The 72,089-nt window shown below is 42.4% G+C and overlaps 4 pseudogenes; 2 read left to right on the forward strand and 2 right to left on the reverse strand.

The window, feature by feature from the left end:
• Nucleotides 1-13,861: 13,861 nt before the first annotated feature.
• LOC142433459 (ATP synthase F(0) complex subunit e, mitochondrial pseudogene) lies at nucleotides 13,862-14,083 on the forward strand (annotated as a pseudogene).
• Nucleotides 14,084-25,113: 11,030 nt separating this feature from the next.
• Nucleotides 25,114-32,089, reverse strand: LOC142433460 (creatine kinase U-type, mitochondrial pseudogene; annotated as a pseudogene).
• Nucleotides 32,090-37,048: 4,959 nt separating this feature from the next.
• Nucleotides 37,049-37,644, reverse strand: LOC142433461 (histone H3.3A-like; annotated as a pseudogene).
• A 13,804-nt stretch (nucleotides 37,645-51,448) lies between these two features.
• Nucleotides 51,449-52,555, forward strand: LOC142434916 (glutamine synthetase pseudogene; annotated as a pseudogene).
• Nucleotides 52,556-72,089: the final 19,534 nt, after the last annotated feature.

A 72,089-nucleotide genomic window follows, 5' to 3' on the forward strand; every position in this document is an offset into this window, starting at 1 on the left:
TCCCTCCCCGCTCCTTCATGAACCCTTGATAATTTATAAATTTTCTTTATTTTGTCATATCTTACACTCTCCGACGTCTCCCTTCACCCACTTTTCTGTTATCCATCCCCCAGGGGGGAAGTTATATGTAGATCCTTGTAATCGGTTCCCCCTTTCCTCCCCATCCTCTCTCTACCCTCCTGGTATCACCACTCTCAGCACTGGTCCTGAAGGGACCACCTGTCCTGGATTCCCTGTGTTTCCAGTTCTTATCTGTACCAGTGTACATTCTCTGGTCTAGCCAGATTTTTAAGGTAGAATTGGGATCATGATAGAGGTGGGGGGTGGGCTTGAAGAAGCATTTAGGAACTAGAGGAAAGTAGTATGTTTCATCATTGCTACATTGCACCCTGACTGGTTCATCTCCTCCCCACAACCCTTCTGTAAGGGTATGTCCAGTTGCCTACAGATGGGACTTGGGTCCCCAATCTGTAGTCCTCCTCATTCAAAATGATTTTTTTTTGTTCCATGATGCCTGTTACCTGGTCCCTTTGACACCTCATGACCATACAGGCTGGTGTGCTTCTTCCATGTGAGCTTTGTTGCTTCTGAGCTAGATGACCACTTGTTTATCTAGAAGCCTTTCAGACCCCCGACACTATATCTTTTGATAGCCGGGCACTATCAACTTTCTTCACCACATTTGCTTATGTACCCATTTGTCTTCAGCAATCATATTGGGAAGGTGAGTACACAATGACATGATTTTTTGTTCTTTGATGCCTGAGAACTGATCCTTTCAGCACCTCATGACACACAGGCTGGGGTGCTTCTGCCATGTGAACTTGGTTGCATCTGAGCAAGATGGCTGTTTTTTTACCTTCAAGTCTTTAAGACCTTAGACACTATATCTTTTGATAGCTGGGCACCACCAGTTTTCTTCACTACATTTTATTATGTACTTACTTTGTCTTCAGTGATTGTGTCAGGAAGGCGATCATCATGGAATGCCAGTTTAATAGAAGAAAGTATTCTTGCATTGAGGGGGTACTTGAGTGGAGACCCAAAGTCCACCTGCTACCTTAATACTAAACCTATAAATATATGCACATAGATCTATTTCCCTATCTTGGTATGTAAATATATTTACATATGTACATGACTTTATTTAGACCTCTATAAATGCCCTTTGCCTCCTATTTCTTTCCTCTATTTTCTTTAACTTTCCTCTTGTCCCACTATCATGCTTAGCCTTCATTTGGGTTTCAATAATTCCTCTTAGTTACATTACCTTTGATCACATCCTACCAGGCCTCCTACACCCTTCTCACCACTGATTTGGATCACTTATTGTTCCCTTGTCCCCGGGTTTGTTAACACCACTTCCTTTCCCCTCACCTCTACCTCTCCCATGTCCCCCCAGAACCATTGGTCCCATTGTTTTCATCCAGCCTTTCTTATTTAGACAGACCTGCAGGGATAATAACATGCACCAAAACAAGACAGAGTAAAACAAAGCAACAAAACAAAACAACAACAACAAAAAGCCAATGACAAAACAACAACAAAGAAAAGCCTGTAGTTAGTTCAAGGACTGTTTGTTGGCTTTTAGGAGTGTTTTCTGGTTGAGTCTGATGGGGTGTCAAGTCCTAGCCCCAAAGTCTACTTTTGGTATTCCCTGGGGACTTCTTTGCCCTGTTCCCCTTGCTGTTCTGTTGCACACCCTTAGTGTATCCACTGCACTAGAGCATCCTTTGTAACTTATACTTTTAGAAATATAAATCTGGGTGGGTCCAGACAAGAAGGTCTCACTCAAACACCCTACATGTCAGAATGTCTCCCTCACCTAAAAGGCATTGCATTTTGGGATATGATGTGTCTGTTGCTAATGCCAGAATCCCATGCCCATTCCCTTAAGCACCACCCATAGAATGGCCAAAAGAGCAGGGCCACTGATCCCCTTTCTATTAGGAATCGGTACACTAGTATGAATTTCTGGGACCGTGGCTGTTCACTGGAGTGGCCTCTTCAGGAAATACAGAAGTTAGCCTATGAACAGCCTATTATCTAAGTTAGATAATTTTACAATTATATGTCTTGGCGTGTTCTTCTTGGTGTTTAGCTTAGCCGGCGTCCTCTCTGCTTCCTGTATGAGAGTCGGATTCTCCTTTGTTAGGTTGGGAAAATTTTCTTCCAGAAATTCCTTTGCTATCTTGGCAGTCGATTTGTGTGTTATGTTGTGTTCTGGTAGACCGATTATTCGAATATTATTCCTCTTCATAGCATCTGTCATTGATCTCAGGCTGTCTTCTGTTTCTTTAATTTTCCTATCTGATTGTTTTTCTCACTTGCTTCGTTTGGTTTGAGCATCCTCGAGTTCACTGATACGGTTCTCAGCCTCCTCAAGCCTAGATGTAGCTTCTGTGACCTTTTGTGTGGCCTCTGCTACCTCGTCTGTTAGTTTCTGCAGTTCCTTTTGGTGGGTAGAATTCATCCCCTGTATTGTGGACATCATCCCCTCTATTGTGCATTTCATCCCCTCTATCGTTGCATCCTTATTTTGGTTTGCTTCTCTTAGCTCCTGTATTACTGCAAGCAGAGTTCTGAAGATTTCCTTTTGTGGCTGATCTATATCTGTTTCTTCTATGAGTGACGTTAGGTCTGTTAAAGTGCCTCATTTCTCTGATTATTTTGTTGGGAGTGATGTGGTCTGTTGATTTTTCCTTGATCCTTTCATAGGCCCCATGCTTCTGGGAGACAGGAGTAACCTTATCTATGTTGTTGTTAAGGATTCTTTCAGGCGATTTCCTATGACCTACTGTAAGGGTGGGTCAGACTGCTGTGTAGACCGAGTTCCCTGACGGGTTGGTGACCCACAGTGCCGAGATGTTTCAGCAGCTGGAGTGGGGGCTGGGGCCTCAGTGAGTGCCCTCAGGCTTCTTTGACCAGGTGGGACAAGGTACCCTTAGCAGCCCCCTTTATGAGGAGGGGGGTTAGTAATAAAAAGGATTTAAAAGGTTAATGGTATAAAAATAGTTTTTAACAGAATATTGGGCAGAGGAAGAAAAATTGGAGGGAGAGGGAAGAGAATCTATAATAGAAGAGGGACAAGCTGTGATACTAGTAGAGGTGGAAGGAGAAGAAAGAAAAGAGAGAGAAGGAGAATCTATAGAAAAGGGGCAGAAGAGAAGTACAAGCATTAATGAAAAAGTAGGAAGGAAGGAGAGAGAGAATACAGCACAGAAAGTAAAAGAAAGGGAAGAAGGAGTAAAAAACAAAAGAAACAAAAATCACAAAAAAGCAAAAAAGAAAAGAAACCAACAAAAAACATACACACAAAAAAACAGAAAAAAACCTATGCTAGATGGAGGATGTGTAGATGTGAATGTCTGAAAATTTCCCCCTTTCCCTCTAAGCGCTGGTGATGCCTAATAGAGCGCAGAGATGGCTGTGTTCATATTGTCCCATGATGTGGTGCTGATCTGTGTGTTGTTGGGAATGCTCTTCAGCTCACCAAGCCCTCCCAGGTCCGGCCGTTCCCCACTGGTGGTCCTCGTGCTCTAGCTGGGAAGTGCTAGAGCAGCTAAGATACTGTGTGGTGGCTCAGGCCACTGTGCCCGTCTCCTGTGGTGGCTGGGGCGGGGTGCGGCAGGGTTAGGGCTGGCACTGGGGACCCCACAGGGCCCCCAGGTGGTGAGAGCCGGCTGGAGCTCACCGACGGCTCCTCAGGGACTGCAAAGCCGAATCCCAGGCTCCGCTGCAGGTGGAATGTTTGATCTGCCGGGGCTGTGAGTGGGCGCGGGGAGGCCCCCTGGACAGCTGTGCAGACAGCGGCGCGAAACTGCAGGGGACAATGGTGCTCAACCTCCGTCCTGCTCTGAGCTCAGAACCCCGCGGACAGTAGCGGCTTGGCGCGAAACCGCAGGGGGCAATGGCGCCCTTCCTCCACTCAGGCTCAGAGCCGTGGCCGCAGGGGTCCCCGCAGCACCCTGGGGAGGGCACCTACTCTTGCGCCTGGCGCCGGGAGGGGCCCATTGGCGGGCAGACTCAGCAGCGCGGGCCGCCGCGCTCCGCGGAAGCGCAGGGTCCGGGACAGGCGCGAGTTGGGCTATGGCTCCCGCCGGCGGGAAGTGCTCAGCGCAGGGTCCCGGCCGGGAGTGGAGCAGGTGCATGGAGGGCAGGTGGAGAGGTCTGAGGCAGCGGTGCGGGTGGATGGTCCCTCGTGGGGGTCGCCAGACAACCCGCGGGTCCGCTCCCAGGAGCTTGGATGAATGGAGGGAGGGACGCGGGCCAGAGGGTATATCTCAGCCCTGCGGGTAGAGGGGAACCTCGGGAGAGGAAAGCTTCTCTCCCAGTGGGGATCCGCGAGTGGGCCGCTGGTGTAGGGGAGCTCGTGACCTGCTGCGCCTGTCTAGGCAGGGCAGGCAAGCGGCTCTGGGCTGGGGTCTGGTTTGGGGATGGAGCCTAGGCCAGTCGCCAGTGAGCTCGCGGCAGCTTAGTGACCAGAGATGTCCCACGAGTCCGGTCCTCTTTCACCTAGACCCCTGCTCAGGACAAATACGTGGGGTGGGACTGGGGTGCTGACCCAGGGGGATATTTCACTCACCAGATTCCTACTATTCAGCTACCTGGTCACCAAACCCGCTTTGTTTGGAGGAGCTCTCAGAGTATGTGGGTGTCCCCGTCAGCCAATCTCCCGGACTTCCATAATTATTTTCTAAGTGTTTACATTCCATTTGAGTCCTTGGTATCAGCTCCTCTTTTTACCCTCCTGCCTTCATGATCCATTGATAAATTATAAATTATTGTTAATTTCAAATCATACACCAACCGCTGTCTCCCTTCCCCTGTGGTTCCCTCCCACCTCCTCTCCCCACCTTCCCCCTACCCTCCTGGTATCACATTTCTTTCATGAGGGGTTTATCTGACCTGGATTCTGTGTGTCCTGAGCTCTTATCTCTACCTGTGTAAATGCTCTGGCCCAGACCACAGTGAAAGGCAGGATTGGGGCCATGATAATGGAAGGTGAGAAGCCTCAAGGAACCAGAGGAATATTGTGTGTTTCATCGGTGGTATACTACACCCTAGTTGACTCATCCCTTCCTTGCAACCCTTGTGAGGGGATGTCTCATTGTCTACACATGGGTTTGGGGACTCTGCTCCAAACCCCCTTGTTCTCAACAAAATGGTTTTTTTGTTGGTTTGTTTTGGGTCTTCTGACGTTTGTTACCTGATCCTGTCAACACCTCGTGATCACCGAGGCTGGTGTGCTTCTTTCGTGTGGGCTTGTTGCTTCTTTGCTGGATAGCCATTTGTTAACCTTCGAGCACTTGAGGCTCCAGACGGTACATCTTTTGATAGGTGGACACCATCAGCTTCTTTACTACATTTAAGTGTGCACTCATTTTGTCTTCAGCAATTGTGCTGGGAGGGTGAGCATTACAGAATGGCAGGTTGTTAGAATTAAGTGTTCTAGTAGTGTTGAGGGAAGGACTTGAGCAGAGACCCAAAGTCCGTCCCCTTCCTGAATACATTGCCCTATAAATATATGTACCTATGCCAATACCTCTACTTTTATTAATTAATATCTTTACATAAGTGCACAGCTCTGTTTATCCATAGCTTTGCTTCCTAGATCTTTCCTGTTTCCTTTTACCTTCCTCGTTTCCCACCACCAGGCTTGCCTTTAGTAACTCCTCTCAGCTAGATTACTGTTGCCCCGAGGATCTCTAGGTTCTCCTCATTGTTGATTTTTTATTTTTTAGTTCAAGGATCATTTGTTGACCTTTACGAGCGTTTTCCAGTCCAGTCTGTTGGGGCACCACGCCCTGCCCCCAAAGTCCACTTTCGGCATTCCCTGGGGACCTTGCTGCTCCATTACCTTGCTGTTCCACTGCATCCCCCCAGTGCTTTGCCTCGGTGTGGCGACATCAGGTTGGGTGCAATTCCCACACTGTGTGTCTGGTGCTGTCCTCTGCAAGGCAATGGGTCAGTGAGGGACGTCATGTCTCATAGTGGGGCTGGCCATGTGGTCCTCTCTGTGGGCTGACTGCTCTAATTCATTGTTGATTTTAATTTCTAATTGTTCCCCTGTCTATGGTGTTGTTTGCTCACTGCTCCCTTCCCCTGCCTCCTCCTTCTGCTCCTGAACCTTAGGTCCCTTTGGAACCTTAGGTCCAATTGCTTTTTCCTCGGGCGTGCATCCCATGTCTATCTTATATAAGTAGGCAAACCAACAATAATGTAGACAATACAAAAAGAAAACAATAAATCGAATAAAATAGAAATATATAAAGAAAAATAATACTAACTAGCAAAAAACCTGAAAAGCATTGATAATTTGAGGTCTATCCGCTGATCTTTATGAATATCTCCCCTCTGGTCCTAGGGGATTCAGGGAACTTCCACTCCTAGCCTGAGTCTAATTTTGGGGCTCTTGAGGGGCTTTGTGGTTTTGCTTTGCTCCCATTGTGGATCTGTTATGTTCTCTCATTTGTTCACCCCGCTTTGGGGGTCTTAGTCCAGACTAATTTCCTGTTGTGTGTCCCCAGGATTGTTCTCTGTTGCAGTATGCTCCAGCGAGGGGACATCATGTCTTGAGCTGTTGTAGCCCTAAAGTCCTCTCTGTGCCTTAGTAGTTCCGTGCAGGGACATCATCCTCAGGGCTTGCTGTACCAGTATGAGGTCTAGACCCTCACTCTCTTTTTTCTTCTTGGTTTACTTCCATGTGGGTGTGGCAGGCCAGCTCCTCTCCCTAAACTGAAGGGTTCGTGTTGTCCTCTATAGTACATGCTTCTAAGGAGTTTGGCTCTGATTGGGTCCTGCCCTATAGCCCACTCTGTTCATGAATTCCTCCATGTGCTTACATTGCCCTTAACATTTGGTGCGCTGTGGTGGCGTCTGCATGCACACTCTCAATTCTGTGAAGGCATAACCAATGCTTTCCCCCTGGGTGGGTTAGTGCCTTGCTCCCCCAATGTCATTGTCTCCCTCGCCACCTCCCTTCTTTTCTCTCCCTTCTTTCCCATTTTTTGTGTTGGACTAACATATACATCCTTGGGTTTGGTTTGTCCCCCACCTGACTGCCTGTGCCTCAACATGTGTAGTGTGAGATGCGTGGCTTTTCTTCTATACCTATTGTGCTGATTATACTTACCTCGGTGGACTCATGTTGTACTTGTCCTTTTGTGATTGGCTAATTTTGCTTAGCATAATTTCCTCCACCTCTTCCCATGAAACCCTGTGCTTCATGGGACCATTAGTACTTTTTAGTGATGTGTAGTACTGCATTGTGTGTATGTGCTAGAGTTTTGTAATCCATTCATTTATCTATGGAAATTTAGTCTGTTTTCAATTCTATGCAATTGTGAATTGCATCACAATAACATTGGAGCGCAGATGACTGGCTGTGGTCTCTTTCTTACCTCTTCTGGATATATGACCACTAGAGGGATAGCTGGGTCATAAGGTAGCCCAATTTCCATTTGCTTTAAATATTGCCAAACCACGTTCCACAGAGGCTGTATGTATCTGCATGACCACCAGCAGTGGAGGAGAGTTCTTATCTTGCCACATCCCCTCCAACATTTGTTGCTCTGATTTGGACTGTCCTCAAGGGTGTTAGGTGGTATCTCATGGTTGTTTTAATTTGCATTTCTCTGATGGATAATGATCAGGAGTATTTTCTCATATGTTTATTGACCATTTGGGTCTCTTCCGCAGTGAAACTCCTTTTCAGGTATTTTTCCCACTTGCTCACAGGGTTAACTGTTTTCTTCTTTTTGCAGGCTGGGAGGGTATTGTAGATTTTAGTAATAAGCCCTTTGTCTGTTGTGTCATTGCTAAAAATCCTCTCCCAGTCTGTGGACTCTCTTGTTACTCTCTTTTTTTCTTTCCTTTTTTACATTTTATTAGGGACTCATACAACTCTTATCACAATCCATACATATACATACATCAATTGTATAAAGCACATCCATACATTCTTGTTACTCTCTTATGACTTCTTTTGACACACAGGCTTGTATCCTTAGTATATTTCACGTAATCAATTTCAGGTTCAACTGTGTGTATGTAAACCCTTCCTTATTGCAGTTAGCCTACGTATGTATTCCCTGAGCCAAGCTTCTTAGGTTTGTCCCCATTCCTTCGTTGATGGTCCTGATAGTTTGGGGTTTTCCTTTTAGGTCTGTGATCCACCTTGAGTTTGTTCTTGTGCATGGGATGAGGTAAGGATCCTGTTTCATTTTACTACCAGCGGTTACTCATTGATTCCAGCACCACTTGTTAAAGAGGGCACACACCTCCCACTTGATACTATTGGGGCCCTTATCGAAGATCTGGTGTCTAAACGCTGATGGCTTTATTTCTGGGTTTTCTGTTTGTTTTTTTTTCCCCCATTGGTTTGTGTATCTGTCATTATTCCAGCACCAGGCTGTTTTGACCACTGTGGCTGGGTAGTAGGTGTTAAAGTCAGGTAAAGCAAGGCCTCTGACTTTGCCCTTTTTCTTGAGGAGTTCTCTGCTAATTCTGGGCTTCTCCCCTCTCCATATGAAATTGGTGGTCAGTTTTCCCAATTATCTGAAGATGGTTGTTGGTATTTGAATCAGGATAGTGTTAAACTTATATAGTGCCTTGGGTAAGATTGAAATCTTTACTACATTGAGTCTTCAAATCCACGAACATGGAATATTCTTCCATTTATGGAGGTCATGTTTGGTTTCCTGTAGTAGAGTCTTGTAGCTTTTCTTGTATGTCTTTTTTTTTTTGGTTGGGTATATCCCTAGATATTTCAGTTTGTTCTTGGCTGTTGTGAATGGTACTGCCTTCTTGATCTCCTCTTCCATGATCTTGTCTGATGTATATAGCAAACCAATAGACTTCTGTTTGTTGATCTTATGTCCTGCCACTCTTCTGTATCTTTCTGTTACTGCCTGTACATACTCTTCTTGTTGTGGTGCTTTCGGGGTTTTCAATGCATAGAATCATGCTGTCTGAAAATATCTCCTCCTCTCCCAGCCGGATACCTTTAATGTCCTTCTTTTGCTTTATGTTGTTAGCTAGGACTTCCAGTACAATATTGAATAGATGTGGGAACAAGGGGCATCCTTCTTTGTTCCCCTTTTTAAGTGGAATGTTTTAATCTTTTCTCCATTGACTATGATGTTGACTGTTGGCTTTTCTTAGATAGCTTATATCTTGACTGGAGGACTTTTCTTTCCATTCATATTCTTGAGTGTCTTAATTAGGAATGGGCGTTGAATGTTGTCCAATACTTTTTCTTCATCTATTGATATTATCATGTGATTCTTATCTTTTTCCTTATCAATGTGGCAAATAATATTTATGGATTTTCAGATGTTGAACTATCCCTGCATCTCTGGAATGAATCTTACCTGTTCATGATGAGTGATATGTTTTATATTCTTTTGTATTCTCTTGGCCAGTATTTTGTTAAGGATTTTTGTCTCTATGTTCATTAGAGATATCGGTCTGTAGTTCTCTATTCCTGTGAGATCCTTGCCCTGTTTGAGTATCAAAGTTATACTGGCTTAGTAGAATGAGTGTGGGAGTTTGCCATCTTTTTCTATGCTCTGAAATAATTTTTTGAGGATCGGCGTCAGCTCTTCCCCGAATGCTTGGTAGAATTCTCCTGTGAAGTTGTCTGGTCTGGGAATGTTTTTTGTTGGCAGTTTCTTGATAATCATATCTACTTCTTCTTTTGCTTTGGTTCTGTTGAGGTTTTTGACCACAATCTGTGATAATCTAAGAGAGATTGTTTTTTCCAAATATTTGTTCATGTCTTCTGCGTTGTTGAATTCATTAGAATACAGACTTTCATAGTACTTTGTGATTATACTTTTAATCTTACTCCAATCCGTTGTAATTTCCCTGTTTTCATCTCTCATCCTGGCTACTGATGATTGCTCCTTCCTTTCTCTGGTTAGGCTTCTCAGTGGTCTGTTGATTCTGTTGATCCTTTAAAAGAGCCAGCTTCGTCCCTCATTGATTTTTTTTGTATTGTTCTCATCTTTCCACTCATTTAACACTTCCCTGATTTTCATTATTTCTTTCTTTTGCTATTGCAGTGGGGAGGTTGTTCTGTTGACTCTGTTCTAGTTACTGGAGGTTTTGTGATACTGTATCAATCATAATTCTCTCTTCCTTTTTGATGTATGTATTAATTGCTACCAAACTTCCTCTGACAACTGCTTTTGCTGTATCTCGTAGGTTTGAGTACGTTGTATTCTCATTTTCATTAGTTTCTAGAAGCTTCCTAATTTCCTCTCTAATTTGGGCCAGTACCTATTCGTGTGGCAGAAGATCATTATGCATCTTCCAATTGTTTGTCCTTGTTTTTCTGGTCATCCTTTTGTTGATCTCCATCTTTATGGTGTGGTGGTCCGAGAGGGACATCTGAGTAATCTGTATGTGTTTGAATTTACTCAGGTTCGACTTGTGTCCCAGCATGTGGTCTATTTTGGGAAATGAGCCATGTGAACATGAAAAGAATGTGAAATTTTTCTGGCATTCGGATGGAAAGCTCTGTAAATATCTATCAGGTCCTGTCACCTAACTGTAGTGGTTAGCTCTGTAGCCTCCTTGCTGAGATTCTTTCCCAGTGATATATCTTTCTCTGATAGTGATGTAATAAAGTCAGCTACTATGACTGTTGAGTCTGTGATTTCTTTCTTCATCTTTTGAATAGTTTGGCAAATTTTGCTGGCTTCTCATTTGGCATGTATATATTTATTATGCTCACTGGTTCCTGGTCTATGGATCCTTTGAGCATTATATAGTGCCCATCCCTGTCTCTTGTTATGGTTTGCAACTTGAGGTCAATTTTGTCAGAGATTAGGATCACAATTCCTGATTTTTTTAATTTGCCAATTGCCTGGTATATTTTTTGCCAGCCTTTTGTTCTTAGACCATTTTTGTGTGTGAGCTTAAACTGTGTGTCCTGCATGCAACAGATTGATAGGTTATGTTTTCTGAACCCGTCTGCTAACCTTTGTCTTTTAATGGGTGAGTTGAGGCCATCAATTTTCAGAATATTTATCACCATCTGTGGATTTATTGCTGTCATCTGGTACCTTTTGTGTTGAGTGTTTTCCTGTCTCCATTCATATAAGTGTGCTGTGTTTTTTGGGGGAGCTTCATTCTTGTCCTTTCCCTCTGAGGCAATGCTATCTTGGTAATTGTTTTCAGTGTGTTGACTTCAGGGTGGAGTTGCCCTATTTGGTGGTAAAGATCCCAGTGACTCTTCAATTGCTGAAAATTATTGTCTAATTATCTATCATTACCCACGCTGGCAGGCATGGAGCTGGGGAGAGGGGAAAAGGGGTCTCTGATTTAGTCACTCCATTCTTGGACAGCAGGACCAGGGAGGATAGCAGAGAGGGGAACTTTGGTGTGAGATTTTGTGGCTAGTTTCAGAGGCTCTCCACAAGACTGGGATTATGACCATTTCTATACAGCAGCATGGGAAAATTATTGCTTGTTGTAGGTCTTGTATTTTGGGTGCAGGAAGGAGTGGTGGATGCCATTCTGTTGGACCTGGCATAGGTTTACTGGAGCCTTCAGAGAGACACAGTGAGCCTAAAGCATTTCAGCAAGTTCTCAAATGGCTTTGTGGGTGAAAATCACAGGAAAGTCTGAACCCTACCCTAGAACACTGAATCTATTTTTAGCACCCAGCCTCACAGTATTGGTCTCCTTGCCTCGTAATTTTCTGGTCTAGCAACAGGAGCGCTTGGTGGGTGACTCTACTTGGACGCCATTTTGACTCCTATTTAAATGGTGCACTTTAAATGTGAAATTTACTTCAATAAATAAAATACAAAGAAAGAGCTTAACAAATAACCTGTTTTCACCTTAAGGAACTAGAGAAAGAAGAGCAAACAAAAGGCAAAGCAAGTAGAAAAAAGGCAATAATAAAGACTAGAGCAGAGATAAATGGAATAGAGAATGCTGCAAAGGATAAATGAAACAAATTTTTTCTTTGTTCTTTAGGTAGACTGACTCTCACCCCAAAGAAAAAGGAGAGATGTCTCCAATTAGCAAAATGAAAAATAAAGAGAACACGACTACACTACAAACTTTACAGAAATAAAAGGAATATGCGATTCCTACGAACACTTGTGTGCCAAAAATGTAGATTAACTTAGATGAAATGAAAAAAATTCCTAGAAACACACAAATTTACAGAAATGATTCAAGAATATAAAATATGAACTGAATGATACAAAGTAAGAAATTAGGTAAGCAAGCGGCCATCTAGCTGAGAAGCAACAAAGCCTATATTGAAGCACGCCAGCCTGTGTGATCACGAGGTGTCGAATGGATCAGGTATCAGGCAGCAAAGAAAACAAAACCATATCATTGAGAATGAGGGACAGTGTGGAGTGGGGAACCAAAGCCCATCTATAGACAACTGGACATTCCCTAACAGAAGAGTCACGGGGAGGAGATTTGCCAGTCAGAGTGAACTGTAGCAATGGTGAAACATACAACTTTCATCTAGTTCTTAAATGCTTCCTCCCCCCCACCCCCACTAACATGATCCCAATTCTACCTTACAAATCCGGGTAGATCAGAGAAGGTACAATGGTACAGATATGAACTAGAAACACAGGGAATCCAGGACAGGGAATTCAGAACCAGTGGTGAGAGTGGCGAATACCCGGAAGGTGGAGGGAAGGTGGGGGAGAAAGGGGTAACTGATTACAAGGATCTACATATAACCCCCTCCCTGGGGGACAGACAACAGAAAAGTGGGTGAAGGGAGACAGCGGTTGGTGTAAGACATGACAAAATAATAGTAATTTATAAATTATCAAGGATGTAAGAGGAAGCGGGGAGCGGGGAGGGAGGTGAAAAAAACGAGGAGCAGATACCAAGGGCTCAAGCAGAAAGCAAATGTTTTGAGAATGATGATGGCAACAAATGTATTAATGTGCTTGACATACAATGTATGTAAATATGGATTATGATAAGAGTTGTATGAGCCCCCAATAAAATGATTTTTAAAAGGTAAATAATTGAATTAATAATCTAAACATTACTTCTCCCATCTACACCTCTCCCCCCAAAATTATAAACCAAATTATTTCACTAGAAAATTTGTCTAAACATTTTTTAAAGAGTTAATACTAATTATTTACAAACTATTTCTAAAAACAAAAGATGAAGGAACCTTTATCAACGCCATATTACCCTGTTACCAAAACCAAACAAAAACATCAGAAGAAATGATAACTCCAGATCAATATAATTATAGGTGAAAAAATCCTAAATAAACTACTATCAAATAAAATATATACCATTTACAAAGGATTAAGAACCACGATCAAGTGAGGTTTATTCAAGGAATATAAGGCTAACATTAAAAAACTTACTAGTGTAATATACCATATGAATAAAGGAAGAACACCTGCAAGATTATCTCAAGAAACAGAAAAATTTTATAGATCACAACATCCTGTGATGATAAAAATGCTTTAATGAGGAGTGAAGGAACGTCCTTAACCTGATGAAGGCCAGTTAAGAAAAACCCAAGGTTAATATAGCTATTGGGAAACATGGATTGCTTTCCCCAAGGCAAGGATGTATGCTGTTTTCATGTCTATCCAACATTTTATTGGGATTCTAGCCAGGACAATTAGACGAAAAACTTAAATAAAAGGTATCTAGATTCATAAGGAAAATATAAAACTACCTTTGTTTGCAGATGAAATTATCTTGTACATACAAAACCATAAAGAATCTATTTAAAAGCATTAAAACTAAAACAGTTAATTCAGCAAGGTTGCTGGAGATGAGGTAAAACAAAAAGTCAATTGTTTTCTATACTCTTAAGAAAACCTAAACACTCAGGGACAAGATGGTGCACCTGGTGTAAGTCTCACCATTCATCAAGCTCACCCGCTACTTCTCCCTGTTCCTGGCAGTGGCCTATGAAGCCAAACACTAAAGTCACCTGAAGCCTCATGCAGAGGAGGAGAAGGAGGATTACGGAGGAGGAGGAGAAGAAAGTAAGCAGGATGAGCTGAAGCTCATTGCCAGGGAACTGGCAGAAGCCCAAGATGACAGCATCTTGACGTGAGTTGCCTGAGGCCGGCGCCCTGAAGCAGCAATGGACAAATAAAGCCTCTTGTGTTGTGGGAAAAAACAAACAAATAAACAAACCTAAACACCCACTGCTTTGGAGTTTATGCTGACTCATCTCAGTCACTACCATAGAGTCAATTCTGATTTATAGCAACCCTATAATATGGTGTAGAATTGCCCCTTTGTGTATCTGAGATTTTAGTTTTCATGGGGGTAGTAAATCTTATCTTTCGCCCACTGAATGGATCATGGTTTCAAGATACTGACCTTGCAGTTAGTCTACTATGCCACTAGGACTCCTTAATAAAGTGCAGAAATTAAAGAAATAGAAAACAGAAAAACAACAGAGAGAATGAACAAGACAAGAAGTGAGTATTTTTTAAAATTTTTTTTGAGTATTTTTCTTTTAGAAGTGAGTTCTTTGAAAGGATTAACAAGTCAAGAAATAGTTGATATATTTTAAAAAGAATAGAAGATGCAAATAATAAAAATACAAAATGAAATGTATGATGTCATAACAGAACAATAATGACAGCAGTACTATGAAGAACTGTACTCCAACCAATCTGAAAATCTAAAACAAATTCGAAAATCTAGAAAAAGTGGACAAACTTCTAGAAACATGCTACATACTTCAACTTCCATGGACTGAAATAGAAAACCTGAATATACCCACAACAAAAGAGGTTGATCAGGTCACTTAACACACTCCCAGCAAAAAAGTCCAAGCTCAACCAGGTTCACTGGTAAATTCTAGCAAATATTTGAAGAAGAGCTGACACCAATTCTACTCAAACTGTTCCAGAGAATACAAAAGGATGAAAAAATACAAATGGATATAAAATTTCTGAATTCATTTTATGAAACAAATAAAACCCTGATGCCAAAACTAGGCAGAGACATCACTAAAAAAATTACTGAGCGCAATATCCCTCATAAACAATATCCCTCAACAAATCCTATCCAAATAGAAACATATATATGCCAAGTGAGCTTCATACCAGGTATGCAAGAAGAGCCCAAAAATATAAAAGCACTCAATGTAATCCATGACATAAATAACAACAAAAAGAGCCACACGATTATATCAATCAATGCAGAAAAGGCATCTGACAAAATCCAACTTGTATTCCTGCGACAAACACACTGCAAAATAAGAATAGAAGAGAAAATCCTCAAAATAACATTGGGCATATATGTAAAGCAGCCAACCTTACTGTCAACCAAGAGAAACTGAAATCATTCCCCTGGCAAATTGGAACCAAATCAACGATGTCCTTTATTGCCATGCCTATTCAACATTGTGCTGGAAATTTTACCCAGAGCTATCAGGCAAGAAAGGGATATTGAAGGCATCCAAATTGACAAAGGAGTAAACCTTTATTTGCAGATGGTATGATCCTATATATTGAAAAGTCCAGACAAGGAAATGTTTGGACCGAATTGAAAGATTCAGCAAAGTGGCAGGGTAATATACTCACATAAATAAGTCAGTTGTATCCATTTATATTAACAAAGTGCTCTGAAAAGGAAATCAAGAAAATTAACAGGCAATGTACAATAGATACCTAAAAATGAAACAATTAGGAATGAATCTAACCACATAAATGAAAGACCTGTAGAAAGAAAACTAAAACACTACTATAAGAAGCCAAGACACCTACATAAATGGAAGAATATACCAGACTCATGGATGGGAAGACTTAACTTTGTGAACATGTAAATACTACCCCAAAACAATCTACATATATGATGTAGTCCTGAACTTTATTTGAACACCATTCTTTAAAGAGATAAAAAACCTAATTCTTTAAAGAGTTAGAAAAACTAATCACTAACTTTAAAGTTTTTTTAAAGTTTTTTTTTGCCATCGTTCTTTTCTAGACATGTTCTTTCTGTTAGCCCTTGGGATCAGCTCCTCTCCCCCCCACCCCCCACCCTTCTCACCCATTTCGTGGCCCCTTGATAGATTATAGATTGTTATGATTTTCATATCTTACACTGACCGCTGTCTCCCTTTCCCTCTGGTTTCTGTTGTTCTCCCCCCTGGAGGGGTGTGTGGTTATGTGCCATTCATTGTGATTGATACACCCTTCCTCCCCACCTCTTTTCCCCCTTCCCCCTACCCTTTTGGTATCGCTAGTCCCATTCCTGTTCCTGGGTTCCGTGTGTTGTGAGCTTTTTTTCTTGCCTATACCTATGTATACACTCTGGTCCAGACCAGAGTGGGAAGCAGCACTGGGGTCATGATAGTGAGGGGTGAGGAAGCCTTAAGGAACCAGAGGTATATTACGTGATCCCTTGGTGCTCTACTTCACCCTGACTGACTCATCTCCTCCCTGTGACCCCTATGTGGGGGATGTTCCATTGTTTACAGATGGGCTTTGGGTCTCTGCTCCAACCCCCTTCATTCTCACCAATGCATTTTTGTTTGCTTGTTTGTTGTTTGTTATGAATCTTCTGATGCCTGTTTCCCAGTCTCGATGACACCTTATGATCACACTGGCTGGTGTGTTTCTTCCCTGTGGGCTTGTTGCTTCACTGTTGGATGGCCACTTGTTAACTTCAAGCCTTTTAGACACCAGAAGTTATAGCTTTTCATAGCTGGGCACCATCCTCTGTCTTCACCACATCTACTTATGCACCCATTTTGTCTTCAGCGATTGCTAATCACTAACTTTATATAGACGGGAAAGAGAACCTGGATAAGCAAATCACTACTAAAGAAGAAGAACATCTCTACGCAAAACAATAACATTAAATTAAAATAGAGAAAAATGACACAGAAAGAGGCCTGCCACTTCCCTATCTCAAAACCTACTACACAGCCATGGTACTTATAATACTCTGGTACTGGTACAATGATAAAATACATGGATCAACCAATGAGATAGAATTGAGAACCCAGAGGTAAGTCCAGGCACCTACAGAAAACTAATCTTTGAAAAAAGCCTGAAACACATCAAATGAGGAAAAGATAATCTCTTTAACAAATGGTGCTTGCAAAGCTGGATATCTATTTTCAGAACAATGAAACAGGATCCATATCTCACAACACAAAGCAAACTCAAGATGGATCCAAGTCATAAATGTAAAAGCTAGAATTATAAATATCATCAATAAAAAATTGACAAACTTAGGGACCTTAATACATGGCATACAAATACACTATCATGCATAATTAAAAACAAACATATGGCAGAAAATAAAATAGATGACTGAGGCCTTCTAAAAATTAGACACTTATGTGCATCAAAAATTTTCACCAAAAGAATAAAAAGAGAATCCACACTGGGGAAAAATGACAATCAGATTATCAGAGAATGGGTTAATCTCTAGAATTTATAGAAAACTTTAACACCTGAACATGTGAAAAACAAATTATGCAATTAAAAAATTGTCAGAAGACATTGACACTTCACCAAAGACATTTGGACGGCCTGTTACATACATAAGAAAAGTGTGTGATGATTAGCTCATAATCATTCAAGAGATGCAAATTAAAAAAGCCATAAGATATCACCTCCTCCACCATTAACAGGAAAGTTATAAAACAAAACAAAACAGAAAACAATAAATGTGGTTGAAGATTTGAAGAGAGTGGAACACTATACAATACAAATGGAACTGTAAAATGGTGCAATCACTGTGGAAAGGGGTACGGTACTTTCTAAAAATATTGGGAATAGAAATGCCATATTACTCAACAATCCCTCTACTTAGTATTTATCTTAGAAAAATAAAAGCAATGGCCTGAATAGATAAATGCATACCCCATGTTCATTCCAGGAAAAATATCCACACTTGAATACCCATCAGTGGAAGAAAGGATAAATAAACATTAACCCATATATACAATGTAAAATTATGCTATGATAAAAGTAAAGATGAATGTGAAAAATAATTCATAACATGGAGCATATTATTATATTAGTCAATCAAAAAAGAACAAATATTGTGTCAGAACACGCTTATAAAAATCAAGATAATGTTTTCACTTTAAAAAGGAATATATATTTGGATGGTTTCCAGGGGAAGTAGTAAAAAGGAGGGAGGGGAAGGAACTAGGTACAGAGTAGATAAATGTTAATTTGAATTATTTGAAAGATACCATATAATAAGAGGGAGATAGTAAAAAACTGATGGAGGCAGAGCAAAGCACCGAGAGGTTTCCAAGAGTTAAAATCAACAAGGCTAATGTTTCTATATATACAATCTTGCAATAGTGGTGACCTACAAATAGTTTCTTAGATAGATGCTCAGGTTAAATAGGTGCCAGAGGGAGTGTGAGGATACACACACACACACACACACACACACACACATCTGACAGAAGATATTTTTTACAGATATATCCAGGAATTGATGTGGTGGAGCATATAGGACCCAAAGTTATGAAAACATCTTAGACATAACCAAACACCTTGAGAGAATGAGTCACTAGGCCTAGGGCTGAGGGCTCTAGTTTCGTAGGGACACCAAGGTCAATTGATATAAAAGCTCACAAAGACAATGTTCTACACCCTAATTTGGTCAGTATCAAAGTGAGCATCAAATGAGGTCTTAAAAGCTGGTGAGCAGGGGAAGGAGGGAGAAAAAGGGGAGCTGATACCAAGGACTCAATAGAAAGTAAATGTCTAGAAAAGAATGATGGCAACATATGTGCAAATATGCTTGACATAAGTGATGTATGGATTGTTATAAGAGTTGTAAGAGTCCCCCATAAAATGATCTTTAAAAAAAAGAAAAAGAAATAAAGCTGGTGGGCAACCACGTAACTACTGATCTCTCCTCATCCAGAGGAAAGAACAATGATGAAAATAAAAGCCATGTGAAAACAGTCCATTTGGCTAATAGATCATGTAAACATCAACTTCCACTATCTAGGGACCAGACAAACCAGCTACCACTAAAAATTGCTCTGAAAATAATTATATTAGAAGGTTCTGGATAAGAATGGGAGAAAAGTTGGGACAACATCTAAAAGAGTAGGATTGATGCTGGTGGAACTACAGCCCTTAGTCACTGTTGAGTTTTGGAACGGAACTAGTCCTTGTTAGAGTAATCAATCATCTAATATCAAAAGGGCAGCACTTACCCAAAAGCAAAGTACAGAGGTAGGGGGGAGGCATGGACGCAGGAAACAAAGGGAAAACTGGGGTATCTCATTATACATTGAGAGAATTGAGACAGGTGACTTGAAATAAAATGTATATAAACTGTCCGGAGCCATGAGGCCCGGCCATTGCTTGGAATATATTAGGACTTGCCGGCCATTACTTGGAATTTATTAGCCTGAGCTCTGGGCATTCTTCTACCCCAGCCTACGTGACAGAGCACTGCAGCTGTAAAGCTTGAGCAAACAAGGGGTGACGCTCTTTAGATAAGCACCTGTGTCCTGCATCCCCTTGATTGGGCAAAAGATCATCTTCCCCTATGCTTGATTTGCATGTACATGCCACTCCTCTGCGTACCTAATTGAAGACTGTAAGCCCTTACTGACTCATGGGCAGGGTACGCTCCCCTGAACTCCCTGATTGGCCTGTTGCCAAGGTAGCCTAATCTGCATGTGCGGCTGAGGCTCACCCCCCTTGCCTGGCCCTTATAAGCTGTGACTCTTTGTTCATTAAAACAGGACTTGATCAGGATATTGTCTTGTCCTCATTTTCCAAGCCTCTTGTACCCCCCCCAATTCCCACTCTCTCCTCCAGGACCCACGGTGAATGTCCCGCGGGAACGGGACAATAAACTGTTCTGTGTGAAATGAATTATCTGCTCTGTAAACCCTCACCTAATTCACAATACAGAGTTCCAAAGAAACTAAATAATGTTAACTATAATTCTGGTTATTTGCAAATCTTATGATCTTATAAATAGACAATTCTAAGAATCCAGCAAGAAAATTACTAGAACTAATTGAAAACTTCAGAAAATGGTAGAGTATAAACTCAACATATGAAATTCAGTTGGGTTTCTTCACACTAACAAAGAGTACTCTGAAAAGGAAATCAGGAAAAGTACTTTACAATGTTTTTAGGTGCCATTGATTCGGTTCTGACCCATTTGTTCAGTTCTGACCCAGCAGAATGAAACACTGTTTGGTCCCGCGCCATTCTCATAATTTTTCCTGTGCTTGAGCTCATTGTGGTGGCCACTATGCCAGTTCATCTTGATGAGGGCCTTTCCCTCCCTTTCACTGCCCCTCCACTTTACCAGCATGATATCCTTCTACAGGGACTGGTCTCTCCTGACAACATGTCTAAAGTATGCAAAACCAAGTCTCATGATCCCTGCCTCTGAGGAGCACTCTGGCAGTACTTCTTTCAAGACAGATCTGTTTGTTCTTTGAGCAGTCAGTCCATCGTGGTATTCTCCATATTCTTTGCCAGAACCATAATATAAACCCATCAATCCTTCACCCTTCACTGGCAGTCTTTCTTATTAAAATATCCAACTTTCACATGCATATGATGCAATGGAGAATACCATGGCTTGGGTCAGGTGCACCTTAGTGCTCAAAGTGACATCCTTGCTCTTCAATACTCTAAAGAGGTCTGTGCAGCAGATTTACCCAATGCACTGTGTCTTTTGTTCTCTTTGCTTCCATGAGCAATGATTGTGGATCATAGCTAGACAAGATTCTTAACAATGTCAATCTTTTCTCCATCATGATGTTACCTATTGGTCCAGTTGTGAGGATTTGGTCTTCATTACATTGAGTTATAATCTATCCTGAAGGTTACAATCCTTGATCTTCATCGGCAAGTGCTGAAAATCTTCCGCACTGTCAGCAAGCAAGGTTGTGTCATCTGCATATCTCATGTTAATAAGCTTTACTCCGATCCTCATTCTGCATTCTTCTTCATAGACTCCAGCTTCTTTGATTATTTGCTCAGTATACAAATTGAATAAGTGTGGCAAGAGTATATAACACTGACACCAATCAAGTGTTCTTGAATTCCTGTTCTTCTCAAGGTTATCCATAGTTTGTATGAGCCCCCCAGTCAAATGCCTAGGCACCATGGAGTCAGTTGCCTCCCATCACAACCTTATGCACAACAAAACGAAACACTGCTGAGTCCTGCACCAACCTCACAACTGTTCCTATGCCTTAGCCCACTGTTGCAGCCCTGGTGTCAATCTATGTCATTGAGGGCCTTCCTCTTTCATTGATGCTCTACTTTACCAAGCATGATATCCTTCTCCAGAGCCTGGTGTATGTACCAAAATTTATTTATACATGGTGTATATCCTAGTGAAATAAGAACCATGACACATATGGATATGTGTACATTCATTGTAGGAGCCCTGATGAGTAGTTCTTACACCTTGGGCTGCTAATGGACAGTTCAGTAGTTTGAAACTACCAACAGCTTCTTGGGAGGAAGACAAGGCTTTCTACTCCCATAAAGAGTTTTAAAATTGTCTTAAATTGGGACACCTGATTTGCAGAAGGCGTTGATGACAGTGGGAACATAAAATCCATTTGCAGGGTCCCTACATGGTTAAGGAGCCCTTATTGATGTAGTAGTTATATGTTGGGCTGTGATCCTCATGGGTCAACTGTTCAAAACCACCAACAGCTCCACGGAAGAAACACTGGGTTTTCTACTCCCATAAAGAGCTACCATCTCAAAACAAAAAAACAAAAAAAAAAAAAAAAAAGAAAGAAAAGAAAAAGAGCTCCCATCTTGGAAACCTACAGGGTGATCACAATGAGTCAGCATTGATTAAATGGCAGTGAGTCTGGTTTATATGGATGAAGCCTCTGATGAATTCCTTCTGATAATAGTTAAGAGACGTGAATAGCTTTGCTATCAGGTAGAGAGTATGGTAAACACAATCATAGCAGATGTAATTAGGTTAAAATGCAATATCTGATCATTTGATCTCTGTTTTGATGCATTTTAAATGTGCTTTAGATTTTAAAACTCCCTACTTTTCTCTCTACTGGTTTTGTCGCCCCCGCCCACCCACCCCCACCCCCCGGCCAATTGATTTTGTTCATTTTGTTGTTCTTTTTTTGGCAATATGTGTGAATGTTTTTTATTATATGAAATCTGGGATGGGTGAAGCTATAAAGACAGTGATTTGGCTTTGGGTTTTATTGGGGCATGGGAGAGGAAGATTGGAGGGGAATGGGGAGCCAATGACAAGTCCAAAAGGGAAGAACATGTTCTGGAGTCGATTGTAGTGACGATTGTACAACTCTTTTAAATAGGATTCAGCTATGGAAGTTTATGATATGTAAACCATATGTCAGTTAATGTTCAAAAATAATTACTATCTTGGAAACTTACAAATGCAGTTATACATTGTCCTGTAGAGTTGCTATGAATCAAAAACAGCTTGATGGCAGTCAGTTTCAGTTTCTGAGTTTGATATATGTTTTAGCACTATTCCCAACAGCAATAAGATGGAAACAACCAAATGGCCATCAGTGGAAGAACAAAAAAATTGGTACATACACACAATGGAATACTGTGCAACATTAAGGAATAATGATTAATGTGCGAAACACCTCATAACATGGTTGAACCTGGAGGACATTATGCTGAGTGAAATTAATCAATCACAAAAGTACAAATATTGTATGATAATGATATTATAAAAAGTCAAGAAAAACATTTTTGGATGGTTACCAGGGATCAGAGGGAGAGAGGAGGGGAACTCACCGAGAAGAAGGTAGACAAGTATCAACCTGGGTGAAAAGGAACAATATGTAATAAGGGGGAGCCTGTTGCCACCCCTAAATGATGGAGACCAGGAAAAGTACTGGAGATTTTGCAAAAATTAAATGCAACAGGGGAAAATACTATTATACATGTAATCCTGAAATAGTAGTGATCTATTAGTAGATGCTTAGATAGACACATGGACTCAACAGGTGTGGAAGAGGGGGTAGGCATATACCCACAAATATATATAGGTTTGACTGAGGATATTTGTATATGTGTATTACACTCAAATATATCCGTGAGTGTGGCAGAGCATACAGGGGGAAAATAGTGCGCATTTCTTATGCATATCCAAAGACTTTGAGAAAAAGTGTCACTGAGCCAGGAGGTTCAGGACCATAGTCTTCAAAGACATCAACATTAATTATCCAAACATAGCTCACAAAGATAATGTTCTCCAAGCTACTTGGGTGAATAGTGACTGGGATCTTATAAGCTTATGAGAAGCCATCAAAGGTTCAACTGTTAGTGACCCCACTTGGAGGAAAGAAGAGTGATAAAAATGGAAAGACATATGGACAGCAGTGGGATTCAAATGATTAAACAATCAGTTTGCTGTCCTAATGACCATTTTAAGTGTAAAAATCTATATACAGAAAGGTAGTTTATTATTTCATACCATTAATATTTAAGAACAATAAAGAGGTACACAAAACTAGACAAGCTATGAGTTTTAAAATATTAGTGAAAATACAAAATAATACCTGACAAAAGCAATAAAGCTGTTAATGAAGATGTTTCCATATTGCTTCTTGATTGGCATTCTCACTTGCAATATTCTTTGTGTTTATCAGAGCATTATTGGCTGTGTGACTTATCCCTACTCATTCTTTCATTGTAGGAGTAGGATCCTATTCCTTTAGAGATAGGCCAAATTAGACAAAAGTCATTGTGTCTAATGTATTAGAAAGAGTTAGGCAACTTCTCTTCTCTGAACATATTAAATTCATCTTTTTAAAAACCCTATCTGCTTCTGCTGAACTTACAGAATTGCTCTGACAATGTTTTCCGCTCTTTGAACACTAGCAGGAATTGCATAATTCACTCACAATATTTTGTGGGAATTTGGGGCATAACACAAAGCTGAAATGAATGACAGCATGACATCCTCTGGTTGTTTGGCACTTTTTGCTTTTATGTTATATTTTTGTTTACTGGAGCAACAAACACAAGGGAATAAAAATTCCATCAAAAGTATAACGGGTTTTATGAATTGAATAAACAAACATCACAAGCATAGTTCCATCTAATTTTTATGCCTTTGCATAGAATGAATATTATTATGAGCCCTTGGAAATACTGTTGTGCAGATGAACGTTAAAAAGACAGAGGAATGTAAATTTGCGATTTCCACATTTGGCACCTGCCCAGCCATGCACCTTAGAGAGGACCCTGATTACAAGTGTCATTTTAACAACTGATTCGTTGAACTCAACAAAACATTAGGTATCAGTTCTCCCTAACTGGTGTGAAAAAGTGGAATACCACCACTGTATATGGAAATAATTAGTTCAATGGAATAGTGGTCCACAGAAATATCAAGTATCCACAACACAATACTGAAACCTGAAGGACTATATGGTTCCTGGCTACCACTACCAACTACTTTGAGAAGAATCACATGAGTTCTGAATTGGCTGGAAAGAAAATAAGAAACAGAATTCAAAATCATAAAAGAGACTATGATTACTGGTCAGCCAGAGGCTGGTATAACCTCCAAGACTACGACCCTTCATCACCCTTTAGATATGCAACTGAACTTACCCTCATGTTAGAATAATCAACGATTTAAGATCAAAAGGGTAACAGTTACCCTGTGACAAATTTCAGAGGGTTAGGGAAACAGGACACACAGAGTGGAAGTACCATATATACGCATGTATAAGCCGAGGTTTTCAGCACATTTTTAATGCAATTTTTGTGGTACAATTAGGTGCCTTGGCTGATATTCAGGTTGGCTAATACTTGAGTATATTCAGTAGTATAAATGAAGGTCCATTGAGGAGAATGCAGTGGATGAGTTAAAACAAGATAAATGAATTGTTGAGTGTCAAACTCATGATCTGTTTTCTAAGTCTTTACTTAATTCATACTAAAAGGTTGTTTTTTTTTATTGCTGCAGGACAATTTGGATAACCATATGCAAAAACATGAAATTTATAAACTCTCATCTCACATCTTCACTCTTGCTTGGAACTTCTTAACATCAATAAGATGTTGGTTTTTCCCCTAGCTAATTTATAACTGCAATGTGTCCCGTGCCCCCCGCCCCCCGCAAATTAAAAGGTTAGTGGGACAGGTGGAAGCTGAAAGGAAATAGAGGGAAAAAATAGGAGGCAAAAGCTATTTATAGAGGCATAGCTATAGAAATGTATATATGTAAATATATTAATTTATAATGAAAGGGCTGGAGGTCAATGTACATATATTTATGTGTTAAGTATTAAGATAGCAGATGGGCTTTCAGCCTTTACTCAAGGCTTCCCTAAGCACAAGAACACTTTGTTCTAATACCCTGGCACTCTTTGATACTCACCTTCCCGACATGAACTCACTGTTCTAACAACTGAACTATTTGTTCTAACAATTGGCATTCTGTGATGCTCAATCTCCCTGCAGGATCACTGAAGACAAAATGGGCACATAGCAAATGTGGTGAAGAAAGCTGATGGTGCTCGGTTATCAAAAGAGATAGTGTCTGGGGTCTTAAAGGCTTGAAGTTCAACAAGCAGCTGTATAGCAGGGAAGTGAATATGGAAGAAGCCCACATGGAAGAAGCACCAGCCTGTGTGATCATGAGGTGTCGACAAGATCAGGTATCTGGTATCAAAAGACCCCAAACAATTGGACATCCCCACACAGAAGGCTTACAAGGAAGGGACGATTCAACCAGGGTGCACTGTAGCACTGACCAAACACATCATTTTTCTAGTTCCTGAATGCAACTACCATGACCCAGTTCTACCTTAGAAATCCAGCTAGACCACAGCACACACATTGGTACTGATAAGAGCTCTCAAGACATGGAATTCAGGAGAGATAAAAACCCTCAGGAACAGTAGTGGGAGTAGTGATGTCATGAGGAAAAGGGGGAACCCATCACGAGGTTAAATATATAGACCCCCCCCCCCCCCGAGGGAGACAAATAGCAGAAATGTGAGTGAAGGAAGACAATGGACAGCAAAAGGCATGAAATAACAATAATATTTCAAAGATTTTAATTGATCAAAGATTTTAAAGGATGGCAGGGTGGGGGAGGGAGGGGAAGAGAGAGGAGCTGGGACCAAGGACTCAAGTAGAAAGAAAATGTTTTAGAAATGTTGATGGTAACATATGTACAAGTGTGCTTGACACAATGGAGGTATGCATGTGGCCATCTAGCTGAGAAGCAACAAAGTCCACATGGAAGAAGCACATCAGCCTGTGTGATCACAAGATGTCGATGGGATCAGGTATCAGGCATCAAAGAACAAAAGATCATATCATTGTGAATTGGGAGGAATGCGGAGTGGGGATCCAAAGCCCATCTGTAGGCAACTGGACATCCCCTTACAGAAGGGTCGCGGGGAAGAGACAAGCCAGTCAGGGTGCAGTATAGTACCAATGAAACATACAACTTTCCTCTAGTTCGTTTCTTTTTTTGTAGCAAGGAGTCTTTACTAGGATAGAAGCAAGTCTGAGACAAATAGGATTGGCCACTATTATAACGTGCAGAAAGAAGTCCCAGGGGTGATCTGTTAGCAAGGAGGAGGTAATGCTTGCTGTGCCCGAGAGGTGGAGGGATGCAGATATCCTGGCCTCTTTCCAGACGTCTCTCACAGTCGATCAAATAGTTTACTCCATCAATGACCGGTTGCACTAGCTCCACCTCTGACTTTCCCAGTCAATCCAAGTTCGAGATGTCAAAGATGCTGCCGGTGGCAGCCGTGTCCACTCCTCCAGTACCCCGCTTTTGGAGTCTTAGGTATCTCCAGGATCATTGGGAAGCGGTTATCTTTGCTTAGCAAGGGCAGCTTGATGTGCACTCCTGCCCGAAGTCCGGTGCCCAGGTTGGAGGGACAAGCCAAGATGTATCCCAAACGCTCGTTCCACATGAACTCCCAGCCACGCTCCTGGATCAGCCGCTCCACCTCCTTGAGGCCCCGGCAGAATCTTTCAAACACTCTCTTCACGTTGCCCCCCATTCTCCATGGAGATGACCCGCATATGATCCTCTTCATTCACCCAGATCAAAAAGCTCTTCTCATTGTTGTGCCAGATTCCACGAGCATCTGGCCAGTCTCGAGCCATTCCTGCTGCGGTCAGCTGTCGCGCACTCAGTCTCACCAGCAAGAAGGACGTGCCACAACAGGATTCTTCCACAGGCGTTTAATGCGGGTTCGATTTGCAGATGCGGAAAAAGACCCCGAAGCCCCAAACTACTGCTGCTTATATGCGCTCTATGGGGACGTGCTGTGCATTGATTGGTGCGTTCGCCAGAACCCTTATTAGCATACTCCAGGGTGGAGTTATGACTACGTCATCTAAGCAGTGCGCATGCTCTAAGTGGTTGTTTACCACTTAACTGGGCCACCGCCCTGACTGCCCGGCGCCATCTTGTAATGGCGGCGAGTGCTGCGGCTTCCCACATCTCCTCCTTTCTTATTTATTTTAGGCCTAATCCATCGATCCATCCCAGAGCCTCCAGCAGCCCCAGGAGATCAAGATGGTTATAAGAACCCAAATCTGGTCACCCTGATGCGTGCAATGAGCAGAGCTCCGCATGGTGCAAGGGCTGGCCAAGATCCAATTTCTGTCACTCTTCCCAGTGCAATGGGGTCTTCCCCTTGGGGTGCGAGAGCTGACAACTTATGGGGGTTAGTTTTATTTTAACAAAGAAAGCCAAAGATCATGGGAACCACCGCGCTCAATCGCTAAGAGCGCCTGCGCAATGATGACCTTGTCACGCCTTTGCTGAGCTTTAAGTTTGCAGAGCAACCATAGCAACAACACTCCTCCACAGCACATTATTGCAGCAAATGTAAACACCCCCACCCACTCCTTAAAGTAGGAAAATGCAGATGAAAGCCAAGAAGAAAAATTTTCAAGGGTAAGGGGTTCCACGTGTGTTCCATTCAATAGGACAACTTGATTCAGGAGGTCTTCTTGCAGCTGGTTCAACTCATTGGTCCATTGTCCTGTGAGATACTGAGAAATATTAGCACTCAATGCACTAAAATTATCATGTAATACTGGAGTGATGCAAAGCGCTGTGGTGGAAGAGACACAGCTTAATTGTACCATAGTGGTAAGCTGGTTGATTTGCTGCTGGAGCAAATCTGTTATTTGATTTAATAATAAAATGCCAGACGTCAGATGGGCATCTACACGCTGACATTGCAGTAACGCTTCAGCGGTTTGAGACACAATACTGTTCTTAATTCCCTGTGCTACCGGGGCCCATATCACCATTAGCGTCAATAGTAGCGCTGGATGGATCGCTGTCCTCTTCATTCTTTCTGCTCCCACGATCTTCATCCTCCTTCTTAATTAGTCTCACCAGTCTCTCTGGCACCCAGATGGGGTTTTCTTCTTCCTGTGGAAAAACACAAATTGCTCCCCTGGACCTGATTAATATGGGTTCCGGGCCATACCATTTGTTGTCTAGGACATTTTTCCACCAGGCCATTTCCTTTGGTGGCTTTGGCCATTGCCCGTGTCTGTCTGCAGCTGATTGGCCTTTCTCATCCAAATTTAAAAAATTTAGGGTGAAAAGGGTTAGAGATAAAGCCATTCTAGGGGTAGTGACCGTCACGGTCTCTATTCCCCCTTTTTGCTTTGATAAATATTGCTTTAGAGTGCGATGACATCGTTCCACAATTCCTTGCCCTTGGGGATTGTATGGCAAACCCGTGAAGTGCTTCACTTGCATTTGCAAGCAAAACTGTCGGAACTTGGTGGAAGTGTATGCAGGCCCATTATCTGTTTTTAACATGGTGGGCTTGCCCCATGCACTCCAGGCTTCTAAGCAGTGTTGAATTACTTGGCTGGATTTTTCCCCCGTTAGGGGTGTTGCATGTACACTGCCAGAACTGGTGTCCACTGACACATGCACGTACTGCAACTTTCAAAAGCAGATACGTGGGTAACGTCCATTTGCCAGATGTCGAGAGGACGGACGCCTCGAGGGTTTACCCCGACCGAGGGTTTGGAAATAAATTCTGCACACTTGGCGCACTGCAACACAATAGTGCGAGCCTCTGCGCGAGTAATTGGAAACTTAATGCGTAGGGTGGCAGCAGGCACATGATACAGCTCATGAAAGTCTTTAGCAAGTTCAAAGTGGGATTTAGTTAACACAGGGAAAGCTCTTGTAGCTTGATCAGCCAAATCATTACCTTTTACCATGGGTCCCGGGAGCAAGCTATGAGCACGTATATGCTGAATATAAAATGGTGTTTTCGTTGCAAAATACATTTTCTAATTTGAGACAAGATGTCTGCTACCTTGCTGGATTGCTTAATGTAGCCAGCAATTTCCAGCTTAGACACCGCGTTGACTACGTAATGGGAGTCAGATATGATGTTAATTGGCTCCGTGAATTTCTTAAAAACTTCTAAGACCACCAAACATTCTACTAATTGGGGTGCATCAGCTAAAAATTGTAATGTAGTCACTTGATCGTTTATTACATAACATCCTTTGCCTGTTTTAGAGCCATCTGTATAAATGTCTAAAACTTCCTTAATGCAGTTGTTAACAGTGACACGGGGAAAAATTACTGGATGAGCAGTCACAAATTGCAACAAGGAATGTTTAGGATAATGGTTGTCTATTAGTCCATTAAAACTGCATTTAAAAATTGCCCACTCATCCGTAGTGGCGCACAGTGTAGAAACTTGCTCACTAGTATATGGGACAATGACGCTGCTAGGCTCTCTTCCAAAATGCATAATAGCTGTCTTAACACCCCTTAGGGCCATTGTGGCTACCATAGAAGGGTAGTGTTCAATAGTTTTGGAAGGTGAGGAGTGGGCATGGATCCACAACAAAGGCCCAGTCTGCCACAAGAATTTCCACTCCAAATACTGTCCTGTTGTCAAGACTGCTTTTGTAACAAAAGTCCAATCAGCAGGTGTCATAGCATTGCCTGTAAGTCTCTCAATCAGGGACTGAGTATAATTTGCATTGACACCATAAGATCTTACTGCTTCAGCTAAGTCCTTCACTTGCTTATGCTCTAAAGGCGTATGATAATGAGCATTATTCTGGTCTTCAAATACTGGGTACATTTGTTGTATTGCTCTGTGGGTACCGGGTAGGCAAAAGGAGTATCCACACCCTTTCTGCCTGTTCTCGCTATAAGGGGGTGGCACAGATGGGCTCACAGCGGTTACTTGAAAAGCATTATACCGTCCCTCCTCGTAGTGAGCGGCTGACTCCTCTAACTGTTCCTCTTCTTCCTCTGATAACTCAAGAAGCTCTAGTTCTCGCCACGGGTACAAGGGCTCCGAATGGCGGGCACAGCTCTTCTTCTGTTGATCAACTTCCTCTTTTAATTTTAACTGGGCAGCCTCCTCATTTTTAACAGCTTTGTGCTGCTTCCTACGAGCTCCTTGTTCTTCCTCCCGCTCTGTTTCTGACATGCTCTCCTGAACATCTTCTAAAGCCTGCTGCCCTTGGCGCAATGGCTGCTCACACTCTTTGTCCTCAATGCATGCTTTCACTGGCTTCCAAATGGGTCTAATCCCCGGCTTCAGCCGTCCGGCTTCAGCAGCTCGGTCTATGTCTCGCCCTAGCTTATTCCAGCTCACGGATGTTAGCGAGCCTGTGGAAACAAACCATAGTGCTATCTCATCTATGTTTTTTACAAATTTACACAAAGTCTGTTCTGAAATTTTTAATCCTCTCTTTCTCAATAGGGCATCGAGAGCCGTAACCATAGTCTTTATTGCCGCGTTCCCCATGTTGCCTGCTTATGTATACAAGGACTTAACACACGGGTGTGCACGGATTTATCTACACCTGATTTATGCGCGATAAAGAAAAGGCGGCTGGCTGTTCGCCATTAAAACCGAAAGCGGAAGTATTCACACGCCGACACTCAAACACCAGCAAGCGGCTTAACAATCATTCAGGCTCATGTCTCTCAGAACTTACCGTTTCTTCCCACGCTGTGCGGTTCTGAATCCTCCCTGATGACAGGGGGTCTCCGCTCGTGCCGGAGGTGGTCGTTCCCGGGATTCGGCACCACTTGTCGCGCGCTCAGTCTCGCCAGCAAGAAGGACGCGCCACAACAGGATTCTTCCACAGGCGTTTAATGCGGGTTCGATTTGCAGATGCGGAAAAAGACCCGAAGCCCCAAACTACTGCTGCTTATATGCGCTCTATGGGGACGTGCTGTGCATTGATTGGTGCGTTCACCAGAACCCTTATTAGCATACTCCAGGGTGGAGTTATGACTACGTCATCTAAGCAGTGCGCATGCTCTAAGGGGTTGTTTACCACTTAACTGGGCCACCGCCCTGACTGCCTGGCGCCATCTTGTAATGGCGGTGAGAGCTGCGGCTTCCCACAGTCAGCAAGGGGGACACGGGCTTACCGAACAGAAAGTGGTCATCAGGGTGCTGCTGCTGCTCAGCCTCGGTCACCTCCCTGAGCCGATAGTAACGTCCAGTCAGATCTCCTCTCAGGCCACTCAGTGCGTCGACCACAACACATTCCACTTCCCGCCACTCAGCCCGAGTGCAGGCTGGAGGCAGGCTAAGTCCTTGGATACTCCGGCCCGTTCTGACTCTCGAGGACAGGATGTACCTCTCATCAAAGTTGCCGGAACGAATCTTGCTGGCATCCAGGTCTGTAGGGTACTTCATTGTCCGGGGGTTATACCCTTTGTGTCGTTCTTCGATTACAGGGTCAAACAGCTCAGCAAATATCTCATAGGTCTCCTCATCTCCAGCCACCATGCCCACAGTCTTGATGAAGGGGTGGCCAGGGTTGTCCACGCCAGTCTGGATACACTGATCTAGCGTCCAACCAGCGGGTGTGGTCTTGTCGCTGAGCTGGGCATAGACTGCTGGGGTCAGGTGACTGGCCATGCAGTTGTTGTGCTTTCGAAGATCTGGGTACTCAGCGCTCGGAGGATAGAGCATCCTTCGTTCACCAGCAGCTCGCATAGGTTCGGGGCGAAGCAGAAACCCGGGGGCTAGAGATCCAGCTCTGGCCAAAGCCACGAACACGAGCCCTGGGTGGGCAGACAGCAGGCGGGAGAAGGGACCAGCCATGCCTGGAGGGACTAAAAGCATCTCTTAAGACACGTGGGACTCTGGTTAAAAAGAAAGATTTGGTAAAGTTTTTTCTTTTGCTGGAAGATGTGTGTCCTTGGTTCCCCAGGAAGGAACCATCGACGAGAAACGTTGGTTACGGGTAGGGGATTATTTAAAAGATTATTATCGTTCCTTTGGGCCTTCTAAAGTGCCTGTTGATGCCTATAATCTCTGGTCTTTGATACGGGAAATTTTGCAAATCCACCATTATCACCCTGATATTTCTAAGGTTGTGTCCCAGTCACATGATTATTTAAAAACTGGATATAAGAGTAGTAAATCTTCCTCCCGAGCTCCGTCTGTTTGTTTGTCACCTCTGCCTTCTACTCCTCCCCCAGAAAAACCCAGAGAACGGGATTCCCTTTCTATTGTTTCCGAGACAGAGATAACTCCTCCAAAATTACTTTACCCGTCACTTGCCGAACATAAAACTCACCCTCCTTCTAATAACCCTCAAGCGCCCTTGCAGGCGCCCTTACAAACTCCAGCCCCGCAAAATCTGCTACGAAACGCCGACCCAGAAACTAATTGGGATGATTTAGAAGCGGCAGCGCGTTATCATAACCCCGATGGGCCTCCCTTATCGGGATTTTCTGGCCGGCCACCGCCGTACAATATCCCAGGAAAGCATGCCCCTGTTCCTGCCGCTGCCGCCTCAGCTCCTATCACGCACGCCCCTCATAATTGGGCACTTTTAAAAGAAGCCACAAAAACGTATTGCGAAGGTTTCCAGTCTTTACAAAATGTTTTGCAACAGCTGGAAATTAGACCTGTGAGCCCCGGTACTCAGGGAGCCGCCGCCCCCCTATTAGAAAGAACGCCCGTCTCTCGAGCTCCAAGGCTTGGCAAAATTAAGCCCTCTAAAACTACTGCTTGCATTCCCAGTCACCCGCTCTAAATCCCGGGCGCCTGCCGAAAGTGAAACTACAGGCGCTGATAGCGACCCAGATGGTGATGACTCACCTGCAGCAGATACACAAGGAAATCACTCTGATGAGCAATCAGGCACTGATAGTGGAGATGAGGAGGAGGAGGTTAGTACTAACAATCCGCAAGAGGCTAGCACTAAAGATCAGCAATATCGCCGGATTAGCCTCAAGTACATAAAAGAGTTAAAATCTGCTGTGTGCCTTTATGGCCCAACAGCCCCTTATACCATATCCCTCCTTGAGTCCCTCACTGAAAAGTGGCTTACTCCAAATGATTGGTATATGTTAGCCCGTGCTGTTCTCTCAGGAGGAGATTTTGTTCTTTGGAAATCAGAATATACAGAAACCTGCAAGGAGGTTGCACGCCGCAATGCTGAGGCTAAGGGGATGGCAAAGTGTTGGACAATTCAAAAACTAAAGGGCCTTGCTCCTTATGACACCAATAACAAACAGGCTCGATTCTCCCCCGGATTGCTTGCCCAAATTCAAACCGCCGGCCTCAAGGCCTGGCGCCGCTTGCCCCCTAAGGGCTCCGCCACCACTTCTTTGACAAAAATTCGGCATGGGCCTGAGGAGCCCTATAGTGATTTTATTAGCCATTTAACGGCCGCGGCCGAGCGACTTGTTGGCAATGATGAAAATGAAAGTGAATTTATCAAACACCTTGCTTATGAAAATGCAAACCCTATTTGTCAGGATGTTCTCTGCCCACACCGCCGCACTGGCGATATTTCTGACTTTATAAAATACTGCGCAGGAGTTGGGTCCCTCACATAACTTTGGACTAGCCCTAGGAGCTGCTCTTCAAGGTCTAATCCAAAGCCCTGCTGCGCTTGCTCAAAAACACCTGCTTTAACTGTAAACAGCCTGGTCATATCTCCCAAGACTGCCCAGCACCTAGGGCTCCTCGCCCTGAAAGGCCGAGACCTTCCACCGTCTGCCCTCGCTGCAAACGTGGTTTTCACTGGGCTTCTGAATGCAGATCCAAGGCCGATTTTCAAGGAAGTCCTTTGTCCCCTCACCCTGTGGTACAGGGAAACTCCGAGCGGGGCCAGCCCCGGGCGCCCTTTGCGAGACAAACCCCTGGGGCTATCAGGTTTGTCCCTCAAGGCCACCAACTCCCTCAGACCCAGCACCTGGCATCTCGCCCACAAGCCTTGCCTCCCTTTCAAAGGCAACAACAGGCAGTGCAGGACTGGACATCTATTGCTCCTCCCACACAGTATTAACTCATAAACAAGGCACCCAAGTAGTTAATACACCCTCTTAACAATGCATTTTTAGTTTTTACTGATGGGTCCTCAACAGGAATTGCAGCCTTTTGTGTAAATGGCATAATTACAAAAATTCAAACCCAGTTGGTTGAGCTCAAGGCCATTATGTGCGTTTTATCACAATTTGCAGACAAACCCCTTAATATATACACTGATAGCGCTTACTTGGCATATTCCATTCCTTTGCTGGAAACCGCTCCTCGAATAAAAAGACTGCTGAAACTTCGGCCCTGTTCCTGGAGTGTCAAAAAACAATTCATGCCAGCACAGCCCCCTTTTTCATTGGTAATATTAGAGCCCATTCAGGCCTCCCCGGTCCCTTATCCATGGCAACGGGGTTGTTGATGCGGCCACCCGTTTGGCGCCTTTGCCTCCACAGATAACGTTGAAAAGGCTCACGCCACCCATTCCTTACATCATATTAATGCTCGAACTTTACGCCTAATGTATAAAATAACCAGGGAACAAGCTAGACAAATAGTCAAACAATGCTCCAACTGTGTAACCCATCTCCCGGTACCGCACTTAGGAGTCAATCCTAAAGGATTGGTGCCAAATGATATCTGGCAAATGGATGTAACCCATCTTTCTGAGTTTGGTAATTTAAAATATGTTCACGTGTGCGTGGACACCTTTAGTGGATTCATAGTCGCCTCCCTCCAAATAGAGGCCACCAAACATGTTATAGCTCACCTTTTACACTGTTTCTCTACACTTGGGCCCCTAAGCAAATAAAAACAGACAATGGCCATGGTTACACATCGGCAGCCTTTCAAGAATGTTGTTCCAAACTCTTTATAAAGCATGTTACTGACATCCCGTACAATCCCCAAGGCCAGGGGGTAGTGGAAAGATCAAACTTAACAATAAAACTCACTATTGAAAAAATAAAAACAGAACAATGGTACCCTACAAAAGGTGCCCCCCAGAACCTTCTTAATCATGCCTTATTTATACTCAATTTCTTACGCCTTAATGATTCGAGAAAATCAGCTGCAGACCAGTTTTGGCACCCTAAATCTAATTCACAGTTTGCCATGGCAAAATGGAAAGATCCTATAAACGATTCATGGCACGGACAGGACCCAGTACTTATCTGGGGAAGAGGCTCCATTTGTGTCTATTCTCAAGAGCATAATGCAGCAAGATGGTTACCAGAAAGACTGGTCAGACAAATGGACCATAAACCTGAAGTAATACCCCCCAGGGAGGAGTCAACCCCCTGGGAGATAGTTCTCTTTTTGTGTTTTTACAGGTTCAACAAATTTATAATAGCCCGAACACCCTTCTACTCACAGATGTGGACCTTGACCTCTTGTCTTGGAATCAGAATCGCAGCAATCGCCCCCGCTTGCTGCAGACCCAACCACCAACCCTATTTCTAATAATACCAATGCCACCCCGCCTCCCCAAACTCCTATAATTGTCAATGATGTTCCCTGTTCCCCTTTATTTACCTCCTGGCACAATCCGAGTTCCGTTTTGTTACTCGGCGCCGTCTTCATCCCTTTGTAATAACTCACTCACACTTACGACAGAAGCAGTTGCCCCCAATGGCTTTTTCTTTTGTTGTAATCATACCCTCACAAAACATTTGAATGCTTCCCTTCCGCCTTCCTTATGGTGTATGCCTGTTACTCTGGTGCCCCAATGAACTGTTTATACCACCGCTGAATTTCAATCTAAAATTTCTCCCCACACCCTTTCCAAGTCAAAAAGAGCTATTTTTCTTCCTGTCTTAATGGGCCTTTCATTGGCCTCCTCTGTCGCCGCTGTTGGTTTTGGAGGAGGAGCACTTGGACATTCTATCACCGCCACCACTGATCTGGCCGCCCGCCTTCAAGAAGCTCTGGATGACTGCACAATCTTTGGCATCTCTCCAACGACAAATCAACACTTTAGCTCAAGTTGTTTTGCAAAATCGGCGCGCACTGGACCTTATTACAGCCGAAAAGGGGGGTACTTGTCTGTTTTTACAAGAAGAAATGTTGTTACTATATTAATGAATCTGGATTAGTTGAGGAGCGGGTAAACAATCTCAATAAGATCAGTAAGGAACTACTTAATTTCAGACGTCTGCCCCCAAGTTCGCTCAACTCAATGAATTGGTGGTCTTCGCAGTTATTTTCGTTTCTCGCCCCCTTTATAGGGCCGGTAATTGTTTTGCTTGTTGTAATTTCTTTTTTTATTTTATTTTTTTTTTTGCGGATGTAAAACATTTATTTTAAAAATGTCGACACTACAATATATTAAATAGCTATTATAAATGCACATAGTGTATTCTATAGCTGCCAGGTTTACTTTTTTTTTTAAGGAAACTGTAAGTTACACTGTGGTTAAGACTTGTTATCGCTTCACCCTTGAGAAAGCCCACATTCTATCACAGTGATGTATGGTCAGACTTAACAGCCCCAATTGCTAAAACACTTGGATCAAGTCATAACCAGTTTTATTGCAAAAGGACCCTGTACACATTATCGATTCTAGTACCTTAATAGCTACCCAACAAGTCATTAACATACAGAAACATGCATCATGAGAAGCAGGAAGTTATCACCCAGCCCTTCTGCTGGTCAGCAAGGTCACACTCCTGAGCGACAGTGCCCACGGCACCGGGCACCGTGGGCCGCCCCTTTCCGCGTCCATCCTGAGTGAAAGATGGAATGATTTAAGTACAAATGCAACATATTATAAACAATTTCTTACCAAAAGAGTCACAAATTAAACCAAAGTATTTTACAGAATTTACTACAAAACACCATAAAAATGGCCTTCCGCTTAGGCTCGCCCCCCCCACCCCCCACCCCCCGTATCCGGCGGGCCAGCTGGATGTCTTTGGGCATGATGGTGACTCTCTTGGGGTGGATGGCGCACATGTTGGTGTCTTCGAACAGGCCCACCAGGTACGCTTCGCTGGCCTCCTGCAGGGCGCCGATGGCCGCGCTCTGGAAGCGCAGGTCTGTCTTGAAGTCCTGCGCGATCTCGCGCACCAGCCACTGGAAGGGCAGCTTGCGGATCAGCAGCTCCGTGGACTTCTGATAGCGCCGGATCTCGCACAGCGGCACCGTGCCGGGGCCGGCGGTGCGGCTTCACGCCGCCCGTCGAGGGCGCGCTCTTGCGAGCTGCCTTGGTGGCCAGCTGCTTGCGGGGGCCTTGGCCCCGGTGGACTTGCGCGCGGTCTGCTTGGTTCGGGCCATCGTTCACCAAACACCGACGTCTCGGTCTGCTTCGGGGACCAGCGCTAGGCTTCCGCTGCCCCGGGGAGAGCCGCAGTCATGGAGCTGAGGAGCGACACCAGCCGAGCTAACGACGAAACCACTCTGCGCTCGCTTGTTGTAATTTCATTGGGGCCCGTCATCTTTAACAAACTTATGTCTTTTATCAAACAACAAATAGAGGCCATCCAGGCTAAGCCCATACAGGTCCATTACCATCGCCTTGAGATGATTAGTCAGGGTGGCTCGGTATCTGACGATAAGTATGCATCACCGGTAAGACCCTCCGCCCTTATGAGATGAGTTGGATAGCCAATGACGGGTAAGACTGGGTGCCCCTGACACCAACCTAAGACAGGCCTTTGTTCGCCTCCACCTAAGGTGGATAAGATGCGTTCACAGAAGCTGAAGACGGGTAAGGGTCAGAGCCGCACCTGGCAACCTAAGACAGGCACAACTCCCTAAGGGTATCTCTCATTTTCTAAATACATAAAACAAAAAAGGAGGACCTGTTGGGAGCCGATAGCCATTAAGACCCTGGCTTCAGACACGTAGCAGAAACTTGGCCGCTTTCTAACAGCAAGGCTTTGTTTCCTGCCCAACTTCGCCCCCACATTCCAAGCTACTGTAGCATGGGCAGTTGCGATAACTGACCTTGTTGCCATTAGTCAAAGTACTGAGCACCCATTGAACTGCAGATATACCATATTAGGAACATAGTGATAAGTTCACCCATATATCACCACGATGTCTTTGAGTACTGTTGCGCACCCTTTGTACCTTATTGGGAACATGTGGCTAATTGGTTGTTGTACAGTGTGTGGTTGTTACACAGTGCGCTTCATTGGAATATGTGCCTCCCACTTCCTTCTCTGTTGTGAATATATACCCCGAGTTTTGGCAAAATATACGGGCTTGATCAGCACTTGTCTTGCCCCATGTCTCTCTTTCTTTTTCCAATCCAGGTTTGTTGCCCCTCCGGGTCACCGTGTGAGGGTCTCGCTGGACGAGACCCTAACAGACGAGGGTTTCCGGAGCAGATGCGGGCGCAGGGCAGGGACATGGCGGGAGGATGCAACCTGGTGGTCCGAGGGCTGGAGGAGATCCGAGGCTGCAGCCGAAATGGGGGCCGGAGTCGGAGCCGGAGACGGTACCAAACAGACTTCGATCGTTTACTTCTCTCTGACGTCTTCCCCAGGCTCAGACTTGTGTGTGGCTCCAGTCATAGGACTCACACCTCCTCTAGTTCTTAAATGCTTCCTCCCCCCAGACTATCATGATCCAAATTCTATCTTACAAATCTGGCTAGACCAGAGGATGTACACTGGTACAGATAGGAACTGGAAACACAGGGAATCCAGGACAGATGAACCCCTCAGGATCAGTGGTGAGATTACCACACCATATGTAGTTGGTAACTGGTTTTTCCATTTCTTTAAAGAATGATATTGGGATTTGGATGGGGATGGCATTGAATTAGTAAATTGCTTTAGGTAGTTTTGAATTTTTCACAATATTGAGTCTTTTTATCCATGAACACAGGCTACTCTTCCAATTGTGTATCAGATCTCTTTTGGTTTCTTGTATTAATGGTCAGTAGTTTTCTTTGTACAGGTCTTTTCTTTCTTTAGTTAGGTTTATTCCTAGGTATTTGGACTTTTGTGTAGCTATTGCGTATATTTGTTTTCTTAATGTCTTTCAGATCACTATTGATTTCTATATACCCACTGATATGTAGGATTCTAATGGATTTCTGCTTGTTAATCTTATATCCTACTACTTTACCAAATTCTGCAATTGTTTCCAGCAATCTTATTGTGGAGACCTTGGGGTTCTCTCTATATAAAATCAAATCATCTTCAAAAAGAGAGAGTTTCGCTTCTTTGCACGATCATACTCCCTTAATTTCTTCTTGCTTTATGGATCTGGCTAGGACTTCAAACACTATGTTGAATAATAGTGGCAATAAGGGACATTCTTCTTGGGTTCCTATATTCAGTGGAATGTTTTCAGCTTTTCCCCATTGAGTGTGATATTGGCCATTAGTTTTTTTATATATGGCCTTTATAGTGTTGAGAAATTTCCCTTCTATTTCTATCTTATTGAGTCCTTTTATTAGGAAAAGGTGTTGGATATTGTCAAATGCTTTTTCTGTATCCATTGTTATGATCATGAGGTTCTTGTCCTTTATCTTGCTTATGTGGTAGATTGCATTCATTGTTTTCCAAATATTGAACCATGCTTGCATCTACGGTATGTTCATGATGTATTTTTAATGTTGTTGGATTCTACTGGCCACGATTTTGTTGAGAAATTTTGCATCTATGTTCATGAGGGATATTGGTCTGTAGTGTTCTATCTTTGTGGCGTCTTTGTTCAGGTTTTTAATGTCTATCTGTGTTAACTTGGAAGGGGGAGTATACATTTCTAGGTATTTGTCTATATCATTTAGATTATTAAATTTGTTGGAATAGTGTTTGATAATACTGTGTTATTATTCTTTTTATTTCATTTGGACCTATTTTGGTGACACTTGCTATATCTTTAATTCTACATATTATTGTCTGTTCTTTTTTTTCTTCGTTAAGTTTACAAGTAGTTTTTCAATTTTGTTGAATCTTTCAAAGAACCAACCCTTTGTTTTGTGGATTTTTCCCATTGTTTTTCTATTTTCCAGGTCATTTGTTTCTGCTCTACTTTTTTATGATTTCTTTTCCTCTCTTGTTGGAGAGTTTATACTGTTGACAATGTTCTGATTGTTGGAGGAGTTGTGCTAAAGTGTTAAAAATTATTTTCTCCTTTAAAAAAATATGGGAATTCCATTTGAAGGCCACTGGACATCCCTTTACAGAAGAGTCTCGGGGAGGAGACAAGCCAGTTAGGGTACCATGTAACAATGATAAAACATACAACTTTCCTCTAGTTCCTAAATGCTTCCTCCTCCCCCACTATCATGATCCGAATTCTACCTTACAAATCTGGCTAGACCAGAGGATGTATACTGGTACAGATAGAAACTGGAAACGCAGGGAATATGTATACTGGTACAGATAGGAACTGGAAATACAGGGCAGATGATCCCTTCAGGACCACTGGTGTGAGTGATGATACTGGGAGGTTGGAGGGAAGGTGGGTTGGAAAGGGGCAACCGATTACAAGGATCTACATATAACTTCCTCCCTGGGGGACGGACAGCAGAAAAGTGGGTGAAGGGAGACGTCGGACAGGGAAAGATATGTCAAAATAACAATTTATAAATTATCAAGGGTTCATGAGAGTGGGGGAGCGGGGAGGGAAGGGAAAAGTGAAGAGCTGATGCCAGGGGCTTAGGTGGAGAGCAAATGTTTTGAGAATGATGAGGGCAATGAATATACAAATGTGCTTTACACAATTGATGTATGTATGTATGGATTGCGATAAGAGTTGTGTGAGCCCCTAGTAAAACGTTTAAAAAAATTATGGGCATTAATTGCCATAAAATACCTTCTGATAACTGCTTTTACTTGTGTATCGTAGGTCTGGGTATGTTGTGTTATCATTCTCCTTTGTTCCTATTTCATCTATTGGGACCAATAACCCCCCCCCCTTTTTTTTTTAGTATTGTGTTGTGGAGTCTCCATGTGTTTGTCTTTATGTTTTGATTCTATTGTTGATTTCCAGTTTTTTTAAAAACAATTTATTAGGGGCTCATACAACTCTTATCACAGTCCATACATATACATACATCAATTGTATAAAGCACATCTGTACATTCTTTGCCCTAATCGTTTTCTTTTTTTCTCCTCTTTTCTTTTTTTACATTTTATTAGGGACTCATAAACTCTTATCACAATCGATACATATACATACATCAATTGTATAAAGACATCCATACATTCCCTGCCCCAATCATTCTCAAAGCATTTGCTCTCCACTTAAGCCGTTTGCATCAGGTCCTCTTTTTTTCCCCCTCCCTCCCCGCTCCCCCCCTCCCTCATGTGCCCTTGGTAATTTATACATCGTTATTTTGTCATATCTTGCCCTATCCGGAGTCTCCCTGCCCCCCCCTTCTCTGCCGTCCCTCTCCCAGAGAGGAGGTCACATGTGGATCCTTGTAATCAGTTCCCCCTTTCCAACCCACTCACCCTCCACTCTCCCAGCATCGCCCCTCACATCCTTGGTCCTGAAGGTATCATCCACCCTGAATTCCCTGTGCCTCCAGCCCTCATATGTACCAGTGTACAACCTCTGCTCTATCCAGCCCTGCAAGGTAGAATTCGGATGATGGTAGTTGGGGTGAGGAAGCATCCAGGATCTGGGGGAAAGCTGTGTTCTTCCAAAAGGTTAACTTTTTATGGGAGTAAAAAGCCTTGTCTTTCTCCTGAGGAGCTGCTGGTGGTTTAGAACTGCTCACCTTATGATGAGAAGCCCCACTTGTAACCACTACACCACCAGAGCTCCTCAGTGCATGAATAGCAGATCAATGAGGAAAAGGTTTACAGTTTGAAAAACTCACCACTAGCAAGCTGACTCCAACTCATAGCAACCTTTTAGGATGGAATAGAACTGCTCCGTACGGTTTGCAAGGCTGGAGATATTGATAGAAGCAGTCTTCTGGGGAGCAGCTGGTGGATTCAAACCACCTCCTAGTTTTCAGGCAAACATTGAACTCATTGGCCTAACAGGGCACCTGTGGAATAAAACAGAATGTTTAAAACTGACCCACTTACACATAAAACTGTGTATAGTATATGGTAATAAGAGTCTTTCCATGAATTATGTGAATGCCTTTGAAGAATTTTATTTGAATTTTTATTGGCCTTTTTAGCTATATTTATTTTTCAGGAGAGCTATATTTCTTTTGAGGGCTATATTTCTTAGTTTTGCAGTCCACTTAGGATTATTATTGTACAAGCTCATATAAAAAAGTAGAAACCTTACAACTATGTGAGTTCATAATCCAGCCATGATTTATGTAGGAACTGTTAGATGTATTACATCTACATGTGTTATAAAACCGCAAGATAATATAAATGTAGCTTTAAACAGTTATATATAATAAGTGTTAAGAAGAAAAAAGCAAAGGAATAATTATCAGTGCTGCTCCACGTATATATCACTTTTAATAAACTTCATTACTTTCTGATAATCTGGGTTTTCAATTGCTATTATTCCCATCCACTAGAAAAACTTGCTTTAGCATTTTTTATAGTTCAGATCTGTTGATGACAAATTCGCATAGTTTTATCTTTTCTGAAAATGCTTTTATTTCAACCTCATTTTAAAATTACACATTCACTGTTTATAGATCACATGGTTTCATTTGTCAGCGGGGGAAAAGAGCCTTTATACTTTATTCTGTTTTCAATTTTCATGTGATGTGAAAATCACCTCCACAAGTAAAATGTCAGAGAATCATAAAACATAAGAAATTAGGATAAGCCAGGGGGGAAAAAGTGATTGATAGAATAGCTTGAAATAATAATAAATTATATACAATGTGTGGATTAATAAAAATAACAACCTCTCACTTACTTGTGCCAACTACTACTCTGAAGTTCTTATTTCATCCTTTTCATAGTCCTGTGAGAAGTAGGCACAATTTTTCCTCAAGTCATAATTAAGGGAAGTCTGGCATATGAAGGTTAACTGGCACAAGGTTACACAACTAGGAAATTCAATGCCAGAATTCAAAGACAGTAGGCCCCAATACCAAAATTTTTAATTATTCATGTGAAAAAAAACCACAATCTGATTACCATAGCTTCAACCCTTCCCACATATATCACGTGCTCACAACCAGGGAGAAAAAATACTGGGAAATATTATACAGAGAATTTTGAGGTGAAAAAATCTACATGATCATCTAGATTAGCAGTTCTCAACCTATGGGTCATGAACCCTTTGGGGGGGTCAAACAATCATTTCACAAGGGTCGCCCAATTCATAACAGTAGCAAAATTAGAGTTATGAAGTAGCATTGAAAATTATTTTATGGTTGGGGGTCACCACAACATGAGGAACTATATTAAAGGGTCGCAGCATTAGGAAGGTAGAACCACTGTGATGCTAGTATTATCTGTTCAGAATACAGATTGAAGAAATATGGTAAAAATAATAATAAAAATACAACCCTGATGAACATTTTTCCTGATTTTGAACCCTTGCTCTATTTGAACAACTATCTTTTGGTTCATGTAGAGCTTCTACTTAAGAACAATGAAGTGCTCTGGAATATCTATTCTTCTCAATGTTATCCATAATTATTCATGATCAACAAAGTTAAATGCCTTTGCATAGTCAATAAAATACAAATAACCACTTTTATAGTATTCTCTGCTTTAAGACATGATCCATCTTAATTAAGACTCACAAAAAAAGAAAAAGTTTGTTAATGGAGGGGAAAAAAAAACAAAATCCAAATCAAATATTTGCAAAGTCAAAGTCCTCGAAATATAATCTGACCCGCCTTCCTTGCAGATTCTATCCAAACAAACATCATCTTGGGTGAAGCTCACACTCCAATTGAGTCTCAGATATCAACCAACAGGCATACCTATTATGATGCCTAACAACAACATAGCATTCTCTAAACAACATAACATAGAACAAAGCAGCACACATGCAAAGCAAATACAAAAGCCTTAGCGCTCCCAGTTGGGTTAATTTATCCTAAAATTACCAAAAATTTCCTTCAAACATGCCCACTGATATTTTAAAAGGAATCTTGGCAATCACATGCCAGTATCTATTGCATGAGAAGAGGTCTAGCCTGTTATTCATTTATTTTAATTTCTTAACAGTTTTATTGACATATGATTCATGTACTTTACAAGTCAATCATTTCAATATATTAAAAAGAATTGTGCATCCATCACCACTATCAATTTTAGAATATTTTCTTCATTTTTTTGCTCATTCCTATTAGCTCGCATGTCCTCCAATGCCCAACTGCCTTAACCCTCACTCACTGCCTTTGAGTCGATTCTGACTCATGTTGACCCTAAGGGCAGGGTGTCTGATACTATAACTCTTTTAAATTTTTTATTTATTTTTTAATTTCGTATTAATTGGGAATTGATACATATATCATATCATTCCATAGTTCAATCACGTCGAGCAGAATTGTACAATTGTGATCACAATCAGTTTCCACACATTACCTCTTATTTAGAGGCAGCAGTCATCTTGCCAAGCTAAAGTAATGTCTCAAAATAAGCCAAAACCTGTTACCTGAAGATCTGGAGCTCCTACCCAAAATGTGAACACAAAAGCCAAATGAGAACAACAGTGAAGCAGTGGGTCTGTAGCCGGTTTTACCAATGGATGCAAACAAAAGGAGCTCCTTCAAAATCAAATTGCCCTCATTAAATGCCCCAAATAAAGCATAATTTTCAAGATTTCCTTTCTGTCACAACAACTTTAGAAAACCAGGACCCAGTTGCAAGAGAGCAGTCCAAAATGTCTGCAAACCGGACCAATGGAAACAAATAAACTTATAACAGCTAATCTCTCAGGTTCCTCAACTGTCCAGGGAAATGGCGAAAGTGTCCATGGTGGGGCAAAACGCCTTTCTCTCCGTTGCCAATCCTCAACTTACTGGAAATCCCACCAGGAAAGACAAATTGAAACCCTTCCAGTTTTTCCCAAAGTGGGGGATACCACCCCATGAGGAAGCCAGAATAATCCAAGGGGCTGCAAAAGCAGATATGTACACTTTATCCTGGATTATGGGCTATAGTACAAAAGATCTTTTTTGTTGTGTTAGTTTTGCTTTCATTACAAAAGTTTTTAAATGTCTAGGGGCACAGATTTTTTTTTCCTAAAAAGGGGGCAGTGGGTCAAATAATTTTGGGAACATATGCCTTAGAATAATATACCATTTTGTATTACTCGCCCCCCCCCCCTTCATGGTACCCTGTGACTTAACCTTCTATTATCTAAATCTCCCATCTTGTACATCATTCCATCCCAAAACTTTTTTGAAAAGACTGTCTTCAGGGTCTTCCCAGTTTGGACTGGGACTGAGAGCATGTGTAGTAAATACACCAGCATCCTTCAATTCACCCTAGACACAAGAATCACCAGGGGGAACCAAAATGATCCGATCCATTGTTCTAATTGAGTCTATTTTTCACTGTAGAGGCCTATCTAGACTCTAAATAATATCCTAGAAAACATGACTAATCAACCCTACCTCCATTTGTGGACACAGTTGATTTAGTGGATGGTGGGGAGGGGAGAAGGAGCTAGAATTTCAGAAATCTGAAGGTATAAACAGACTCAACCCAAACCAAACTCCAAACTTACTGCCATCGAGTCAATTCTGACTCATTGTACAAAGTAGAACTGCTCCTTTGTCCAAGACTTTAAATCTTTATAGAAGTAGGTAGCCTCATTCCATGATGCTTACCTTCCCAACATGATCACTAAAGACAAAGCAGGTGCATACGCAAATGTGGTGAAGAAAGCTGATGGTACCTGGCTATCAAAAGATATAGCATCTGGGATCTTAAAGGGTTGAAGATAAACAAGAGGCCATCTAACTGGGAAGCAACAAAGCCCACATGGAAGAGACATATCAGTCTGCATGATCATGTGGTGTTGATGGGACCAGGAATCAGGCATCAAAAAACAAAAAAATCATATCATTGTGAATGAGGGAGAGTGTAAAGTGGGGACACAAAGTCCATCTGTAGGCAACTGGACATCCCCTTACAGAAGGGTTGCAAGGAGGGAGAGTCAGTCAGGGTGCAGTATAGCACCGATGAAACATACAACTTTCCTCTAGCTCTTTAATGCTTCCTTACCCCAACTATCATGATCCCAATTCTTTTTTTTTAAGTCACTTTTTAAAAATTGTTTTATTAGGGGCTCATACAACTCTTATCACAATCCACACATACATCAACTGTGTAAAGCACATTTGTACATTCATTACCCTCGTCATTCCCAAAACATCCGCTCACCACTTAAGCCCCTGGCATCAGCTCCTCATTTTTCCTCCTCCCTCTCCGCTCCCCCCTCCCTCATGAACACTTGACCATTTATAAATTATTATTTTGTCATAACTTGCCCTGTCCAACGTCTCTCCTCACCCATTTCTCTGCTGTCCATCCCCCACAGAGGAGGTCACATGCAGATTCATGTAATCAGTTCCCCCTTTCCAATCCACTCCACCTACATGCTCCCAGTATGGCCACTCACACCACTGGTCCCAACAGGATCATCCGCCCCAGATTCCCTGTGTCTCCAGCTCCCATCTGTAGCCGTGTACATCCTCGGGTCTAGCCAGACTTGCAAGGTAGAATTCGGATCATGATAGTGGGGATGGGGAGGAAGCATTTAGGAACTAGAGGAATGTTGTATTTTTCTTCATTTCTACGTCACACCCTGACTGGCTCCTCTGCAAGGGGATCTCCAGTGGCCTATCAATGGGCTTTGGGTCTCCACTCTGCACTCTCCTCCCCCCATTCACTATGGTAAGATTTTTTTGTTCTGATGATGCCTGATACCTGATCCCTTCGACACGTCGTGATCACACAGGCTAGTGTGCTTCTTCCATGTGGACTTAGTTGCTTCTGAGCTAGATGGCCGCTTGTTTACCTTCAAGCTTTTAAGACCCCAGATGCTATATCTTTTGATAGCCAGGCACCATCAGCTTTCTTCACCACATTGTCAGTTGTGTCGGGAAGGTGAGCATCATAGAATGTCAATTTCATAGAATAAATTATTCTTGCACTCAGAGAGCACTTGAGTGGAGGCCAATGTCCTTTTGCTATCTTAATACTAAACCTATAAATATATGTACAAAGAGCTATTTCCCCATCCTCACATATAAATTGCATATGTACCTGTCTTTATCTAGACCTCTATAAATGCCCTTTGCCTCCCAGCTCTTTCCTCTATTTCCTTTGACTTTCCTCTTGTCTCACTATCATGCTCAGTCCCCACCAGGGTTTCAGCAATTCTTCTTTGTTACATTGCCCTTGATCATAACCTACCAGGCTTCCAACACCCACCTCACCACCAATTTGGATCACTTGTTGTTCCCCTGTCCCTGGGTTTGTTAACACCACTTCCTTTCTCCCTATCTCTCCATCTTCCATGTCCCCCCGGAACTGTCGGTCCCATTGTTTTCTCCTTCAGACTGTTCATCTAGCCTATCTTATTTAGACAGACCTGCGGAGATAGTAACATGCACAAAAACAAGATAGAGCAAAACCAAGCAACAATATACATCAAAACAATAACAACAACAAACCAATGACCAAAAAAAAAAAAGCAAAAACAAGAAAGAAAAGCTTGCAGTTAGTTCAAGGATCATTTGTTGGCCTTTAGGAGTGTTTTCCAGTCCAGTGTGTTGTGGCACCACGCCCTGGCCCCAAAGTCCACCTGCAGCATTCTCTGGGGACCTTGCTGTTCTGTTGCACCCCCTTAGTGTTTTTCCTTGGTTTGGTGGGATCAGATCAGGTGCAATTCCCATACTGTGCCTCTGGTGTTGTCCCCTGTAGGGCTATGGGTCAGTGAGGGGCATCATGCCTCATAGTGGGGCTGGCCATGTGATCCTCTCTGAGGACTGGCTGCTTTAATTGGGATCATTGTCCTCAAGGCCTGGTGGGCCTTACAAAGCAGCTAGATCAGAGGATGTACATGGGTACATATCAGAGCTGGAAACACAGGGAATCCAAGACAGATAACCCTCTCAGGACCAATAATGAGAGTAGCTATATCAGGAGAGTCAGGGGATGTTGGGGGAGGAAGGGGGAACCTATCACCATGATCTACATATTACCCCCTCCCTGGGGGACGGGCAGCAGAAAAGGGGGTGAAGGGAGACATCAGACAGTATAAGACATGAAAAATAGTAATAATTTATAAATTATCAAGGATTCGTGAGGGAGGGTGGGGGAGGGAGGGGAAAATGATGAGCTCAAGAAGAAAGAAGAGTTCAAGTAGAAAGAAAATGTTTTGAAAATGATGATGATGGCTCAGAAAAAAAAAATCTTACCAAAGTGAATGAAGGGGGAAGTGCAGAGTGGAGACCCAAAGCCCATTTTTCGGCCACTGGAGGTCCCCTCACAGAGGGGTCTAGGGGAGAAGACGAGTCAGTCAGGGTGCGATGTAGCACCAAAGAAGAATACAGCTTTCCTCCACTTCCTAAATGCTTCCTCCTGCCCAACTACCATGATCCGAATTCTACCTTGCAAGTCTGGATAGAGCAGAGGATGTACACTGGTGCAGATAGGAGCTGGAGGCACAGGGAATTCAGGGCAGATGATAACTTCAGGACCAGGAGTATGAGAGGCGATACTGGGAGGGTATTCAGTGAGTGGGTTGGAAAGAGGGAACCGATTACAAGGATCTACATGTGACCTCCTCCCTAGGGAACGGACAACAGAAAAGGGGGTGAAGGGAGACGCAGGATAGGGCAAGATATGACAAAATAATAATTTATAAATTATCAAGGGCTCATGAGGGAGGGGGGAGTGGTGAGGGAGGGGAAAAAGAGGACTTGATGCAAAGGGCTTAAGTGGAGAGCAACTGCTTTGAAAATGATGAGGGCAAAAAATGTACAGATGTGCTTTATACAATTGACGTATATGGATTGTGATAAGAGTTGTATGAGTCCCTAATAAAATGTTAAAAAAGAAAGAAAATGATGATGATGGCAACAAATATATAAATGTGCTTGACACAATGGATGGATGTATGGATTATGATAAGAGTTGTACGAGCCCCCATTAAAATAATTTAAAAAAGGAAAAGTAGAGAGCCTCGTCATTCTCTTGTGGAGAGGCTAGTGGATTTGAACTACTGACCTTGTGATTTTCAACTCAACATGCCCACTATGTCACCAAAACCCAAGTGCCCCAAAGGTTTAGTAGGATTCAGAACCTAATAGTATGAAAATATCAAAAAGTCTCCCTTTCATCTCAGCGCTACTAATTCATGAGTTTCACACCTGAACAAGGTGCAAACAATATGACCATGAGATGGCAGTGTTGCACTATTTATTGAGCTCAATGTGATTCATTCTTCATTCCTGGGTCAAGAAGCAAAAACCAAAAGCAAACTCACTGTCAATGAGACCCTTTAGAACAGGGTGGAGCTGCTCCTGTGGATTTCCAAGACTATAACTCTTTACAGGAGTAGAAAGCCCTGTCTTTCTCCTGAGGAGCTGCTGGCGATTTCGAACTGTTAACCTTGCAGCAGCCCAACTTGTAACCACTATGCAACCAGTGCTCCTTAGTCAAGCAGCAAGGAGCAAAAATAAGGGGAATAGAGCAATGGCACCATCAGCTTTCTTCCAGGAGTATTTTTGATTCCCACCCCTACCTCACCTCTACACACACCTTTTTAAATGAAACAAACAAAAACCTTTCTCACCCTGGGAAGAATGTGGAGTTTAGCACAGTAATGAGTCTCTGCAGCCCTCTCTCCCCAACCTCAATGACTCGCTGAGGAAGGGACCCTACCCTTGTGACTGACCCTCAATTAGAACCCTCCTCTCACCTAGTGCCCCATCCCCCAACCCTCTCTGACCCCTGTGAACCTTGCATGGAGGCCAGAACTTGTAGTGGGCAGCACAGAATCTCCCTATCGCCACTCCATCACCCAGTACACCCTCCTTCTTCTTGTAAAAGAGTTCAGTTCCTATAGCCACCAGATAGAAGCTCCCAACAAAGTTGACCAGCCTCACCCACAATCTAACAGATAGGAAACCCCTCCCTGGTAAACCACACGACAACTTGAACTCTTGGGTGCTTCAAGTATTTTTGGTGGTTTGTTTGTTTTTGGTAAAAATGCAAAACAAAATGATCCACAAAACTCTCTACCACCCAACCCCCACCACCAGAATCCAGAATTTGGCATAACAGTGAGTTTGGGCAGCCCTTCCCCAGAGTTTGGTGACTTCCCAGTGCTGGAATTTACCTCCGCTACACCTTCTCCTACTAGAAGCCCCCTTAAACTCTGGTCTCCATTACTACTTCCTATTTCCACTCTAGGTACCCTGCATGGAGGAGAGATAATATGGTATGGTGCAGAATTCCCCTACCACTCCATTATTTTTCATGGGACACTCCTTTCCTTAGAGCAGAGAAGTGGTGTGCTACCAAACCAAGGGCCCTCTGTTACAAACACAGTAGCATCCATCTGCCACACTCTTCTATATTAGATACGTGACTCTGGTAGATTATTAAATATACTTTCCACCTATCCCACCAATCACTACCTCAAGACTCTCCTCCCCCATTCTAAATGAGATACACTTTCACATAAACTAACAAGTTCTAGGACACCTCTTAAAATCCCCTTTCCAATGTATCAAAAATCACCATATTTAATCAGAAGACTAATTATCACTAATACCATTACTTAAACCCTACTCTTCAGCCCCTTTTTATTCATGCTCTCCACCCAACTCTATCACTTCTTACTCATCTCCATACGATTTCCAGCTCCTATCTGATCTTCCTCCTCTAACCCAAAGAGCAAACTCCTCCTACACAATTCAGAACCCTGCAAACCATTTACACCTGGAAAACTATGCCACGCAAACAATAGCCAACAGCAGTAATCACACACACAAAAATGAAGTTAAAGAAAAGTCAACAACTGAAGATTACCCAAACCCAATGGAATACACATAAAAAGAAGCCCTGCAACTACCAGAAAGAGAATACAGGAGAATGATATTTAGGACCATACAAGAGATCTGGGGGTCAATCTTGAACGCAAAGGGAGAAATTGAGATACTAAAACACCACAATAAAAAGAAATCAAAAAAAGAAAAAGAGAGAGCTGAGCATGGGAGTGGAGCTGAGCTCGTAAGCCACCCACCTGGCCGCCTCTCCGCTCCTCACCTCGCCGCCTGCCCTCCCTCCTGCCGGCCGGCAGCGCAGAACACCTTCCACCATGGCCACCTCGACAAGTTCCCACTTGAACAAAGGCATCAAGCAGATGTACATGACTCTGCCTCAGGGCGATAAAGTCCAAGCCATGCATATCTGCATCGATGGCACTGGAGAAGGGCTCCGCTGTAAAACCCGAACCCTGGACTGTGAGCCCAAGTGTGTGGAAGAGTTGCCCGAGTAGAATTTTGACGGCTCCAGCACGTTCCAGTCTGAAGGCTCCAACAGTGACATGTATCTCATCCCTGTTGCCATGTTCTGGGACCCCAACAAGCTGGTGTTCTGTGAAGTCTTTAAGTACAACCGAAAGCCTGCAAAGACCAATTTATGGCACACCGGTAAGCGGATTATGGACGTGGTGACCAGCCAACACCCCTGGTTTGGAATGGAGCAGGAGTACACCCTCATGGGGACAGATGGGCACCCCTTTGGTTGGCCTTCCAATGGCTTTCCTGGACCCCAAGGTCCGTATTATTGCGGTGTGGGGGCAGACAAAGCCTACAGCAGGGACATTGTGGAGGCTCACTACCGGGCCTGCTTGTATGCTGGCATCAAGATTGGAGGGACGAATGCCGAGGTCATGCCTGCCCAGTGAGAGTTCCAGACAGGACCCTGCGAGGGAATCGACATGGGGGATCATCTCTGGTTGGCCCGCTTCATTCTGCACCGTGAGTGTGAAGACTTTGGAGTGATAGTAACCTTCAATCGTAAGCCCATCCCTGGGAACTGGAATGGTGCATGCTGTCATACCAACTTCAGCACCAAGGCCATGCGGGAAGACGATGGTCTGAAGTACATTGAGGAGTCCATCGAGAGGCTAAGCAAGCGGCACCAATACCACATCCGCGCCTAAGACCCCAAAGGGGGCCTGGACAACGCCCAGCACCTCACGGGATTACACGAAACCTCCAACATCAACAACTTTTCCGCCGGTGTGGCCAACCGAGGTGCCAGCATCCGCATTCCCCGGATGACCGGCCAGGAGAAGAAGGGTTACTTTGAAGGCCACGGCCCTTCTGCCAACTGTGACCCCTTCGTGGTGACAGAAGCCCTCATCCGCACGTGTCTTCTCAACGAGACTGGCGAGGAGCCCTTCCAATATGAAAACTAAGCGGACTAGACCTCCAGCCGACAGGCCCCTCCCAGCTCTTCACCCCACACCCATGTTTCCCCCTCTCCCACTCGTTCATACAAGCTGTAACTCAGAAGACAGAATATCAAGGTCTTTTTTGTTCCTTGTGCCCAATTAAAAAAAGAAAAGAAAAAGAAACCCAGAAGCTAAACAATGTGATACAAAAACTAAGCAATAGAATGGAAGATAAGGAAAATCGGACCATAGAAAATCAGACCACTGAAATCTAAGACGACCACACAAACTACAGCAAAGAAGAGAAACAATCAAACATAAAAGCAAAAGAATCTCAAGAAAGCCTGAGGATGGTATGATATTCCATCAAGAGATATACATATTCCATTGGAATGCTGAAAAAGGAAGAAACAAGTCTACAGATAAAATAATAAGAGAATTCAGTGAAGAAAAGTTCCCTAATATCACAAAAGAGGAGATGTAGAGGAAGTACAGAGAGCAACAAATGTGTTATAGCTTCACCCCCACACCCCCCCCAAAATTATCAAGACATCTAATAGTCAAATTATCCAATTTCAAGGAAAATGAGAGAATCTTGAGAGTAGTTAGAAAGAAAACAGTCACCTACAGATATAAACAGATAAAAATAAGGTCAGACTTCTCTGTAGAAGCCATTCAAGAGAGAAGAAAATTGAGCAACATATTCCAAATATTGAAAGACAAAAATTGCTAACCAAGAATCCTATATCCAGCAAAGCTTTCCATCAAACATAAAGCGGGGGGGGGGGGGTGCATTCTCTAACAAGGAAATAAATTAGAGAATTCATTAAAACAAAGCCAACATTACAAAAAATATCAACTGAATCTCTATAGTCAGAAAATTAACAACTGCAGCACACAAACATGAGACCACCACAGTGTGTAACACCACCCAGAAGTCAACACAATGAAAACAGTACCCAAGATAATACACATCTAGAGGGTACAGAAGACATTAATAAACTCTCCTTACTCTCAACAAAAGAAAGAAAAATAGCAAAAATAAATAATACAATATGACAATAACTAGCCTACATTTAGTATTAGTGACACTGAATGATTCTGGATGAAATGCACCAATCAAAAGACAAAGAGTGGATAAGGAAACAAGATCCATCAATATACTGCCTTCAAGAGACATAACTAAAACTCACAGACAAGAACAGACTGAGAGTCAAAGGATGGCAAAAAATTCACCAAACTAATGGCAACCCAAAAAAAGGCAGGAGTGGCAAGATAAATCTCCAAGAAAATAGACTTCCAAGTAAACAACATAATGAGAGACAAGAATTGATATTATATAATGATCAAAGGATCAATAGACCAAGAACATATAGCCATAATAAAAAAAGATGTGCCCAACGAAAGACCCTCAAAATACATCAACAAAATCCTCAAAGAAATGAAAAGAGAAGTCACCGGATTGACAATAATAGTAGGAGACTTCAATATACCACTCTCAAGGAAAGATTGATCAACAGAAAAGAAACTCAATAAAGCAACCGAAGAGCTGAACAACACAATCAACAACTCGACTTCCTAGATATTCAGAGTTCTTCAAAGAACAGAAAAAATACACATTCTTCTTCAATGCACATGGTACATACTTTAAAATAGACCACATATTAGGCCATAAAGCAAGCCTTAACAAATGCAAACACATAGAAATCATTCAAACCACATCTCAGACCACAGTGCCATAAAACTGGAAATCAGGTGAACGAGCAGCCATCTAGCTCAGAAGCAAAAAAGCCCACATGGAAGAAGCACAACAGCCAGTGCGATCACGAGGTGCCAAAGGGACCAGGTATAAGGCATCATGCAAAAAAAAAAAGATATATGTGTGTATATGTATATATATGTGTGTATGTATATATATATATGTATATATATGCCATATTGAATGAAGGGGGAAGTGCAGAGTGGAGACCCAAGGCCCAAGATTGGGCCAATGGAGATCCCCTCATAGAGGGGTTTAGGAGAGGAGATGGGTCAATCAGGGTGCGAGGTAGCACCGATGAAGAACACAGCTTTCCCCCAGAGCCTGGATGCTTCCTCCCCCCAACTACCATAATCCGAATTCTACCTTACAGGGCTGGATAGGGCAGAGGTTGTACACTGGTACATATGAGGGCTGGAGGCACAGGGAATCCAGGGTGGATGATACCTTCAGGACCAAGGATGTGAGGGGCGATGCTGGGAGAGTGGAGGGTGAGTGGGTTGGAAAGGGGGAACTGAATACAAGGATCCACATGTGACATCCTCTCTGGGAGAGGGACGGCAGAGAAGGGGGGGGGGGAGACTCCGGATAGGGCAAGATATGACAAAATAAAGATGTATAAATTGTACGGAGCCATGAGGCTCGGCCATTGCTTGGAATTTATTAGGACTTGCCTGGAGCCGTGAGGCCCGGCCATTACTTGGAATTTATTAGCCTGAGCTCTGGGCATTCTTCTACCCCAGCCTACGTGACAGAGCACTGCAGCTGTAAAGCTTGAGCAAACAAGGGGTAATGCTCTTTAGATAAGCACCCGTGTTCTGCATCCCCTTGATTGGGCAAAAGATTGTCTTCCCCTATGCTTGATTTGCATGTACATGCCACTCCTCTACGTACCTAATTGAAGACTGTAAGCCCTTACTGACTCATGGGCAGGGCATGCTCCCCTGAACTCCCTGATTGGCCTGTTGCCAAGGTAGCCTAATCTGCATGTGCACTGAGGCTCCCTCCCTTGGCTGGCCCTTATAAGCTGTGACTCTTTGTTCATTAAAACAGGACTTGATCAGGATATTGTCTTGTCCTCATTCTCCGTGCCTCTTGTACCCCCCAAATTCCCACTCTCTCCTCCAGGACCCACAGTGACTTCCTGTGGGACGGGACATACTGGCGCCCAACGTGGGGCACGAGGGATAAAGTGAGGGATGAAGGCGCAGGAATAAGCCAGCGAGTTAAAGTGGAAGAAAATTCCTTCGGCCGCCACAGGAACCTGCTGCGGTGTGACTGAAGGTGAGAGCGCCTAAAGATGGGTCAAGAATTAAGCAGGCATAAGATTTATGTGAAACAATTGAAAGAGGCCTTAAAGACACGGGGAGTAAGGGTTAAAAGTTGTGATTAAAAACAGAATCCCATAACAGACACCACTGAGAAGCACGGTCGTGAATTAAAAAAAAAAAAGAGTAAGTGGTGAAAAGTTGGAAGTAATAAATTATGGGACAGATTTCTAATAAATGTATGTATGTAAATATGTTTCAAAATATGTTATAAGCTAAAGGAACAAAATAAGTTACTAAAGATTACAGAAGTTTTCAGATTTTGTAACTAGAAAAGTTCCCTCTCCGCCACTGAAGCCGCTGCAAAGTGAACCTCATGGCTTTGCAAGCAGGCAAAAGCAGTTAGAAGGCGGATCAATACATTATCATGATAAGGATCTAGGACTTAGAAACCTGGCGCCTGGAGACTCAGACGTCCTGCTGGGATGAAACAATTGGCAAAGGGGGTAGCCTGGGATCAAGAGTATGAGTCATTAGCAACAAAAGGAGGAGTAGATTTAGGAATTCCAGGATGTTATTCCATTCAAAACTGTAAAAGATTTAAAATCTGCTTGTTCTCAATATGGTTCTGTGGCTAATTTTACTATGGAGTTAGTAGAAGCCGCGATAGGAGAAAATGTGTTTTGGGCAGAAGTCTGGTAATAGCTGGCTCAAATGTGTTTGTCAGGAAAAGACTACTTGTTGTGAAATTCAGAGTTTCTTGAGAGTTTTCAAAATACAGCAGATATAAGCTGTTTGTGTGAACAATGTGTGTGTGTGTGCGCGCGCATGTGTGTGTTTGTGTGTGTGTAAGTATCACATACTCTTTCACTTTGTATGTGCAAAAAGGTTTTTTCTCAATGTTTATTTTAAGGATAAAATCACTTGCTTGTGTTTATTACTGCTTAAAGTTGAGTCTTTTTTGAGTATTTAAAAAATAATTATACCAATGAAACCACTCTCTCAAGGAAAATATTGCCATCATTTGTAGACTATGTAACTTTCAAGTATGTGCTAATTTTTGTCCATTTGTCTAATTAAAACCAGGACCCATTAAAAAATTAAACAATTGGGTTTTTAAAAAAATGAAAAAAAATGAAAATACTGCCTGCTAGGTAGGGCTGAGACCTTTAAGATACAAGGGCAACTTGTCTGATTAGATCAAACTATGCTGGGACATTAAACCTTCCTTTACTGAGGGCTTGCTATAGCAGTTGCTTTGCAAGGAAAACAGTAAAAGAGGGTTAATGATGCTGTGGAATTTATGGAAGCCCTGCAGCCTGGGCTCCCTTCCCCCTCTCCTATTTCAGCCAATACATGTAAAATCATTTTAGATTTAAAAGATTGTTTTTATACCATTCCCTTGGATTCAAAAGATTTTAAAAGATTTGCTTTTAGTGTTCCTAATGTTAATTTTAAAGAACCTATGAAGTGTTATCAGTGAAAAGTCTTACATTAGGGAATGTCTAATAGCGTCACTCCATGACAAAAGTTTGTAACTGCTCCTATAAAGTCAGTAAGAACTTCTGAAACATCGGTGTATAACATTCACTACATGGATGATATTTTAATGGCTCATAGGGCCCAAAAGGTGGTTCTCTTTATTTTTTACTTATTATGAGAAGCATTAAAAAGGCATGGGTTAGTTATAGCAAAAGAAAAAGTACAAATTATTGAACTTTACAAGTATTTAGGACATATTTTACAGAAAGGTTTTATTAAACCCCAGAAGATAGAAATAAGAAAACATCATTTACAAACTTTAAATGATTTTCAAAAATTATTAGGAGATATTAATTGGCTTAGACCATATTTAAACATAAGTACTGGAGAGCTTAAGCCTTTATTTGATATTTGAAAAGAAAATCCTAATCCAAATTCGACTCGAGAAATTTCCCCTTTAGCAGAACAAACCTTAAATTTAGTAAATTTACGTATTCAAGAACAACAAATTGTGTATATTAATTATAGTAAACCTTGGTACTTTTACATCTGGTGTGTTATGGCAGAAAAGATCATTATTGTGGGTATATTTAGCTTGTTCAAGAAAAAAGAGTTCTGAAACCTTATTTTGAAGAAATAGCTGAATTAGTGATGAAGGTAGGTCCCAGTCTGTTAAATATTTTGGGAAAGACCCTAATTCTATAGTCATACCTTATGACAGACTCCAAACTTCTTGGTTATGGGAAAGTTGTGATTCATGGGAATTAGCATTTGCTGAGTTTTGTGGATTGGTGAACAATATTTATCCTCCAGATAAATTGTTACAATTTGCTAAAAAACATTCATTTATCTTATAATATTTACTGATGGTTCCTCTAATGGAACTGCAGCTACATACTATGGTAAAAAAAAATTTTCCTGCTCAATCTGCACAGTTAGTTGAGCTTCAGCAGTCAGCAGTTTTTCAATGACATCTTTGGCAGATGGATGTTACTCACATTCCTTCAATTGGTAAATTGAGTTATTTGCATGTTACAGTGGACACTTACTCTGGATTCATTGTGGCCACTCCTATGACTGGTGAAAAAATGTCTTTAGTTATTCAACATACATTACATTGTTTTGCTATAATTGGTGTACCTAAATGCTTAAAGAGAGGTAATGGATCTGCTTATATTAGTAAATCATTTACTCAATTTTGTGTCACTTCTCAAATTAAACACATAACTGAAATCTCTTATAATCCTCAAGGCCAATGTATTGTGGAACCTGCTAATGGGACTATTGAGCGATATTTAGATAAAATAAAAAGGGGGAGATATACCCTTCTACTCCTCGCAGTTTAATTAATCATACTTTATTGTAACATTTTGGAATTTGAATGTACTCTGTCAGTCTGCTGTTGACTGCCTTTGGAAAAAGAGTGCCAAATATAAAGACAAAGCATATGTAAAATGGAAAGATACACTTAATGGCAAAAGCCAGCTCCCCTCCTAATTTGGGGGCGAGGGCATGTTTGTGTTTTCTCCCACAGGAGGCTGATGGAGCCTGGTGGCTGCCTGAACATTTGGTGCAGTTTGCAAACTATGGAGATGGTAACTTGCCTGCAAGTGCTTCTGGGGACATTGCACAGTGAGCAGTACTAGGCTTAAGTTCCTGATCCACCACTCTTACATCCTGCTGTCTGGGGAGTCTGGAAATTACAGTGTGGGTTAATGGCTCACGTTTTCCCTGTATAAGGTGAAGGAAATGTATTATCATCTACTCCGCAGTCTTTTCTCTTTTTGTGGACTAGAGACGTGAAAGAATAATAAAACCATATTGTGGAGATCATGTTTCATGGACAAGCCCATCCAGTATAACATCACAAAAGAGAAATATATCATCGATTGGTCCAGCAACCAGGACAATACAAAAAAATATATATATTGCCGAATGGAAAATAGAGACTACTTTGGAGATGTGAAACTTATGGGCCTTTCCTACAGACTGCAAGGAAACGTTACTGCCTGTGTAACATCGTCTTATGTATTTTGGCAGGGAATATTATTATAGATCATGATGATTATAAATTTAACATGTCTTATAATAATTGTAATTTGTCTAATTGTATTACCTAGACCTCTGAAGGTATTGTCATTGATATTTTGTGTCAATCTTCTTTTATTATGTTACCAGTGAATATCACTGGGCCTTGGTAGTCAAAAAGATGGTTACAGGTATTTGAAGATATTGAGAAAACTAAGAGTTTTGTAGGTTTGCTTATAGCAAGTATTTTAGCTATATTGTTTAGTTGCTACTGCTATTACTAAAGCAATTGTACTTTATCCAAAAATGCGACTAATGTGTTGGGTACTCAAAAAGATAGAACGTTAGAACAAAAAGTTAATGCTCTTTATAACATGGTCACAGCAAGTGTGTGTATTGTTGATCTTATGCATACTTCCTATGATACTGTGCAAGGTTATGATTAAATTATTGGCCTTAGGAACAAAACTTCATGAAGTGCACCTGTGCACTTCGCCCCCTCCCCAAACAGGGGTGTAAGGCAGAGGCTGGTTAGTCAATGACGGGTAAAATCGAGTCTGAGTTTCTCAACCTAAGACAGGTCATAGTCGCCTGGAGGACTATGACTGATGACGGGTAAGGGAGATTTCAGGACTCGATGACCTAAGCCAGGCACAGTCATCTGCTGACGTTTTGAGTGAAAACGTCTTCAGTAAATTAAAAAGGGGGAAAGAAAGATGTTAAAGGCCATTAAGACAACCTTAAAACAGCTGAAAATTCTCATGACTTGTGTCAGTGTTTGCTGATTTCTTCTGTGACTCTATCAAGAGCAAGAAAGTATGCAAGGTCTGGAAAAACAGGTGTTTTAATTTTCTCAAGGATGTCTAACTTGGCAAAAGATAGAGTTGCTATGTGTATCAAATGTGCTTGCTTATCAATGAGATAATTAACACTGGGTTGTTTCTGCATGAATATAAGGAATATAATGTTGTTATCATTATTTTAAAAATTTTGAAATTTATTGCCTTGTTATCTGCGATTTCCTCAAACCATGCTAGCATGAAGTACTGCACAAGTTCATCTGAACAGCCATGAGTTGAACCAAGTTCGTGGAGTTATCCCCCTCCCCAAAGCCTGAAGGACTGGCAGTCATTGACGGGTAAAATCGGCACAAGACATAGCAACCTAAGACAGACATTGGTTGGCTCTTATTTTATGAAGGCATTCCATTGATCAGTGACGGTTAAGGATGATTCTTGATGCCTGACAACCTAAGACGCAGTTCCCGAGGGGATTTCTCTTGGCTTTGAAAAATATATAAAAGGGAGACCTGTCCGGAGCCATGAGGCTCGGCCATTGCTTGGAATTTATTAGGACTTGCCTGGAGCCGTGAGGCCCGGCCATTGCTTGGAATTTATTAGGACTTGCCTGGAGCCGTGAGGCCCGGCCATTACTTGGAATTTATTAGCCTGAGCTCTGGGCATTCTTCTACCCCAGCCTACGTGACAGAGCACTGCAGCTGTAAAGCTTGAGCAAACAAGGGGTAATGCTCTTTAGATAAGCACCTGTGTTCTGCATCCCCTTGATTGGGCAAAAGATTGTCTTCCCCTATGCTTGATTTGCATGTACATGCCACTCCTCTGCGTACCTAATTGAAGACTGTAAGCCCTTACTGACTCATGGGCAGGGCATGCTCCCCTGAACTCCCTGATTGGCCTGTTGCCAAGGTAGCCTAATCTGCATGTGCACTGAGGCTCCCTCCCTTGGCTGGCCCTTATAAGCTGTGACTCTTTGTTCATTAAAACAGGACTTGATCAGGATATTGTCTTGTCCTCATTCTCCGTGCCTCTTGTACCCCCCCAATTCCCACTCTCTCCTCCAGGACCCACAGTGAACGTCCCGTCGGACGGGACAATAAATTCCCAAGGGCATATGAGGGAGGGGAGAGCGGGGAGGGAGGGGTAAAAAGAGGATCTGATGCAAAGGGCTTTAGTGGAGAGCAAATGCTTTGAGAATGATTGGGGCAGGGAATGTATGGATGTGCTTTATACAATTGATGTATGTATATGTATGGATTGTGATAAGAGTTGTATGAGTCACTAATAAAATATTAAAAAAAAAAGTTAACGTTTTGGAAATTCACAGGTGCAGTTCTATCCTGTCCTATAGAGTTGTTGGCAACTCAATGGCAGTGAGAAAACAATCAGGGACCAGTACCATATATTAAAATGTAGGTTTGTAGTTTAATTCTGCCAGAACTATTCTTACATCATAGCTTTTTCATTATGTTCAGTATTTCTGAGCTATGCCTACTTGTTTTTCCAAATGAACTGCAGTATCAACTTATATATATCCATGGTTTTTTTCCTTACTTTTATTGGGGGCTCTGACATCTCTTATCACAATGTGTGTCAAGCACCTTTGCACATATGCTGCCATCATGATATATCCATGTTTTACTTTACTATTTTGATTGTTTAGCTTTTATTTCATCATCCTAAGCTTAACTGTGCTTTCCAACTGGAGTTAGAGGGGAATAAGGAAAGGGGGAAACCTGAAGTGCTGGAGTGAGAGCACACAGAGTACCGACACTGCAAGCACTTTGGGAATAGAAGGGTGGTTTCCCAAGCTACACAAAGAATGGTCTGGTGCTTAAGATAAAACATGAAATACAGATCAAATTTGTTAGAGTGGTCCACAGTCAGTAATGGGGATCTTCTTGCCATTCCTGGACCCAAAACGCCCCATGGCCTCACAATGTTCATGCGTTCTTTCACCTCACCAAAGACCTCAAGTCGCATGCAACCATTCCATCTGAGCGGGGCAGCTCAAACACTGGGGAGCATTAGGATTGGACCCAGTGTTTGCCATGAACATGATGCCAGGACCCGTGTGCTTCAGGATGAAGTTCTCATCCTCACATTTCTTTCCACAGATGGACTTGCCACCAGTGCCATTATGGTATGTGAAGTCACCTCCCTGGCACGTACCCCAGGAATGATTCTGTGAAAGCAGAACCCTGTAAAACCAAATCCCTTTTCCCCAGGCCTCGGAATGCAGAAGTTCTCTGTTGTCTGTGGAACTTGGTCTGCAAACAGCTCGAAAGAGATTCAGCCCAGGGTCTCACCATAGAAGGCTACGACGAAATACACATTATGCTTGACCAGGACTGGACGCAACTGGACCACACAAGATTACAAATTCAGGTGCCGGCATCTGCAAAAGCTCCACCTTTTAATTTTTATTGGGAATGCATTGTAATTATAAATTAGCTAAGGGAAAAACCGACATCTCATCAATGTGAAGAATTCTAAGCAAGAGTGAAGATGTAAGATGAGGGTTTTTCAAGTTCATGTTTTTTGTATATGGTTATCCAAAATCTCCTGAAACACTTAAAACAACAAGAACAACAACAACCTTTTATTGTGAATTATGTAAAGATTTATAGAGTGTATCATAAGTTTTACATGCAATGATTCACATTTATCTTGTTTTAATTCATCCATTGCATTCCTCTAAATGGACCCTCGCTTCCTTTCTGTGCTTCTTGTTTCCATCTCTCCTGTTTCCCGAACCCTCTGAAATGTCATTGTGTAACTGTTACCCTTTTGATCTTAAATTGTTGATTATTCTGACATGAGGGTAAGTGCAGTTTCAGATCTGAAGGGTGACTAAGGGCCATAGTCTTGGAGGTTCTGCGAGCATCTAGCTGACCAATAAGCTTAGTCTCTTTTATGATTTTGAGTTGTTTCATCTTTTTCTCCCAGTCTATTCAGAACTTTCTCATTCTTTTCAAAGCGGTTGGTAGTGGTAACTAGGTACCATGTAGCTCTTCAGGTCTTAGTATTGTGGAAACTGGTATTTCTGTGGACCACTAGTCCATTGAACTAATTATTTCTGTATACAGTGGTGGGATTCAGCAGATTCTCACCAGCTTGGTAAAACTAATACTTAATATTTTGTTGAGTTCAATGAACCAGTTGTTAAAATGAAATTTGTAATCAGTGTTCTCTCTAAGGGGGGCAGATAGGCAGTTTCCACCCAATGTGGAAATTTAAAAATTTACATTCCTAACTTTCTTTTATAAAACTTTTATTGGCAGTTCATCCACATGTCATAGAATTCAGTTATTCAGTCATAGCAAGAACAGTTTGTACAATTATCACCACAATCAATTCTAGAATATTTTCTTCCTTTTACTCATTGTTTTTTTAATTGTGGCAAAAACATACACAAGACACTACAATTCAATAACTTCTACATGTATAATTCAATGCCATTGATTATCCTCTTCATGCTGTACTAACATTATTGATATCCTTTTTCAACTTATTCCACCACCATTAACATAAACTCAGGCTCCCTGAAGCAAATAGTCTTCCTCTTTCACCCATGGTAATCATTAGTCAAGTTTGGTTTCTTTCTTTCTTTCTTTTCTTTTCTTTTTTTTTTTTTGAAAATTGTTCTACTTTTTATTAGCATCATGTGGTGTCAAAATTTTTAAAAATCATTTTATTGGGGACTTGTACAACTCTTATCACAATTTATACATACATCAATTGTGTAAAGCACATTTTTACATTTGTTGCCATCATTCATATAAAAAAATTTGCTTTCTGCTGAGCCCTTGGTATCAGCTCCTCTTTTGTCCCCTCCCTCCCTGTTCCCCCTTCCTCATGAACCCTTGATAATTTATAATTTATTATTATTTTGTCATATCTTTTTTCATCATTTTATTGGGAGATCATACAATTTTTATCACAATCCATACATACATCCATTGTGTCAAGAACATATATACATTTGTTGCCATCATCATCCTCAAAACATTTGCCTTCTACTTGAACCCTTAATATCTGCTGCTCATTTTCCCCTTCCCTCCCCACCCCCTACCTCCTGAACCATTCATCATTCATAAATTATTATTATCTTGTCATATGTTACACTGTCTGACATCTGCCCTCGCCTTCTTCTCTGCTGTCCAGCCCCCAGGGAGGAGGCTAAATGTAGATTCTTGTAATCAGTTTCCCCTTTCTACCCCACAATATCTCCACCCTCCAGGGATCGCCACTCTCACCACTGGTTCTGAAGGAGTCATCTGTCCTGGATTCCCTGTGTTTCCAGTTGCTATCTGTACCTATGTACATCCTCTGGTCTAGCCAGATCTGTAAGGTAAAATTGGGATCATGATAGTGGTGGGGAGGAGGAAGCATTTAAGAACTAGAGGAAAGTTATATGTTTCATTGTTGCTACAGTGCACTCTGACTGGCTCATCTCCTCCCTACAACCCTTTAGTAAGGGGGTGTCCGGTGGGCTACCAGTGGGCTTTGAGTCTCCACTCTGCACTCACCCACATTTACAATGATAAGATTTTTTGTTCCTTGATGCTTGATACCTGATCCCTTCGACAGCTCGTGGTCACACAGGCTGGTGTGTTTCTTCCATGTGGGCTTTGTTGCTTCTGAACTAGATGGCCACTTGTTTATCTTCGAACCTTTAAGAACCCAGACACTATATCTTTTGCTAACCGGGCACCATCAGATTTTTTCACCACATTTGCTTTGCACACGTTTGTCTTCATTGATCGTATCAGGGAGGTGGGTACCCAGTGATATGATTTTTAGTTCTTTGATATCTGATAACTGATCCCTTCTGCACCTTGTGGTCAGACAGGCTGCTGCGCTTCTTCCATGTGGGCTTTGATGCTTCTCAGCTAGATGGCCACTTGTTTATCTTCAAGCCTTTTAGACCCCAAATGATATATATTTTGATAGCCAGGTACCTTCAGCTTTCTTCACCACCTTTGCTTATGCACATATTTTTCTTCAGCAATCGTGTCGGGATGGTGTGCATCCTGGAATGCCAATTTAATAGAAGAACGTGTTCTTGCATTGAGTAAGTGCTTAAGAGGCGGCCCAATGTCCATCTGCTGCCTTAATACTAAACCTATAAGTATATGCACATAGATCTGTTTCCCCACAATCTTATATAAATATATTTACATATGTACATTCCAGTCTTTAGACCTCTATAAATACCCTTTGTCGCCTAGTTCTTTCCTCTATTTCCTTTTATTTTCCTCTTGTCCCACTATCATGCTCAGCCTTCATTTGGGTTTCAGTAATTTCTCTCTGTTACCTTGCCCTTGCTGAATCCCTACCAGGCCTCTTACACCCTCCTTGCTACTGATTTTGGATCACTTATTGCTCCCCTGTCCCTGGGTTGGTCAGCACCACTTCTTTACCCCCCATCCCCCTTTCCTGTGTTCCCCTGGAACCATTGGTCCCATTGTTTTCTCCCCCAGACTATTCATTCAGTCTATGTTATCTAGATAGATCTGTAGAGATAATAATATGCACCAAATATCAAGTCATAGCAAGATAGGCAATGAGTAAGAACACAGCGATAACAACAAAAAAGGAAACCAATTACCCATAGAAGAATAAATTAATTAAAAGAAAAAAATTTTTAAAAGAAAGAAAAACCTGTAAAAAGATCAAGGTCTGATATTTTGATCTTTAGGCGTGTCCTTCAGTCAGGTCTAATGGGGTACCATGCTTTGGCCCCAGAGTCTGTCTTTTGTACTCCCTTGGGGGCTCCCTGCTCTGCTCCCATGGTTGCTCTGCTGCACACTTTTAGTTGTTTGCCTCAGTGTCACAGGGTCAGTCTGGGCCAGTCCCGACCCTGAGTCTCCAGTGTTGTCCCCCTTAGGGTCCTGGGCCAGCAAGGGACAGCGTATCTCGTAGTGGGATCAGCTATATTGTCCACTCTGTCCATTGGCTGTTCAGAGCAGGGATATTGTACTCCAGGCTTGATGGGCCAGGATGTGCTCCACGCTCTCTTCCTCCCCCTTCATTTGCTCCCATTTGCTCTATTCAGACATGCCCCTCTCCCCTAGCTGTAGCTTCAGTGCCGTCCTCTCAAGTAAATTCTTCAGGGGTGAGGGACAGTTGTCCACGTAGCTGGTATGGGGGGCTGAGCCCTCAGGCCCCTCCACTGGCTTCCCACTCCTTGCCGGCACACTGCATTCGTCTGGCACTAGCTTTATATTTGGTTACTCTTTCCCTGTGGAGACACAAACAATACCCTCCCCTTGGGTGGGTCAGTGCCCTATTCCCCTATCACACATTTTTTTTTCTTTCCCCTTTCCTCCTTCCACCCCCTTTTTAGTTGGCTACCATATGTATCCCTGGATTTGGTCTGGCCTCTGCCATACTACCTGGACCTCACCCCTGGGGAGTTTGTATACAGTAGCTATTTCCCTGTGCCCCTTTTGCACTTATCTTTCTGTTCTCTCATATATATATAAACACTTACCTCAGCGGACTCATGTTATACTTGTCCTTTTGTGCTTGGCTTACTTCACTTAGCATAATTTCCTCAAGTTCTTCCCATGCGGTGATATGCTTCATGCGTTCATCACCGCTTTTTAGCGATGCATAGTACTCCATTGTATGTATGTACCACAGTTTTTTAATCCATTCGTCTGTTGATATTCGTATTGGGATAGCATTGAACTTATATAGTGCCTTGGGAAGAACTGACATCTTTACTATATTCAGTGTGCCAATCCACAAGCATGCGATATTCTTCCATTTGTTGAGGTTACTCTTGATTTCTTGAAGTCGTGTTTTATAATTTTCCTCATACAAATCTTTCGTTATTTTACTCAGGCATATCCCTAGGTATTTCATTTTGTGCTCGGCAACTGTAAAGGCTACTACTTTTTTAATCGTCTCTTCTGTGGTCTTGTCTGATGTGTAGAGCAGTCCAATCAACTTCTGTTTGTTGATTTTGTATCCTGCCACTCTGCCATATTCCTCTATTGCTTCCAACACTCCATTTGTGGAGTTTAAGGGATTTTCAATATACAGAATCATATCGTCTGCGAATAATGATAATTTCGCCTCTTCCTTCCCCAGCTGAATACCTTTAATATCTTTCCTTTGTCTTATGTTGTTAGCTAGGACCTCCAGTACGATGTTAAATAGGAGTGGGGACAAGGGGCATCATTGTCTGGTCCCCCTTTTCAGTGGAATTGTTTTAATCTTTTCTCCATTAACTACCACAGTAGCTGTTGGTTTTTCATATATGGCTTGTGTAATATTGAGGAATTTTCCTTCTATTCCTATCTTCTTAAGAGTCTTAAACAGGAATGTGTGGTGGATGTTGTCGAATGCTTTTTCCACATCTATCGATATTATCAAGTGGTTCTTATCATTTTTCCTGCTAATGTAGTGAATAACGCTGATGGTCTTTTGTATGTTGAACTATCCCTGCATCCCTGGAATGTATCCCACTTGGTTTGGCCAGTATTTTATAAAGGATTTTTGCATGGATGTTCATTAGGGATATTGGTCTATAGTTCTAGATTCTTGTGGCATCTTTGCCCGCTTTAGGTATCAAAGTTATACTACCTTCATAGAGAGAGTTTGGGAGTTTTCCGTCTTTTTCTATGTTCTGGAAGAGTTTGTATAGGATTGGTGTCATTTCTTCCCTGAATGCTTCATAGAATTCTCCTGTGAAGCTATCTGGCCCGGGGGATTTTTTGTTGCTAATACCTTGATTACCTTGTCTATTTCTTCCTTTGCTATGGTTCTGTTGAGGTTGTTGACATCCATCTGGGATAGTCTAAGGAGGGACTGTGCTTCCAAATATTTGTCCATGTCTTCCACATTGTTGAATTTGGTAGAATATAGACCTTCATAGTACTGTGTAATTATCCTTTTGATTTTATTAGGGTCCGTTGTAATGTCCCCTGTTTCATCCCTCATCCTTGCCAATGTCATTTGTTCCTTCCTTTCTTTGGTTAGGTTTGCCAGAGGTCTATCAGTTCTGTTAATTCTTTCAAAGAACTAACTTTTAGCTGCATTAATTTTTTCCATAGTTTTCCCTCTCCTGTATCTCGGCTCTGATTTTTATTATATCTATCCTCTTGCTATTAGTAGGGTTGTTCTGTTGACTCTGCTCTAATTGGTGTAAGTTTTGTGTCAGAATATCATCCACGAGTCTCTTTCTTTTTTAATGTGTGCATTTATTGCTATCAGCCTTTCTCTGATAAATGCCTTTGCTGTATCCCACAGGTTTTGGTACATCGTATTTTCGTTCTCACTGGTTTCTAGAAACTTCCTGATTTCATCTCTGATCTGGGTCAATACCCACTCCTTTTTCAATAGGAAGTTGTTCATCCTCCAATTTTTACCCTTGTTTTCCTCACTGTCCTTCTGTTAATTTCCAGCTTTATAGAGCAATTATTGGAGAGAGATGTCTGTATAATCTCTATGTGCTTGAATTTACTCAAGTTCGACTTGTGTCCCAGCATGTGGTCTATTTTGGAATATGTGTCATGTTGGCTTGAAAATAATATGAATAATTTTGCATGTGGGTGGAAAGCTCTGAAAATATCTATCAGGTCAAGTCGTCCAATTGTGCTATTTAGATCTGTAGCCTCCTTGCTGAGTTTCTTTCCCAATGATCTGTCTTTTTCAGAGAGTGGTGTATTAAAGTCACCAACTATAATTGTTGAGCCTGTGATCTCTTTTTCATCTTTTGGAGTGTTTGATTTACGAATTTCGCAGGTCTCTCGTTAGGTGCATATATGTTTATTGTGCTCACTAGTTTTGGTCTATTGTTCCCTTGAGCATTATATAGTGCCCCTCCTTGTTTCTTGTTAGGACCTGTATCTTGAGGTCAATTTGGTCAGATATTAAGAGTACTACCCCTGGGTTTTTTTTTGCATTACCATTTGCTTGGTATATTTTTTCTACAGCCTTTATTTCTCAACCTGTTTTTGTCTGTAAACTTGAGATGAGTCTCCTGGGGGTAGTAAATCGATGGGTTATGTTTCCTGAGCCAGTCTGTTAGCCTCTGCCTTGTAATGCCTGAGTTCAGGCCATTGATATTCAGTGTTATTATATCCATCTGTGGACTCTGTGATGTCATCTTGTACCTTTTGTGATGGATATTTTCCTATCTACCTATCTTATCCGCTTGTTTTGTGTGTGTGGTTTATGTTTGCCTTCTTTCCACTATTGAGTTGATGCTATTCTGGGGGCTGTTTCCTCTTTGTCACCCTTTGGGTGGAGTTGTTCTATGTGTTGGTCTCTTATTTGCCTTCGGTGAGTGTTGATCTTCTGCCCATACTGGATCGGCAAGGATCTTTTGTAGGGCTGGCTTTCTTTTGATGTATTCTTTGAGGTTGTCCCTGCCTGGGAAGACTCTTACTTCTCCATCTATCTTAATAGATCATTTGGCTGGGTAAAGTATTCTTGGGGTTGTGATGTTTTTCTCCAATTTTTGGAATATGTTACTCCATTTCCTCCTCTTCTTCATTGTTTCCACTGATAGATCTGAACATACTCTTATTGGGGTAACTTTCTACATGACTGTGTGCTTTTCCCTAGCTGCTTTTATGATCATCTCCTTTTCCTCATACTTGGATAATTTGACAATTATGTGTCTTGGTGACTTCTTCTTGGGATTCAATCTGGTTGGTATCCTTTCAGTCTCTTGTATGGTTGCCTGACTTTCATTTATTAAACTGGGGAAGGTTTCCTCTATGAATTCCCTTGCTATTTTCACTATTGACTTCTTTGTTGTGTCTTGTTCTGGTAGTCCAATTATTCTAATATTATTTCTATTCATAGCATCAGACATGGCTGTCAAGTTTCTTCAGCTTCTTTTATTGTCTTATTTGACTGCTTTTCCCATTTGCTGAGATCTGCTTGGTTGTCCTCTAGGTCACTGGTGCGATTCTCTGCGTCCTGAAGCCTATTCGCAAGGTCTTTCAATTTGTCACTGGATTTTTTTCTTTCATCCCTTAACTCTTGTATTTCCTGTTGGTGCATTGCCTCTATCATTTCCTCTTTTTTCTGCATTGCTTCCCTCATATCCTTTGTGACTTCAAGCATCATTTTGAAAATTTCCTTTTGTGGCAGGACAATAGCTACTTCTTCTATGCCCATTATTAGGTTCATGACTTCTTCTGGCATTGTCTTCTGTTTCTCCTGATTTTTCGTTGAAGCTGTTAGAACTGGTTGCTCTTTACGTGTTGGTTTAGAGGAGCCTGGAGCCATCTTCCTGAGTTGAAGAGCCCTGGGCTGTCTCTTGGGGGATTTTTATATGTACTTCTGTGAACTACCTGCCGGTAGCTGTTCTCAGGGGTCAGACTATTGCCATATCTTCTTGTGGTTTAACTCTTATCCTAGCCGTCCAGAATTCTGTTACTTGGAATGTGTGTTGGATATTCCTTTCATGTGACACTGGTCGAGTTGTTGTGGGTCCAGAAGGGCGTCGCTTCCCTGGTCTATCTCTAAGTAGGCTTCACAGTTCTTGGAGCACCTCGGATGGCCTGTGGTGTTTTTCTCTGAAACTGTAGTGCTGAGGAGGGCGTGCGGGTATACCCTCCTTGGTGTAAAGCTCTGTAACTGGCCGGGGAATTATCATAGACAGAGAGATTGCCTTGGAGTTTGGGTGGATGTTCCCACAGTAGTGTGGAGCCCCACAAGTGGTGGTCAGGTGCTTCTCCCAGTCACTTGTAGGGCCTCAGGATTTAGGTTGGGGATGCCCCCACTTTTTGTAGGGAAGAATCCGCTGCTGCTTGGTGTGGGGAAAAGGACCGGTGTGAATTCCACAGCTGCTTGACAAGCCAATAAATGCGGGTGGGAGCTTCCCCAGTTGGGTCTTCAGAGTTGCCCTAGGCAGAGGGGAGTGGCCTGGAGGCTGCTAGTGTCTTGTGACAGGAAAGAGAGTGAAAGGAGAGGAAAAAGAGAGAAAGAGGAAGACACAGACTGGAGTTATAATGCCAAGCAAACTGACACCCACTCACCCATGCACAACTAAAATGCATAGAGTAAACAAAGGTGAAAACAGTAAAAAAAAATTGAAAGAAAAGAAAACAACTAAAAAGGAGAACTAAATCTGCTGAGGCTGTGGTAGTAAATAGAGAAGAGCTAGAAGGAGAGGAAAAAAGAAGAAAACATCTAAGAAGAACACAATGAAAGAAAAAAGAGAGAGAAAAGAAGGAGAAGGAGAGATAATTTAAAAATAGTTAAAGAAATAGCTGACCCCGTGCTGTGCTGTGTGTAGCACTGACTCATCCTGTGTGCAGCACTGTCTTAGGGGTCAGGCTGCCCACTGAGAGGACAGGGTTGCCCTGGGCAGAGTGTAGGGGTCTGGGAACCAGCAGTGGCATATGAAAAGAATGAGAGGGAGCAGAGAGAATCATACAAGAAGAGAGAGTTGAGAAGAGAACAAAGACAGAATGAGGAAAGAAAGAAAAAGAGAATAAAGATAAAGAAGGGGGAAAAACCCAACTGAGTTCACTAAGATTGGCTGTGATGGTAAAGAGGGAGGAGACAGAGAAGATGGAAATAAAGAATAAAGAGATAGCTGATCCCTGATTGCTTGAATGTGGGGCCAGAGGGGCTTAGATCCTGCCCCCAAGTGGCAGGTTGGTGTGCTCTTTTAATACTGGGACCCAGTGGTGCTGGGCAGAATTGCCCTAGTTGACGAGATCACCTTAGAGGTCTGTTGAGGTTTCCTCAGCAGCACAGCGCATTGTAGGTGTTTGTCCCAGCTCCCTTGTGTGGTGTACAGCACTCCCACGGAGGGCAGGCTCGAGTCCTCCTGCTATTTGGGTTGATTTTCCCTCAGAGGAGGGTAATTACCTGGAAGCTAGTTGTGGCATATGATAGGAGAGAGTGGGAGAAAAGAGGAGAAAGAGGGAAAAAAAGGAAAAAAGAAGAAAGAGAGAAAATAAAATCTCAACACAAACCTGAGCTCCTTGAGACCGAGTGCGGTGGGAAATATAGAAGGGTTTCTGAATAAACCCAGAAGAAATAGAGTAGTAGGTAAGGAGATAACTGAGACTTGATCACCTGTCTGTGAGGCTAGAGGAGTTCCAACTCTTCCTCAAGGTAGCGGGGTGGTGTACCCGTTTGATGTAGGGTTCCACAGATGCTCTGTGGGATTACTTCAAAAGCAAGATTGCACCCATGGCCAGGAGTCACTTGGGTGCTCAGTTGCCTTGTGCTGTATGTAG

The sequence above is a fragment of the Tenrec ecaudatus genome, chromosome X (genome assembly GCF_050624435.1).
Source record: "Tenrec ecaudatus isolate mTenEca1 chromosome X, mTenEca1.hap1, whole genome shotgun sequence".
Taxonomy (NCBI): domain Eukaryota; kingdom Metazoa; phylum Chordata; class Mammalia; order Afrosoricida; family Tenrecidae; genus Tenrec; species Tenrec ecaudatus.